We start from the raw sequence: 72,089 nt of genomic DNA, 5'->3' as shown, positions 1-72,089 counted from the left end.
GGGACATTTCAGACGGGAGCTTACAGATTGGAGCTGCCACAAGCACTCAGTGGTATACACGACGTTTTTCATGTATCCAACCTAAAGAAGTGCCTAGCCGATGAGAATTTGATTATTCCTTTAGAGGAACTGCGTATCGACGATAAACTTCATTTCATTGAAGAACCTGTAGAAATCTTGGGGCCGTGAGGTCAAACAGTTGAAACAAAGCAGAATTCCTATCGTTAAAGTTTGGTGGAACGCGAGAAGAGGACCAGAGTTCACGTTGGAGCCTGAAGACCAGATGAGACATTTAATGAGCCGTCCTAATCCATCTGGACGAATACATTACATTTGGTTACATCGCGAGGTACTTGACCTCTAAATGATACATTTTACAAACATTGCATTCGTTTTATAAAAGACATACTTTCATCACATCGAAAGTTGACGGCATGCATACCATTTCCTAACATATCCAACTATAAATGACTTAATAATATTCTTGATGAACTCAACGACTCGAATGCAACGTCTTTTGAAATATGTCATGAATGACTCCAAGTAATATCTCTAAAATGAGCAAATGCACAGCGAAAGATTTCTTTAATACCTGATAATAAACATGCTTTCAAGTGTCAACCAAAAGGTTGGTGAGTTCATAGGTTTATCATAAACAATAAAAATTCATCATTTTGATAGACCACAAGATTCAAATACAGTACACCTATCTCGTGTACGAAACCATTTTTCATAATGCTTAGCAGAGTAGGTTCGTATCATTTTCTCCCCCGTAGGTTGCCTTGCGATTTTTAAATTATCGTGCACATATCTCGTGCAAAAAACTAATACACATAACCTGTGTATAAAAATCATTCTCTCGATACATAACATTCATTTCGATTTCATTGCTCAACATGGTAACCGACCTTAACATATAATGCGCATAAATAATATCCCCAAAACAGAACATCTCGTCTGTATAATATATAAACTTCGAAGTACTAAACACCACGCCCACTAGCTCTTCCGTCTAGTGAACATTCTGGGTGGGGGTGTTAAACCTAGTAGCTACCTTTAGGATTCACGTGAATTATGGCCATACCCGTTTCTAATTCTTATGTTACCAAGCAATAATAATCAGGGGAAAATATTCACAACAATTAGTGGCAATTATAACGTCCAACTAATTCAATAATAATCCACAGAACTTCTGTCTGCATAATAATTCATTCGAGGAATGTTTTGCTTGTGTCTATCTCGTCAAATATTTATAAAAGCATTTCATGTATTCTCAGTCCAAAAATATATTTCAAAAGCAGTTATAAAAATAACGCATGTATTCTCAGTCCCAAAATTGTAAAGAGTAAAAGGGAATCAAATGAACTCACAATATGATATTTTGTAGTAAAAATATGCATACGACGATTCTGAACAACACAGGGCTGGCCTCGAATACACGAACCTATATCAAGTATATATATATATATTAAAACCTACACTTGTAATTGACAAGTTTATGTATTATCATTAATTGTTATTTTAGTAATTTGTATGTTTTATTAATAACTAAATTAACTATATTTATTTTATATACTTTATTTATTATGAAATTATTAATGTTATTATGTGATATGTACTAAATATATTCTTATATAGCTATTTATTTGGTAAAATAATATAAGTAACAATTTGTATCTTTTTATGATAATAATAATAATAATAATAATACTAATAATTAGATTTTTAGTAATGATATTGATATTAATAGTTTTGATAATTATAATAAAAGTAATGTTAGTAATAATAAAAGTAATGATAATAATGATAAGATAAAATGTTAGTTTTCATAAAAATAATACTTTTAATAATAATGGTGATTTTTATAATAATGATGATTTTATTAGAAGTTTTAATAGTCATATTAATGATAATACCAATATTAATGTTAAATGATAATTTTAATACTATTATTAATAAAAATGTTACTTTTAGTAATAATGGTCACTATAATCATACTGATAATAATAATAACTATAATAATATAAATTTTAATATCAATGATAATGGTTTCAATCATAATGCTATTACCAATAATAACCTAATTGATAATACTAATATTAATACTTATACTAATAATAGTAATAAAAATCTTATTATTAATATTAGTGATGATAATTATTACAATAGCAATACTTATGATAATAATATTAATGATAATCGTAATACTTATTTTAATGATAATAATCTAAACTATATTAATGATAATATTAAAAATCATGATAATACTAACTAACATAATAATAATAATAATAATAATAATAATAATAATAATAATAATAATAATAATAATAATAATAATAATAATAATAATAATAATAATAATAATAATAATAATAATAATAATAATAATAATAATAATAATAATAATAATAATAATAATAATAATAATAATAATAATAATAATAATAATAATAATTGTAAAAGGAGACTACCTTCTAAACAAGCCAAAAAAAAAAAAAAAAAAATGCCATAGCCCGGGCTCGAACCCACGACCTCCTGCTAACCCAAAAATCGTCCAAACCATTCAGCTGTTACTCTATATCTGATCTAACTTACAAAATAAATTATCTAACTTAAAACTCTGTATTCTTCTTCCCTTAACAATTTTAATCGAACAGAGGAGAACACAGAATGGCGATTCAATCAAATTATGCTCAACCAACGATTTAGGCCCAAACACTCCCTGCAACTATCCGGCCCAAGTAATCATCAAACCAAAAAGGGTTTCGGTTAAAAGGAATTATCACGATTAAAACAATCACAAACTTGATAACAGTGATATCGAGCTTCTCATGAGTTTGAAATCAAATTTGAGTTATAGTGTTTTTCATAAATTGATTTCTTCATGAAATTTTCTTAGAATTACTTAGTAAATGCTCGAAAATCGTAATCATAACTAGAAACAATTCACCGTTGCTGAATCTGAAGATTGAAGAATCGTTTGACTTTTGAACTTGAAAGTTTGACTTCAAAATTCGTATTCGATCGTGAGGGTTGGGATCTGTAAAGTTGTAGACACGATCGCCGAAGGCTTATGAATAGATCCACACTTCTATTTTTGGCCAAATCATTTCAAATAGTTCCGGGTTGCAAAACCGTTTGTTGTTTCAGTTAGTTATGTACTGGATCTTAAAATCAGTGAATTTGGGTTTGTGAATCAGGTGTAATGGTCGATGAGGATTCGGTTTTACATGAGGAAGATAAATTAAATCTTGATTTCAAGTTTGATCTTTGTGGTTATTGAATGGTAAACAGGAATGGTAATTCTGCTGTAGTAGTAGCAGAAAGTTTAGAGATGGTCTTCGGTTATGGTGATAGTGGTGGTGTTCGCATCTAGACAGAAAGAAGGAAAAATAACAAGGAAGAAGGGTTAAGAGGAAGGTAGAGAGAGAGGATGAGAGAGAGGTTCAACGGTGATCGTTCATAATGATAAATGGTGGTAGTTTTAGGTGATGGTGGTGGTGTACTACGGTGGTGACTGGTGGCTTACAATAGTTGAGGTGATGATTTGAATGGTGGTTCACGATGGTGTGTGTTTGTAAAGTGAGATGGTTGCGGTTTCTTTGAAGTGGGTTTGAGGTGGTGATGGAGAAAGGTGACGGTTATGGTTGTAGCCGGGTAGATCATGGTGATGCTTGTCGATGGTTACCAGATAGTGGAAGATGAAGGATGGCCGATGGTGGCTCTCGGTGAGTAAGGATTGTGGTGTGTGAGTTCATCATGTAATATATGTAATCATATATATATATATATATATATATATATATATATATATATATATATATATATACACTGTAATGTTATAATTGATGAGGAGAAGAACAAAAACATTGACTAGGGAATAGTATAGCAGCCTTTAATTTGTTCTCTTCTATCGACAGTTTTCACGGACTGTGTATCGTGCGAAATCAGTGGCGGATAAAAGTGTTCAGAAAAATCTCATATTTTTAAATTAACTATATTTATTTATTTTGGTCATTATGGTATAAAATTCGATCATTAACTATTAAATAAAAATTACATTAATTATTCACTCTCAACCCCAAGTAAAATATAAAAAGTTTTAAAATTTATCAAATAACTTCTAAATGTATTATTAATAATCTTATAATTTATAAAACTCATTTTCGGATCACCGTTTAATTTAAAATCACATAAGTTTGTATTTAACTTGCTTAATAGCAATCGACTGACAAACGAGTGCTATTATTGTTTACTAAATAAATTCGAAACTATATAAATATACATTCAATATACCTTACATATATATATATATATATATATATATATATATATATATATATATATATATATATATATATATATATATATATATATATATATATATATATATATTTTAATATCATATATTATTATATTTACATTATTAATTAACTCATATAATATTTTAATTTATAATATATATATATATATATATATATATATATATATATATATATATATACACATAATGATTCGTGAATCGTCGAGAATAGTCGAAGGGTAATTGATTACATGAACACAGTTCAAAGTTTTTGAAACATCAACATTACAGACTTTGCTTATCGTGTCGGAAACATTAAATCATATAAAGATTAAGTTTAAATTTGATCGGAAATTTCTGGGTCGTCACAAGACAGAAATACCCGCAACTGTTTCCCGAGGAAACTACTTCAGCGGACGATCACTAAAATTTTGTAACATCCCGCCTTTTTCCGTCAACTTTTCCGTTTAACTATTTAAGTTCCGTTAGATGTTTATAACACATCTCGTTAATATGCGTTTGAATTATCTTGTTAGGTAATTCCCGCACCCGATTTAAGTTGAGGGACCAATCTTGCCAAATGTTGAAACTTGTGACTAGGTCAAAGAGTCAAACTCTCATTCTATCCATTCATTCATCTCTTCCAATTTCTTAATACTTCAACTTTTCCTCTCAACTTCAAGAACAAAGATTCATCATCCAAAACCGAGCTAGTGATCTTCTTGCCAAACAAAATACATATTTGAACTCCTCGTGATCTCCTCTTCGATTTCATACCGGTTTCATCAATTTTGGGTAACTTTCTAAATCACTAATCTTTGTGTTCTTGAGATTTTTAAGTTATAAGTTTGTTAATTAGTATCTATGGCTCAAGTCTAGTTTGTTTATGTGTTTTGTATGCTCGTTTTTGATATTTTGGAGTAACTAGTTCATATGGAAAGTTAACATGCTTAATCTTGAGTTTTAAGTGTTCATGTGTTGTTAGATGCTAAGACTTCATGTTTTAATCTTGTTCCTAGTGTTACTAGCTTCATTATGATGTAAAGATTGATCAAAGAAACCTCTTAAACTTGATTATGAAATTTGGTAACTTTTGGTTAGGGTTTCATGAACTAGGAATGGATTTTGATGCATTAAATGACATGAAGTGTTAATTATAAGTGTTAGGTTGTGTTGTATGCTTAATTACCTTCGAAACGACATATTGTTCATGTCTTTTGGTTACCGAATCATTAAATAGCATTTATGACTTATATGCATTGAATGAGGGTCACTAAATGCGGTTTTTGGTTGTTGTATGCGAAAGTTTGATTGATGATAAGTGCATAGTTGTGTTCCTCGTCAAAATACCTTTCCGGTGATATAAAATACATGTCTTGAATGTTTGCGGGTTGTAATTTGTGTTGGTTTATGTTTGGACTCGTGCACTTAGGAGTTTCAGCAACCAGGGTCTGGAAACAAGCCAAGACGCCGTCCCAATACCCAGGACGACGTCCTGACTTTCAAACCTAGACGCCGTCTAGGGGTCCAAGACGCCGTCTTGCCCTTCAAAGTGGGACGCCGTCTAGGCCTTTTGGGACGCCGTCCCATAAGCCTAAAGTGGGCTGTTTTGGTTGTCATTTAACGAAAAATGTTTGGGACGTTCTAGACCTCCGTTTCACATGAGACTTGTTCCAACATGCTTATATATGATTAAAAACTTCAGAAAATTCGTTCGAGGCCCGACCCGAACGTGTTGACTTTTTCGTTGACTTTGACCCGACCAAGTTTGACTTTTAATCAAACTTGACCAATTACTTATGTAATCTTTCTAACTTATTTCTATACGTGTACCTTGCATGAAACTTGACTATTTGCTTCACATGCTTCGTAATCGAGTCATATTGAGCCATAGGACTAATTGAACAACTTTGACCCCTCGTGACTTTCGTTATTGATACAACCTATTTGTTTAGGTCAAGACTAGCATTGTTACTGCACGTTTACTTGTCGAAGTACTTTTGGTTCGTGCATACAAGGTGAGATCATAGTCCCACTTTTACTCTTTTTGAACTTACATTTGGGATGAGAAAACATAAACATTTCTTTTACTAAGTGAACACAAGTACAGGAAAACAAACATTCTACATACGAGTTTAGAACAAAATCCTCAATTCGATTATCATTAGTTACACTTGCCGGGTGTAAGCGAGAACTTATGTTGTATGGATCCATATGGGTTTGACAAACCCTCATTCAAACGGTTCGCTACCGTTTACGAATGAAATGTATTTTCGAGAAACAGTGTATGTTCTAGCACTAAGTGATGGGGTTCAATGGAAGGAAACGTTAAGCATTGATAATTGGGTGCTCGTGAAACAAACTTTTGGAATGTATTACTATTATTTCATTGATGCAAATCTTGTGGTTCACTTGTACTTACTTACTTAAACCTATGATTTCACCAACGTTTTCGTTGACAGATTTCTATGTTTTTCTCAGGTCCTTGAACGATACATGATACATGCTTCCGCTCATTATTTGATACTTGCATTGGATGTCGAGTATATGTGCATTTCATGGAGCGTCTTTTGACTTTACTTTAAACCGTGTCGCCTAGATTTCATTCGTATTATAACGTTGTAACTTAACTATTGGTTGAACAATTCTCGTAAACTTTGGGAACAAATCTTTATTTTGAAATGAAGGCGACATATTTTGGTCAAACTTTGTCTTAAAGACTTATGACCACGTAACGGGACCTAAGTAGACGGCGCCGTCAAACATGATTTGGTCGGGTCGCTACAGATGGTATCAGAGCTTTGGTTGTAGGGATTTAGAGTTCATTGGTGTCGACCCCGAGTCATAGGGTACATTGGTGAGTCTAGACTACAACCGGCATATAGACTTGACATAGGAATTACTTGGCAACTTGTGCATTTATACTCGAACTCTCTTACTCATATCTACTCTTATTCTATCTTACTCTTGCGTTGTTTAATTTGATTGACACGCCACCTTGACTATATGAAATGATGTCGAATGCACATATGAATCAGGGTAATATAATTTCCGGGATTATATTACGGTGACTCATATGAACGTTCCGACATTATGACATAAAGAATTTAAGGCGAGTCGAGGAAAAACTTCTCTTTATCTTTATTCTATATCACGGTTAGTATTATTGAAAATACTAATCAATGATATTCTTGTGTCTTGAAGGAACAATGGCTCCTCGTCGTGTACGCCGCAATGAAACTCCCGAACAAGCTCTCGAACGGATGATAGCTACCGCCGTAGATGCGGCCATGGCCGGTCACTCATCCAACAACAATAATAATAACAACCACAACAACCACAACAACAACAACAATGGAGCCGGAAATTCAAACGAGGGATGCTCCTATAAAGCTTTCATGGGGTGCAAACCTCACACTTTTGATGGAACCGGGGGACCGGTCGTGCTCACCCGATGGTTTGAGCAAACGGAAGCCGTCTTTAGCATAAGCGGTTGTCGGGACCAAGACAAGGTCAAATACTCCACTCACACTTTCTCCGAAATTGCTCTAACATGGTGGAACACCTATGTTCAATCGGTGGGTACCGATGAGGCTCATGCCCTCTCTTGGGCCGATCTAAAGGAAAAGATGATTGTTGAATATTTTCCGCGCGAAGAAACTCGAAAGCTTGAGGAAGAACTAAGAGCTTTGAAAGCGGTCGGAAACGATCTTAAAGCTTATAATCAACGCTTCGCCGAACTATCCTTGATGTGTCCTAATCTTGTTAACCCCGAATCTCAAAGGATTGAGCTCTACATGCTCGGTCTTCCAAAAAGCATCAAACAAGGGGTGATGTCATCCAAACCCACTACTCATCAAGCCGCTATGAACATGGCTCGCCAACTAATTGAAACGGTTGACGAAATCGTAGTTCCGGCACCTAAGGCCGAGGATAAATCGGGCGGCAACAAAAGAAAGTGGGAACCCTCCCAATCAAGCAACAACAACTTTGCCAAGAAATCTTTCACTTCCGACGGCAAGAAGGGTTATGCCGGAAATCTACCTTTTTGCAACAAATGCAACAAACATCATTTTGGCGAATGTAGTAAGCTAATTTGCCATCGGTGCCAAGGAATTGGTCATAAGGCCAACGATTGTAAAAGTGCCACTCCCGTCGCTCGAAAGTGGCCCAATGCACCAAAGACGGGCACTTGTTACGAATGTGGCCAAACGGGTCATTATAGAAATGCATGCCCAAAGAAGAAAGATAACCCCAATACGCGCGGCCGAGCTTTCAACATCAACACCGAGGAAGCCCGGGATGACACTGAACTAGTCACGGGTACGTTTCTTCTCAACAATTCTTATGTCTCCTGTTTATTCGATTCGGGTGCCGATAAATGCTTTGTATCCAAGACTTTGACTCATTCTTTTAGCACTCCACCTCTTCCATTAGATACCACTTATACCATTGAAGTGGCTAACGGGAAACTATTAAGTGCCAACACATATTATCGGGGGTGTACGTTAAACATTTTGGGTAAGGAATTTGAAATTGACTTGATACCCATGGAACTAGGAAGCTTTGATGTAATAATCGGTATGAATTGGTTAGCCAAAACGAAATCTCACATTCTTTGTGATCTTAACGCAATCCGAATTCCTATCGAGAATGGTGAACCTTTGATTGTCTACGGCGACAAGAGTTGCACCAGACTCAACCTCGTTTCGTGCCTTAAAGTTAGAAAACTGCTCCGTAAGGGTTGTTTTGCGATCCTTGCTCATGTTAAGAAAGTCGAGTCCGATGAGAAGCCCATCGATGATGTGCCAATTGTTAGTGACTATTCCGATGTATTTCCCGACGAATTGCCGGGTCTTCCGCCTCATCGACCGGTTGAATTCCAAATCGATCTTATTCCGGGAGCCGCACCCGTAGCACGTGCACCATATAGACTCGCTCCATCTGAAATGCAAGAATTGCAAAGTCAAATCCAAGAACTACTTGATCGAGGTTTTATCCAACCTAGCCATTCACCTTGGGGCGCTCCGATTTTGTTTGTTAAAAAGAAAGACGGATCCCTACGAATGTGCATTGATTATCGTGAACTAAATAAATTGACGGTTAAGAACCGATATCCTCTTCCTCGCATCGATGACCTCTTTGATCAACTACAAGGGTCTTGTGTATATTCGAAAATCGATCTCCGCTCGGGTTATCATCAATTGAGGGTTAAGGGGGAAGATGTCTCCAAAACCGCTTTCCGAACTCGTTATGGTAGTTATGAATTCCTTGTCATGCCATTTGGTCTCACTAACGCACCGGCGGTGTTCATGGATCTTATGAACCGCGTGTGCAAACCGTATCTCGATAAATTCGTTATTGTGTTCATCGATGACATATTGATCTATTCCAAAAATGAAGAAGAGCACGAACAACATCTCCGACTTGTGCTTGAACTTTTAAGACAAGAACAACTCTATGCCAAATTCTCCAAGTGTGAATTTTGGTTAAAGGAAGTTCAATTTCTTGGTCATGTTGTAAGTGATCAAGGTATTAAAGTCAATCCCACGAAGATCGAAGCCATTAGTAAATGGGAGACTCCTACTACTCCTACTCACATTCGTCAATTCTTGGGTCTCGCCGGATACTATCGTAGATTCATCGAAAATTTCTCCTTGGTTGCACGTCCTCTAACCGCATTAACTCACAAAGGAAAGAAATTCATTTGGGCGACCGAGCAAGAATCCGCGTTTCAAATCTTGAAAACGAAGCTAACCACCGCTCCTATCTTGTCACTTCCCGAAGGCAATGATGACTTTGTTGTATATTGCGATGCCTCAAAACATGGTTTTGGGTGTGTATTGATGCAACGAACGAAAGTCATTGCTTATGCTTCTCGACAACTCAAAATTCATGAACGAAACTACACGACGCATGATCTCGAACTCGGAGCCGTTGTCTTTGCACTTAAAATGTGGAGACACTATCTTTATGGAACCAAGAGTACTATCTTTACCGACCACAAAAGTCTCCAACACATTTTCGATCAAAAGCAACTAAACATGAGACAACGAAGGTGGATTGAAACCTTAAACGATTACGATTGCGAGCTTCGTTACCATCCCGGGAAGGCAAACGTAGTAGCCGATGCCTTAAGTCGAAAAGAAAGAGCGGTGCCCCTCCGTGTCCGAGCTTTAAACATCACCATTCACACCAACCTTAATAGCCAAATTCGGGTAGCCCAAGATGAGGCTCTCAAGGATGAAAACATCTCTCTCGAACACTTGAACGTCCTCACCTCTCGATTCGAAGTTAAAGAAACCGGACTCCGATATTTCGCCGGAAGAATTTGGGTGCCTAGTTATGGGGATCTACGAAGCCTTATTTTAGATGAAGCCCATAAGTCACGATACTCGATTCACCCCGGTGCCAATAAGATGTACCACGACCTTAAACAACTATATTGGTGGCCGAACATCAAAAGGGACGTAGCTACTTATGTTTCCAAGTGTTTGACATGTTCCAAAGTCAAAGCCGAACACCAAAGACCGTCCGGACTACTTCGACAACCCGAGATCCCGCAATGGAAGTGGGAAAGGATAACGATGGATTTTATCACCAAGCTACCAAAAACGACGGGCGGTTATGATACCATTTGGGTTATTGTTGACCGTCTCACCAAATCCGCACACTTCCTTGCCATGAAAGAAACGGACAAAATGGAGAAACTTGCACAACTTTACATTAAGGAGATCGTAGCCCGACACGGTGTACCTTTATCGATTATCTCCGACCGAGATGGCCGTTTCGTTTCTAGATTTTGGCGTACATTGCAAGAAGCGTTGGGAACGCGTTTAGATATGAGCACCGCATATCATCCTCAAACCGATGGACAAAGCGAACGTACAATTCAAACCTTAGAGGACATGTTACGAGCTTGCGTGGTTGATTTCGGAAAAGCTTGGGACAAGCACTTACCTCTCGCCGAGTTCTCTTATAACAATAGTTATCACGCGAGTATTAAGGCCGCACCGTTTGAAGCATTATATGGCCGAAAATGCCGCTCTCCTCTTTGTTGGGCCGAAGTAGGTGACGTGCAAATTTCCGGGCCCGAACTCATTCACGAAACCACCGAGAAGATTCTTCAAATCCGAGATAGGCTTCGGACGGCCCGGAGTCGTCAAAAATGCTATACCGATAAGAGACGCAAGGACCTCGAATTTCAAGTCGGTGATCGCGTCATGTTAAAAGTCGCACCTTGGAAAGGTGTCATTCGTTTTGGGAAACGTGGGAAACTAAATCCGCGGTATGTTGGTCCTTTCGAGATCTTAGAGCGTGTTGGAACCGTCGCGTATCGTTTAAACCTTCCGCCTCAACTAAGCTCCGTTCATCCTACTTTCCATGTATCTAACTTGAAGAAGTGTCTTGCCGAGCCCGATATCGTCGTCCCTCTCGAGGAACTTACTATTAATGACAAACTCCATTTTGTGGAGGAACCGGTTGAAATTGTGGACTACGTCGAAAAGGAATTAAAACAAAGCCGGATCCCGATTGTTAAGGTCCGATGGAACGCCAAAAGGGGACCCGAGTTTACTTGGGAAAGAGAAGACCAAATGCGAAAGAAGCACCCGCATCTATTCCCGATTCCGGAACCGTCAGATTCCGAGGAAGAAACAACGACTACAACGCCTGCTTAAATTTCGGGACGAAATTTCTTTTAAGGTGTAGGTAATGTAACATCCCGCCTTTTTCCGTCAACTTTTCCGTTTAACTATTTAAGTTCCGTTAGATGTTTATAACACATCTCGTTAATATGCGTTTGAATTATCTTGTTAGGTAATTCCCGCACCCGATTTAAGTTGAGGGACCAATCTTGCCAAATGTTGAAACTTGTGACTAGGTCAAAGAGTCAAACTCTCATTCTATCCATTCATTCATCTCTTCCAATTTCTTAATACTTCAACTTTTCCTCTCAACTTCAAGAACAAAGATTCATCATCCAAAACCGAGCTAGTGATCTTCTTGCCAAACAAAATACATATTTGAACTCCTCGTGATCTCCTCTTCGATTTCATACCGGTTTCATCAATTTTGGGTAACTTTCTAAATCACTAATCTTTGTGTTCTTGAGATTTTTAAGTTATAAGTTTGTTAATTAGTATCTATGGCTCAAGTCTAGTTTGTTTATGTGTTTTGTATGCTCGTTTTTGATATTTTGGAGTAACTAGTTCATATGGAAAGTTAACATGCTTAATCTTGAGTTTTAAGTGTTCATGTGTTGTTAGATGCTAAGACTTCATGTTTTAATCTTGTTCCTAGTGTTACTAGCTTCATTATGATGTAAAGATTGATCAAAGAAACCTCTTAAACTTGATTATGAAATTTGGTAACTTTTGGTTAGGGTTTCATGAACTAGGAATGGATTTTGATGCATTAAATGACATGAAGTGTTAATTATAAGTGTTAGGTTGTGTTGTATGCTTAATTACCTTCGAAACGACATATTGTTCATGTCTTTTGGTTACCGAATCATTAAATAGCATTTATGACTTATATGCATTGAATGAGGGTCACTAAATGCGGTTTTTGGTTGTTGTATGCGAAAGTTTGATTGATGATAAGTGCATAGTTGTGTTCCTCGTCAAAATACCTTTCCGGTGATATAAAATACATGTCTTGAATGTTTGCGGGTTGTAATTTGTGTTGGTTTATGTTTGGACTCGTGCACTTAGGAGTTTCAGCAACCAGGGTCTGGAAACAAGCCAAGACGCCGTCCCAATACCCAGGACGACGTCCTGACTTTCAAACCTAGACGCCGTCTAGGGGTCCAAGACGCCGTCTTGCCCTTCAAAGTGGGACGCCGTCTAGGCCTTTTGGGACGCCGTCCCATAAGCCTAAAGTGGGCTGTTTTGGTTGTCATTTAACGAAAAATGTTTGGGACGTTCTAGACCTCCGTTTCACATGAGACTTGTTCCAACATGCTTATATATGATTAAAAACTTCAGAAAATTCGTTCGAGGCCCGACCCGAACGTGTTGACTTTTTCGTTGACTTTGACCCGACCAAGTTTGACTTTTAATCAAACTTGACCAATTACTTATGTAATCTTTCTAACTTATTTCTATACGTGTACCTTGCATGAAACTTGACTATTTGCTTCACATGCTTCGTAATCGAGTCATATTGAGCCATAGGACTAATTGAACAACTTTGACCCCTCGTGACTTTCGTTATTGATACAACCTATTTGTTTAGGTCAAGACTAGCATTGTTACTGCACGTTTACTTGTCGAAGTACTTTTGGTTCGTGCATACAAGGTGAGATCATAGTCCCACTTTTACTCTTTTTGAACTTACATTTGGGATGAGAAAACATAAACATTTCTTTTACTAAGTGAACACAAGTACAGGAAAACAAACATTCTACATACGAGTTTAGAACAAAATCCTCAATTCGATTATCATTAGTTACACTTGCCGGGTGTAAGCGAGAACTTATGTTGTATGGATCCATATGGGTTTGACAAACCCTCATTCAAACGGTTCGCTACCGTTTACGAATGAAATGTATTTTCGAGAAACAGTGTATGTTCTAGCACTAAGTGATGGGGTTCAATGGAAGGAAACGTTAAGCATTGATAATTGGGTGCTCGTGAAACAAACTTTTGGAATGTATTACTATTATTTCATTGATGCAAATCTTGTGGTTCACTTGTACTTACTTACTTAAACCTATGATTTCACCAACGTTTTCGTTGACAGATTTCTATGTTTTTCTCAGGTCCTTGAACGATACATGATACATGCTTCCGCTCATTATTTGATACTTGCATTGGATGTCGAGTATATGTGCATTTCATGGAGCGTCTTTTGACTTTACTTTAAACCGTGTCGCCTAGATTTCATTCGTATTATAACGTTGTAACTTAACTATTGGTTGAACAATTCTCGTAAACTTTGGGAACAAATCTTTATTTTGAAATGAAGGCGACATATTTTGGTCAAACTTTGTCTTAAAGACTTATGACCACGTAACGGGACCTAAGTAGACGGCGCCGTCAAACATGATTTGGTCGGGTCGCTACAAATTTCGGGACGAAATTTTTAATAACAGGTGGGTAATGTAACAACCCTGCTTTTTCCGTTACATCCGTTAACCCTCCGTTAGTTTATTTAATGATGATTACTTGACGTTTATGTGTTTATGTGTAATAAATGCGTACTTGATCCTTGGAGGGTTACAATAATTAATATGGGTTGATATTAATTCGAAAAAATATTTCTGATAAAGAAATACGATAAAAATGATACAGTTTTGATAACTGCTTTTTGAACAACGAAACGCTCGGGTTTATTTTAATAATTAAATTATTAATTATTAACTTTTCAAAAATATTTAATTTATTGAGTTTTTAATAAATTAAGCGATTGGTTGCGTTTAACGATCGGTTTAGCGTTCCGGGCCTTCGGTACGACTAAACGGCACTTAAAACGGAACACGAATACGTGCTTTTGCCGAACACCCCCCTCCCCACCCCTTTTATTTTTAAAATTTTGCAACTTGGAGGACTTAAGTGTTAATTATGGGAACTAGGGCTTAATATAAATAGTATGTGTTAAACATAAACTGCATTATCTCCTACCCTAATTTTTGTGCAGTCGATCTCTTCCCCTCCCCCTTGAACCGTCGCCCATCACCATCCCATAACACCATCAATTTTTGCTTTTTAGGTTAAGTGTTCAACATCAAACTTGTAATTCACATCGTCCTCTACGCGTTGGTGTATTTAATTTGTTGATCAAAGGTATAATCACATGAACCCTAGCTTTAAAAATTCTGATTTTATAAAGTTTTATAGTTTATGTTGGTCAATTGCTCGATTCATCGCGTTTGTGTGTATTGTTAGTCGTTAATTCGATCGTATTGATTGTTTTGCATGAAAACCGAATTTGATTCTTGTGTGTACAGAAAATTGACTTTGTTAAATATTAATTATTATGTTATAATCAGATTCCTTGAGAAAAACTATTGATTTCAGGCTTTCGATTCACTTGATTTCGTTTCCGGATGATCAAGTTATGGCCAATTAAAATTAACGTTGTGTTTTTTGTGTGTAATCAGAAATCTGGGGTTTGATAGACCATGAATTGGCATGTGAAACTTATACCACTGGAAATATAATTTAAAAAAACTCAAGTTACACTAGGATATCATGTCGTTTGATTATGTATAACCCGAGATATGCTTGATTTAGTGTAAAAGTGATTTATACAGCACTTGCATGAAAATAGCCTTGTATGATAAAATGTGTTGACTTATGTGTTTAAATATTTGCATATTTGAAAAGTACACAAAAATTAATTCACCTTTCATGTAGATATCATAGGCTAATTGTATCTATATCTTCGGATAATCGCGTGCGAATGTGACTAGCTAAACTAGAATCGAATCTGTAAATTGCTCTCTGTTTTATACTCTGTGGATTATGATTATTGAATGAGTATGTAAGCTTCTGGAATATGAATTTTGACATGATATGTGACTTATGGTTAGTTTATTGCAAACTCCAAAATTTTATGCATTGGGCACACTAGTGTCAAACTTTGTGTGACTTCTGAATTGAGCTGAAAAACTGAACATTTAACTTGCATGAATAAACTGTACAAATTGGCTAAACAAAAATTGCTCAATTTTTGATATGTGTTAGTTTGACTTGTCCTTGAACTATGGCCACTGACCTTGTATCAATTTCATGTTCCTAGCTCCGATTATAGCCAAAACGAAATCAGTGCGCGGTCAGAAACTGACTTGGCAAACTACAAATGTACCCCTTCTGATTCCTAACTTTTAATTATCGTATGAGACCCTGGCCAGACTTTTTGGAATCAATTTTGAGTATACTTATGATCTGGAGTTTTCCATATTTTCAAGAATTTTGTACTATGAGATAATGTGCTAAGTATGCTACGTGTTCATGAACTTTGTGCACAACGATAAACTGAAATTGTGAAATTGACCATGTATGATCTAAAACGTGTTGTTTGACTTAGGTTTGACATGTTGACCAACATTTGACATGAACCTACTGATGTTGAATTTAGTTGACCACATTGACCAAGTTTGACTTTCGATTTGACTTCGGCTGACTTTGTTTGACTTGCATGATATAGTTGACTTTTACTTTGAAACGCGTCGAGTCGAGCAATGAGACAACTTATACTATAAAACCACACTTATTTAAAATACATATATTTATCAACCTAAATACGTATACTTAGGTTGCTTTATTAAGCTGTAAACTGTACAAGTTTTTGTCTGTCATCCGAGCTTTATTCAAAGGTGAGTCTACAGTCCCGCTTTTTACATGTTTTTAGGGATGAGAATACACACTGTTATACTTACATTATCAAATACTTTTGTATTGACACGAGTACTATATATGCATATTGAGTTTGTTCACAAAGCCTCTAGCTTGAATACTTTTAATACCATCGGTGTAAGCACAATTTAGATGGACGGATCCGTTAGGTTGACAACCTCACCTTACATTATTAACTGTGGTGCATTTACTTTGAACATTAGATACACTCGAACAAGTGTATAACATTTTATGAGGTAAAGGCGAGTGTAGTGGTTTCTATACTCGGGTCATTGCTAGTATTCAGGTGCTCAGATTATGCAAACGTTTTGCAACTTGGGGTTGTACTTGTAAAATCTCGTGGTCAAGGAACTTAAACTATATTTTTCTATAAAGACCCAGAAAATTTCATATTAATAAATTAATTACAGGATGAAATGTTTCCGACACGATAAGTGAACATATTATGCTGAATCTTAAAAAGTTATTTTTGTAATGTAAGTTTTTTTTTTAAATTTATAAGAAGAAACGCAAATAAATCAAAGATGTACAAGTAAAACACTATTTGCTACAGTAAAACACTATTTGCTACAGTGAAAACGACTTTACTACAGTAAAATACTATTTGCTACAGTGAAAACGACTTACTACAGTAAAACACTATTTTCTACAGTAAACACTATTTGCTACAGTAAAAAACACTATTTACTACAGTAAACACTATTTGCTACAGTGAATAATATGTCGACAAACTAGCAAACAAAAGACCAGACTAGCCATGCGATCACATGGCTGATACACCAAAAGCCCATGCGATCGCATGGGGACCAAAAACATTATTTGCTACAGTAAAATATTATGTTGACGAACTAGCAAACAAAAACATGTTGAGCTGTCCAGCCTGGCCATGCGATCGCATGGCAAAAGCACTGAAAACCCATGCGATCGCATGGGCTACAGGAAATGGAAAAGTACTATAAATACGCCGGTTTGCTCGACGAAGTATACACAAATATATTCTCTGTAATAAATATTTATATTTATAATTATAATTTTAATTATAATTTAAGTTTAATAATAATAAAGTATATACGATGGTATTTTTAATTCGGGTTTCAAACCATTTTAAACTAAGGAAATATTGGGTATTGTTCAGGGTATTGTTCTTGAATCCAATGCCAACCATACAGTCGTCTACCATCATTACATCTACGCAATTTGCCTATAATATTTAATCTCAATATTGAACCGTGAGTTTATAGTCTCCCTTTTTAAATACTTTAAATATTTTTGGGCTGAGAATACATGTAATTTATTTTAAACGCAATAAGACACAAGTACATACTAAATTCTACACTGAGTTCAACCGAAAATCCATTAGCTTTGGTAACTAGTAGCTGCCAGTACATAGGATATAGACTGGTGGGCGCGAATAATTGTATATGGATCCATAGGGCTTGACATCCCCGTCCGAGCTAGAGCGCTAGCCTTTTAATGGACGTATGTTATTTGAGTTTATGACACGTTGGTTTGCGTGTATTAAAACGAATAGGGTAATTATCATTATAGCGTTAAGTTTAGTTACCAGGGTGCTCTGTTACGTAGAATCTATTGATAAACTTTTGATGAAATCTTGTGGTCTATCTTTATATATATTTATGACTCGAGCAATTAAACCTATAACTCACCAACATTCGTGTTGACTTTTTAGCATGTTTTATTCTCAGGTCCTTAGACTGCTTCCGCTGTGATGTGCTTGTTGCCTGCATGGAGTCTCTCATGTTTTGTATAAAGTTTATTGCATTCGAAACAAAACTACGTTATGTAATAAATAATTTGACTGTGATGTCAACCTGTAAAATAAAGACTTATGTATTTTGGGGATTTACTTATACCTAAGCACTCGTCCACATGCTTATAACTTTCTATGTTTAGAAAGTCACTTATTTTAATGAATGCAATATTTTATCAAAACGTATCATATAGAGGTCAAAACCTCACTGTGGAATCAATGATTAACGTGCCGCGTCAATAGCGATTTTGACGGGTCGTTACATTTTCTGATAAATGTTTTTCAGATACTGTTACATAACTTTAAACTTGTAGATTCACCAACATTATTGTTGACCTATCTTTGCGTGTTTTTATTCTCAGGTCCTTAAGAGGTAGACTTCCGCTGTGTTTGCTGGATGTCTGGCCGTGGAGTCAACATACTTTTAAAGAACATTATCTACTTTCGCATTTAAAACTTCTGTTTAAATACTGTTGGCTTGTGGTTACGATCACAACAGTGTTTCTATTTTGGGATTATTGACTTATGTTTTGAAACTCAACTTTTAATAAAATTAAATGCGATTGCTTTAAACGTCTCATATAGAGGGCGTAACTGTTAACTGTGGGACCTGGATTAACACGCCATCAGATGGGAAAACACGCCATCAGATGGGAATTTGGCGGGGTGTTAAATATATATATATATATATATATATATATATATATATATATATATATATATATATATATATATATATATATATATATATATATATATATATATATATATATATATATATATATATATATATATATATATATATATATATATATATATATATATATATATATATATATATATATTTTGTAAATAGATAAGCTCTATCAAACTTTTCATTCAATCATCAACCAACTTTTACAATTACAAGAGCTCTCTATTTATAGGAGAAGCTTAACAGCTACTTTCTAGATAAGACAAAACATAAAAAGGAAAAGGAGACAAAAAGGACAAACAATTACAAACTAGCCAATAAGAATAAAGGACATAATCTGCAAAAGGCCTGCCATTTGGTAGTGCTCCTCCCATGATAAAAGCATCCAATGATAGATGAGAATCTTCCTTGGACAGCTAACACTCTTCTAGAACAGCCACGCACGTGTTAAGCACATGACCTGACCGGTTTATTGAAAAGCATAAGTAAACTTTGGATCGTATCAGCAAGTTGGTCCCTCAAAAGAAAACAACGTCGCCTGCTGGTTGAACTAAGTTTCGTATGCTGGTTGAACTAAAATTCTTCAGCTGGTTGAACTAGCTGGTTCGCCTAAGTATTAACTTTGCTGGTTCAATTTGCTGGTTACCCGGCTGAGTGAATTAAAGCTTTACTGGCTGAACTAAGCTCATTTGCTGGTCCGGCTAGCTGGTTCTTCTTAATTGCTGGCTTGCCTTCAACTATCAAAAACTTTATTCATTAAAACATAACTAATTCAGTTTAAGGACTGAAGTAGGGTCACCCCTGAGCTTCTTGAACCAGCTCCAAAAACACTTAGATGATATGAAATAGATGGCAACACGACCATTGCTTGGCCTGATTCGGGTGTAACATCTTTTGAGCTCGTGCCGGCTGTGTTGCTGGTTACATTGTCCAGCTCACCCGCATCATCCTCCCCCTCTAAAAAGGAACTTGACCTCAAGTTCTTGAGGTTGTCATCTTTCAAGTAGGGCATTAAATCACCAACATTAAAAGTGCTAGACACAGCAGTATCACCAGGCAGCTCGACCTTGTAAGCATTATCACCAACTTTTTCTAACACTTTGAATGGACCCTCAGCTCTTGGCATCAGCTTGTTCTTCCTTTTTGCTGGGAACCTTTCCGTCCTTAGATGAATCCAAACAAGATCACCAGGAATAAAAGTGGGCTGCTTTCTATGTTGGTTAGCTTTAGCCTTGTATTGCTGGTTGGTCTTCTCAATTTTGGCCCTCACTTGCTCATACAACTTCTTTATTTCTTTGGCATTTGCTACTGCATCAACACTTGCCTTAGGCTCAATTGCAAAAGGAATCAGATCAATGGGTGTGAGTGGATTTGCACCATAGCATATTTCAAATGGTGATTTTCCTGTAGAGTAATTAGGTACTCTGTTAAAAGCAAATTCAGCTTGAGCAAGCTTTAAATCCCACTCCTTCAAACTTTTCTTCACAAGTGCTCTCAGCAGCATTCCCACAGTTCTATTGGTAACTTCAGTTTGACCATCAGTTTGGGGATGGTGAGAAGTGCTGAATAAAAGCTTTGTTCCAAGCAGCTTCCATAATGTCTTCCAAAAATAGCTTAAGAACTTTGTATCTCGATTAAACACAATGGTTTTGGGAACTCCATGAAGACGAACAATTTCCTTGAAGAATAAAGTAGCAACAATAGTAGCATCATTGGTTTTGTTGCAGGCTATGAAATGAGCCATCTTTGAAAACCTGTCAACAACAACCATAATAGAATCTTTGCCTCGCTGAGTCCTTGGCAATGCAACAATGAAATCCATGCTCAAATCTTCCCATGGCTGGTTGGGAACAGGAAGAGGAGTATACAAACCCTTGTGAAATGCTGACTTAGCTTGAAAGCATGTAGCACAGCGATTAATCTCAGCTTTGACATCTTTATCCATACATGGCCAGTAGAAGTGTTCACTTAGGATATCCAATGTCTTGTTAATCCCAAAATGACCAGCTAAACCACCTCCATGTGCTTCTCTAATCAGCAACTCCCTGATTGAATCTTTTGGGATGCACAATCTGCTGCCCTTGAATAGAAAACCATCTTGCTCAACATAATCTCTTTTGGACTCAGCAGGAGAACAGTTCAAAATAGGAGCAAAGTCTGGATCAGCTTCATATAACTCCTTAACAAATGAAAATCCAAGAACTCTAGCTTCCAGAATTGACAACAAAGAATATCTTCTTGAAAGAGCATCAGCAACAACATTAGAAGTACCAGCCTTGTGTTTGACACAAAGGAGTACATCTGCAAGAATTCAACCCATTTTGCATACCTTGGATTTAATTTGTGCTGCCCATTAATGTATTTTATTGCTTCATGATCAGAAAAGAGAACAAACTGCCTTGGCTTCAAATAATGTGACCAATGATCAACAACTCGAATGATGGCATAAAACTCTTTATCATAAGTGCTATAATTCAGCTTTGACCTATTTAGCTTTTTACTGAAATAAGCTACTGGTCTTTTTTCTTGCACTAGCACAGCTCCAATGCCAACACCACTTGCATCACATTCAAGTTCAAACAGCATATCAAAATTAGGCAAAGCAAGTATAGGTGCTGAACTTAGCTTCTCTTTCAATGATTCAAATTCTGATTGTACAGAACTGGACCATTCAAATACCCCTTTCTTCAAACAATCAGTAATTGGAGCAACAATTGTGGAGAAGTCTTTGATAAACCTTCTATAAAATGAAGCTAAACCATGAAAACTTCTGACTTCAGTGATGGAAGAAGGACTAGGCCATGATCTGATTGCTTCCACCTTAGATGGATCCATTGAAATGCGTTCTTTAGAAACCACATACCCAAGAAACACTACTTTGCTGAAAAAGAAATCACACTTCTCCAGCTTTGCATATAATTGATACTGCCTTAATAGCTCAAATACTTTTCTCAAATGATCCAAGTGTTCTTCTTTAGTTTTTGAGTACACTAGAATGTCATCAAAGTAAACAACCACAAACTGCCCAATAAGTGGTCTGAGCACTTCATTCATAAGTCTCATGAATGTGCTGGGTGCATTAGATAATCCAAAAGGCATAACTAACCACTCGAATAACCCACCCTTGATCTTGAAAGCTGTCTTCCATTCATCTCCTTCTTTCATTCGAATCTGATGATACCCACTTCTAAGATCAACTTTGGAGAATACACAAGAACCATGCAGCTCATCTAGCATATCATCTAATCTAGGTATAGGATACCTGTATTTGATGGTGATGTTGTTAATAGCTCTGCTGTCTACACACATTCTCATGGAACCATCTTTCTTTGGAACCAGCAAAGCTGGTACTGAACAAGGACTCATGCTGGTTCTAACATACCCCTTTGTAACCAGCTCATTAACTTTCTTTTCTAATTCTTTTGCTTCATGAGGGGAACATCGATAAGCTGCTTTATTAGGAAGAACAGATCCAGGTACAAGATCAATTTGATGTTCAATACCCCTGATTGGTGGTAAACCAGTAGGAAACACATCAGCAAATTCGGATAACAATGGCTTTACCCTAGCTGGTATTTCATCATGCTGGTTCAACTCATCACTTTCAACCATCAGCAATAAATAAGCACCGGTACCACCCTTTAACTCAGTATCAACTTCAGCTTGAGTCATAAACAAAGTTTTATCATTCTTAACAGTAGGGTCAGCTCTAGGTATTTCACTAGGCTTTAAAGAAGTGAGGGTGATCTTCTTTCCATTCACATACATCGAGTAAGTATTTTGATGTCCATTATGATAGACATACTTATCAAATAACCAAGGTCTACCAAGCAGCAAATGACAAGCATCCATAGGAATAACATCACAAGTGATCTCATCTTGATAAACAGTACCAATAGAAAATGGAACAATAACTTGGCGAGTAACCTTTACCTCACTGCCTTGGTTAAGCCATTGAAGTTTGTATGGATGAGGATGCTTCTTTGTAATCAGCTCAAGCTTTTTCACCATGTGAGCAAATGCTGCGTTTGCACAGCTGCCTCCATCAACAATAAGGCTGCACACTTTGCCCTTGACTGTGCACCTTGAATGAAAGATGTTTTCTCGCTGGCTCTTATCTTCAATAGTCTCAGCTGAGTGCATTACTCTTCGAACCACTAAAAACTCTCCAATATCAGTGGCAACAAACTCTTCACTATCAGACTCATCATATGCTGGTTCAGTTTCAAAACCCCCTTCCAAATCTTCAATCTCATTTAGTGTAAGAGCACGCTGGTTAGGACATTGAGCTTGAAAATGCCCAAATCCATGGCACTTGAAGCATTTCCTTCTATCATCTTTAGGACCAGCTACAACCTGCTCTTTGCCTTTAAATACTTTGGATGCTGCCTCGTTATGCCTAGGCAGCATAGATGATTGACCCTTCATAGGCAGCAGAGCTGGCTTGGAATAAGACTTAAAATTAATTTTCTTCTTTGCTTGTTTCTCTACTTGAATAGCCAGCTTGCAAGCACTCTCAAAAGTCCATAGAGGCTGCATTTCAACTTGATCAGCAATAGAAGCATTTAAACCTCCAACGAATCTTGCTATAGTGTGTTCTTCAGCTTCTTTAACATCTGTACGAATCTTGAGCTGCTCAAACTCTCTGATGTAATCAACAATATTCATACTGCCTTGCTTGAGTGTATTCATCTGGATATACAGCTCTTGCTTGTAAGCTTGAGGAACAAACCTCTTTTGCATACACTCTTTTAGCTTGGACCAGGTTTTAATTGTTTTCTTCCCTTCATATTGCCTTTCTTTTTTTAGATTATCATACCACATTGAAGCATACTTCTTTAATCTGATTACAGTAACTTTAAAGGCCTTTTTATCATCGTAGCCTTTAACCTCCATAATTCTATCCATGGCATGAACTCATTCAAAGTAATCTTCAGGATTAGAGGACCCTTCAAAATCAGGTGAATCTATCTTGATATATTTCAAATCATCAGCTTTTTTCCTATGCCTTCTTCTTCTTTGTGAAGAAGCATGAGATCCATCAGTAGACCAATGGCTACCATCCTCATATTTAGTACTAGAAGACACAATAGTTGTATCTCCATTTTCAGATCTGGGTCTATTTCTTCTTGGCACACCATCTTCTAATAAATTAACCATTCTTTCCACCTAATGTTGTAGAGCTTCAATAGCTCTATCTCTTCTAAGATTATGAGCTTCTTCAAGAGTCATGTTTCTAGGAATCTCAGCCATTTCAAATCAGATCTGGAAATAAGCTTTTCAGCTCAAAAACAGAGTATGAACTGAAACAACAATAAAAATGATAAGAAAGCTTCGATTGAACAACCTAAGCTCTGATTAATATTATGTATATCCACTAAAATCATATATTTTCACGTACACCCATTTTTCAATCAATTAAATGAATACGATAAGTGAAGCATGATAGTGGACAATTTATTTAATGAATCAGAATAGAAGATGTTTGGAGAGTTCTGGATCCAGCTTATTTATTTAAGTTGGGCCGTTGTTATTCGGGTCAGTTAAATAAATAAGTTGTTCGGGTCAGTTATATTATATATTGCTGCCACATATCTTTGCTTCATATTATGCCATGATTAGTACATCAATATCCGGTGTTATTTAATTATCATCTTTATCTTTGTTCTTTTGTTCAAATAATAATATGATCCATCATTAATATATAATCATTCATTGCTTGACATGTATGTTCTCTTTTTAAATTAAAAATGTATATGACACAGGTACGTGTTCGACCTTGCTATAATCGTTGATGTTTGTTATGTGTTAAAGTATGATTTTGATATGCCTTTTACTGAACTGAGTTTAAGTTGTTTGTGTGATTATGATTGTGCAGACTCATGCAGTTACAAAGCACCTTTTAAAGTATCATTCGTAGATCAGACTATGCTTTTCTCATATGAGAGAGGTCAATCCTGGTATCACGGCATATATTTTGCCTGGCAGAAGCTAGAATTTCAAATTGACAAAATAAAGGTGAATGTCATTCTAAGTTTGCTTGTCATTTGCATTGTTTTGCATGGGTCAAACATGATAGTTATCTACCTATAACAAATCCATAGTTTAAAGGTGCGTACTTATGATTTATACTTTGAAGGCACTCAAGCTTATTAGTAAAAGGAAAATGTCAGGTTAATGTTTTTGATTATTAATTTTGTGTCGTTTTCTTTGTCAACTAATGCTCAACACTTTATAGGATTGTTCTTCAATTGTTAAGTGTTATATTCTTCTGCATGTTTAGCTTATGATTTTTTGGTTTCTTCTTAGACCACTCCCAACCATGACATACTTCCTCCCCATGACACACCGCCACATCAGTGCCACATCAGCTTTCTCTCTCCATTTATTTTTCACTTCCTCTCCATCACACACCACTACCAACCATGACTGGGATTGGTCTAAGAAGAAACCAAAAAATCATAAGCTAAACATGCAGAAGAATATAACACTAATCAACTTCAGTTGTAAATTACAACTTGTAATACTAAACTAATCAACTTCGGTTGTAAATTACAACTTGTAATCGGTTAATGATGTGTGCAGCGGGGTGTACGAAATAGTATTAATTTAAATACGAAATACGACGAAATATTACACAAGTTTTAATTATTTATTTACAAAATGGATATACCTAAACCTTGCTACAACACTATAGGCAGTGTACCTAATCGTAGAGTAGTATAGTTTTTAGTAAATCCGGTTCGTTCCACAGGGAGAGGGCTTATTGCACACTATATTTTTAAACAATTATATTTGTACAAAATATATTATATTGATAATATATAAAAGGGGGTTTACCGTTTAATGACTGGTTTGTCGATTTTATATTTTAAGTTACAATTAAAACCTAATGCAAAATATAAATGACGATAATTAAAGTAGCGAAAAATAAATGACAATAAATAAATGACGTTAAATAAAATAGCGAGTAAATAAAAGTACGATGAAATATGAAATAAAATATATTATGCTTATTTAAACTTCCGTAACCATGATGGTTGACGTGTTGATTTTAATTTTATGCCCATGGGTTAATTGTCCTTTGTCCTGGATTATTTAATATGTCCGTCTGGTTTTTGTCCATAACAGTCCATCGGTCATAAATTTAAAGTGCGAGTGTCCTCGTCAAATTATCCTTATACCCGAAGTCAAATATTCCAACTAATTGGGGACTTAAAATGTAACAAGGTTTTAATACTTTGTTTAATAATTACACCAGGATATCGACTGCGTGTAACCCAAGGTTTTAATACTTTGTTATCAATTATGCCAAGTGTCCTTGTACATAATTTCACCCCTGTTTTAATAATTCCATAGATTATTAATCCATTCCCGTGTCCGGTTAAATGAACGATTATTCGTACATATAAATATCCCACCCATCGTTTCCGATCGAGTGTATATGGTTATTTATAGGGACGTCCAATTGTAAATCTTTATATTAAAATTAACAAACTATCATTTAGTTAAACAAATATAAAGCCCATTAATAGCCCATAGTCTAATTTCCACAAGTGTCGTTCTTTTGTCCAAACCCCAATTAAGGTACAAAGCCCAATTACCCAATTTTAATTATTTTTAGTCCAACATCATGATTACTTCGTCTTAAATAAGCATAATAATAACTTAAGTACGATACATCAATTTAAAAAGGAGAACATAGCTTACATTGATTATTTATCGCGTAGTGTTACACGGACAGAGCTCCGACTTTAAAACCCGTAAAATAACCTTTACATAACCCGAACTAATCTAATATAAAACTAGAGGAATATTCAAATGAGACCAATTTTTAAGTTGAGATTCAAGGGACCAATCAGATTGCGACACGTGGCGCGATAATCACATGTGATTGGAAAAAAAAATTCAAAATTTTTTTTTTTTTTTCGAAAAATATAAAATTTCAATTTTTTTTTTTCGAATTTTTTTTTTTCCAATCACATGTGATTAAATTTGACATGCAGTAAATCACATGTGATTGTGCATGCCAATCACATGTGATTATCGCATGTCAAATCCAATCACATGTGATTGAAAAAAAAAATTCAGTAAAATGACGAATAATGACGAATTTCACTAAATTTGTGCTAAAACCTTCAAACACCAAGTTTTTAATCAAAACTTGATCAAATCACCGAATTAATGTCTAAAATTTTGAAGATACGATCACGAAACGCTAACAAACTTGATCAAATCACCCGAATTAAAGTATGTTTCCGGTTGAAATTTTTTTAAAAAAATTGTAATTTTTTTAATCACATGTGATTGGATTTGATATGCAAAATCACATGTGATTGAGTTCCACAATCACATGTGATTGGGTTTTACAATCACATGTGATTGGATTTGACATGCTAAATTTTTTAAAAAAATATTTCATAAAAAAAAAAATCTGGAAATTTTTTTTTTTTTAAATTTCAAAAAAAAAAAATTTAATTTAATTTTTTTTTTCCAATCACATGTGATTGTCGCGCCACATGTCGCGCTCTGATTGGTCCATTGAATTTCAAGCAAATTTTTGGTTTCAAGGGAATACAACTCTATAAAACTACCCTATACTATATATATATATATTTATTTATTATATCTTACAGAGTATTATTATTATTATTTTTTATGGCCAAAACTCGTTGCCTTTTATAGATGTGGTCTGATCCTGAGGCCCATGCGATCGCATGGGTTCTCAGTGTTAATCTCATGCGATAGCATGGCCAGTCTGGCCATGCCCAATTGCTTTGTTTTCTAGCTTGTCGACGTTATATTTAATTATATAATATAATATATATAATTTTATATAATTATATATATATTATATTATATTCTTGTGCATAGTAGACTCATAATTTTTGGTCCGTTGCGTCGGGCGTTGATAGTTGGCTCAGGTCCCGGTTTTGGATTTTTGAACGTCCTTTCGTATAATTTAATATCTTGTACTTTGCGTTCCGCAACTTGTACTTTTGTCATTTTTAGACGTTTCGCATCAATAAATTGAACCACTTGGATTGTATCTTGTACATTTGAGCTTTTTGGTCATTTGCGTCTTCAAATCGTCGTTTTCGCCTTTTGTCTTCGCACTTATTTAATATAAACGATTACAACTTAAAATAGGACAATTACAACTAAATAATTTACATATTGGGAGGATATTGCTACTAAATATATGTTCATTTAGAGCACTATCAGTTAACCATGTGTTCATAACTTCAATAAATAAATTGCATCGTAAGTTAGAATAAAGATGAGATGAAGATTAGTTTGAAACAAGATGAAGATTAGATGAGGTTGACTAGTGAGAGAGTGAAACAACGGTTTTCAATTTAGATCTAGGGTTTCTTTTGTGTTTGTTTGGTATCTATCTGCTAACCAATCTTTTATTCTTTTTACTCGAATTAAAAACTATACGGCCTTAAGGCCCAATACCCACTGGGCCACTAATAAATATGAATAAGCTTTATTATAAACATATATTAATAATAAATGTATTATATTTTCGGATATCGGATTATCCGAATATCCGAAAATTATGGAAAATCGATCCGATATCCGAATCCGAAAATCCGGATATCCGATTTTCGGATATCCGAAAATCCGGATATCCGATTTTCGGATATCCGAAAATCCGGATATCCGAATTTTCGGATATTTTCGGATCGGGTTTTCGAATAATTCGTATTACGGATTCGGATTCGGATATTATGAACATCCCTAACCATGACATCCTCCCTCCCCATCACATAGCCCCACATTTATTATTATTATTATTATTATTATTATTATTATTATTAATATTAATATTATTATTATTATTATTATTATTATTATTATTATTATTATTATTATTATTATTATTATTATTTTTCGAATATATATTTATTTGAACAACACTTTTATTAAATAACATTAATACGGTTGCATTTATTTAAAAAAAAAAACATAATCAAAAGTTACATTAACTAAACATAAATTAAAACTTATGAAACTATGCGTCATCTTTGTCGAAGTCCATGTCTTCATTTTCATGTTCATCGTCGCTTTCGTCCTCGCTTTCTTCAACATCTTCGGTGGTGTTGGAAGATCCAGCTTGTGGAGCGGCTCGGGCATGTGGAACGTGCCGAACACGGAAATTAGCCGGAAGATTCCAAATGTGTTCGATGAGCTTTTGTCGTAGTAGATGACGAATGGACGAATCTCGCAATTCTTTATTAATGCGCATGTGTGCGTCAACCCTTTCCTGGATTGAGCGATGTGGACGACGAGCTGGCTTGTAATTCTCTTCAAGTGAACACATTGCATATCCATTGTCTTCGGTGATCATATTATGCAAAATAACACAAGCGTACATAATTCTTCGAATTCTTTCGACATAGAATTGTCGGCACGGGTTTTTTATTATTTGCCATCGACCTTGAAGTACACCGAATGCCCGTTCAATATCTTTCCGAGCAGATTCTTGATATTTTTTAAATTTTGCCGATTTTGGGTCAGGTGGACTTTTGAAAGACTTAACTAGTGTCGCCCAATCCGTATATATCCCATCGGTTATGTAGTAACCTTTATTGAAATTACAACCACTAACCAAAAAATTACACGGTGGAGCCGTGTCTTGAAGTAACTCGTTAAATAAATCAGATTGATTAAGGACATTGATGTTGTTGTTTGAACCAGCGGGTCCAAAATAAGCATGCCAAATCCATAAATCATAAGATGCCACAGCTTCTAACATGATTGTTGGATACCCATGATCGCCTCTAGTATAATGACCTTTATATTTATATGGACAATTTTTCCAAGCCCAATGCATACAATCTAAGCTACCCAACATTCCCGGAAAACCATGTAATTCCGCATGTGCAGATATAAGACGTGCTACATCTTGTGGAGTCGGTTTTCTCATATACTCCAAACCGTACAAGTGAATCACGCTCTTACAAAAATTATTCAAACAATCGTATGATGTTTGTTGGCCCATATGTAAGTACTCGTCAAAAGCATCAGGTGCAGTACCGTATGCTAATTGGCGTATTGCGGATATACATTTTTGAAAAACATTAAAACCTAATAACCCTGTAGCATCCCGCTTTTGATGAAAATATAAAAAATAATCGGGAATAGGTTCCCTCTCGGTCTCTATGAATAAATCTTCGATGCGCCCTTGGAATTGGTTGATTGACTTCTTCCTCTTCGTCTTTATAAATTTGAGCAAGTAGATCGAATGCGACAATATTGAAATTAGAACTTGCAATATCTAACGCATCTTTCGTAAGACTATCAATATTTTTTTTAGGCATTTTTAATGGAATTGAATGAATATTGTGAAATAAAAGTAGAGATTGTATGAAGTGGTAGTGTAATGGTATAGAGGTATATATAGTGGGGGTTGAAAGAAAAAAAAAAAGGTTCCAACGGCATTATAGCCGTTTGATGTTAGAAATGAGGGTTAGAATTGACTGCCGGATTCGTTCTTGAATCGTGTGTTCACTTTCTCTATAAAGTATTTCGACCCTACGATTGCCTCGGTTGCACGAAATCTTTACAGGGATAAGACAAGAACGCAATCAGTGTTTTTGGCAATGAAATCACTGATCAAATTGTTAGAGAGTATGTGTGTGTTTTCTATTTGTTAGAATGAAAGCAAATTCCTCTATATATAAGAGGTGAAAAGGTGCGACGAAAGGATGTAACCCTTCAATGTAAATATACAACCTTTCAACGAAAAGATGCAACTCTTCGTTTAAACCTTTTAGAAAATAACATCCCTCTTCATGAAATGATGTAACCATTCATGGTTACCTTTCATCAAAAGATGTAATTTCCAAGACCTTATTGAATTAACTCGAACGAGCGTGCACTCCGCACTCTCCAAACTCGTTATTGAGCTTAATACGATAAGCCTTTGCTTTCTAGTAAATCCCAATTAACTAAAATGATTGTTGATAACACTAAAATCACCAACAAATCCCCCCCATTTTAGTGTAATCCTTGATTTACTAAAATAATTAAACAAACAGAACAAACTAATGCATAAATGGAAATGTTCATGAAGAATTGAATTTCCACTTAGTATAATATTTACGAGAATTCGAAAATCAGGGTGTTCACGAAGAATTGAACCCTTCAATTCATATGAAAACTATAAAATACTATACACATCAGTTTCTTACATATCTCTAAGACAATCTTGACACTATTATAAGCCATGTGTCCCAATCCTTCAGTGAACATATTGGCAGCTAAGTCCAAAGCTCCATTGAAGCGGCAAAACTTCATGTTCACATAGGTAGTTCTTTTACATCTTGCACCCGCATTTGCAATTTTTCAAAAGAACTATTAAGAAGTTAAACTTCAACCTAACTCCACTTACGGGTCTAAACACATACTTTGGGATCAGAATGTTTATGTGTTTCAATCTTCAGAAAGTAAGCTTACCTCATTGAATTCAGCTCCTAGCGTTGTATTAGAAGGGAATTGGGCGTCTCACTTTGGAAGATCTGGTTGGACTTCAATCCCATAACATTAGCCAAATTGCGCGCTTCCGGCAAATGTTTTTATCTAGTGATTTGCCAAATTTTGTTGTGACCCAACAAAATCCACATATATCACTCCATTCGTGATCACCTCACGAAACACAATTTGTCTAAGGCATAGTTGTCTAGACTTTCACTTATATACATGCCTTAGTCATATCACATCTCATAACTAGAGATCACTATGAACTTTAATCTTATTCATTTTGACTTCAATCAATTTGCCTTAGGAATCCTTTAATCCAAGGACATACCAAATTCTTATTTTACCATAAGAAACACGCGTGTACTCAAGGTTAATTGATTGATCAGTCATTCACATGTCCACTTTTCACAACTCACCAATGTAAACTTTATAATTGGTACACCCTTGATAATGGATCCTTATTATCATTATGTACACAATTATTACCATTACATTGGATAGTTAGATTATAATTATAAACATAATCTATAATCTCAACATCATTTTTTTGATCCAAGATAACCTTATCTATGCCAAGTGTAAAATTCAACAACTTGTAGATGCATTATCTTATTAATCAATAGCAAACTCAATACAATTTTAATATGCTTTAAGGATTTCATATTGTGAATTAAACCATAGTCCATGGCTGGCTTTTACAAGTATTGAAATACTCAATTTCCATCACAATGAATTTCACTAGACCATGCTTAATCTTTCTATCACCATGCTATATTGGTCATTTGATGTAATCACATACACCATACCACCAATTTCCATGACATACCAGTACTCGAAAACAATTAAGCAACATCTAATCCTTGTTCCATATTAAAACATATTAGTTTCACTAACTTGTACATTTTTAATAATTCATTAAATGTTGTGGACATACCTCACCAATGAATAAAGACTTCATGGTCATTTTATTTAATAACAAAATCCGTCACCTCACAATAATACAATATTGTCTTTAGACTTATTCAACGGATTATTACCACCCGTTCAATATCCTAACAAATGTTACCAAATAATTCATTATTGTGATCTACATATATAATGATCACACAATTATTAACAACCATGGGGTTGTTCATGTCAATTATCAAAAGAATATAATTAAAACTTCTTTTATTGACATCACACAAACATTTACTTTGGGAGGAGACAAAAATAACAATATTATTATTTGCACCCCATAACACACTTATACTGAGCATCATATTTACTCCATGTAAATATTTGCTTAATAAAGTTGAACATCTATAAGTATTAGAATACTTAATATACCATGTCACCTTGTATCACTTTAATCGTGACATATCACATATGCACATACCCTGTCTTAAACAGCACCGGTTATCAAATAAGATTTACAATTGAGAAAACAGTAAATCAAATTGAATGAACCATTTGTACCAAGGGTTATCTTGATTTAATAATACTAATATAACGTAACAAAACAATGTATACACGGCATGTATGTATTTATGACATGAAGTCATGAACCCTTAACGACATGTACGCATATCCGAGAAAAGAAGTAACCGTATCATGTCATGTCGGTTATTCAAGTTCATTCAACATCCGAATGTTTAACACAAAATAGGCATATCAATTGTATGTAGCATATCATGTCGGTTAATATAATCAAATAACTTTGTATGCAGACTCAACTTGGTTAATACAATTGAAAATCATTCTATTCATAGAACACATGATCAATAATTTGTGATTTTTCAAAATTTATGATTTTTGCCACTAACTGCCAAAACGGCATCAATTGTCACCAATTGAACCATTGTTTACCAACAGTGTCAACATCCATTGACCAACAGAATAACCAACTACAAGAAGTAACCAAATGACTTCTTAATATGCGAGTTTGTTCCCAACCGTGACTACCATCTGTATAAATCATCATCATCATACAATTTGTAAATTGTATGCACATCCAAAATGGATAGATAGAAGCCATATAATTTAATCGGTTTCGTCCATCATGATGCAATTATGATCATAAAAATAACCGTACCTCAAAAATATAACTAAAACTCATGGATTACCATAGTCCATATACATCACCATAGTTATAAATCGATGATGTATATATAATGTTCCCTCGTTTCAATAAACGATTACGGTTGATCGTTAACAACGGATTACATGATCATATTATGCATACATCCGATTATCATTACTCCAAATACAGAAATCTTTTGCGAAAATATTATTCCATACATCGCACGGAACGAACAATTATTTATTATATACCCATTGATATCCATTTACGGACTATAAAATATCATGCTATATATCTGACTTCCATGAATGTGTCTTGTATAAAAACATACAATTTCTATTTATATTCAAAATTCAATGGAATTAGTAGACGCCATTCCAAAACGTCCTTGATACATTTCAATTAAATATGTCAAGAATGCATATTTTATATAATTAGTTATCCGTTCCAATTCATGAATGACATACACGTCATACATGAGGTTAGCCACATCATTACTATTATTTGCATAAATATTCGTTTACCGATGCATACATTAATATATGTTTTACTCTGTATCCAAGAAATAGTTTATGCACGTATTTTCAGAACTTTGGTTTATAACAAATCAAACACAAATTTAATCACCATGTTTATTTGTTATATAAGTTTCATGCATGCATTCTTATCAATCATGTCATAAAAACCAAACAAGATGAATAGAGATGGCGTACTCGTGTGTTGGTTGTTCCACATTTTAGATTTTCATCAAGCCTTGAATGCCTTGCACAATCAAATTACTCTAAGTTCCATAAGATGCTTTTATTCCCATCCACACGTACTCATCATATTGGACAATTCATCTGATTTATTGCTTAAGAAATGCAACAATTATCCGAACTCCTTTTCAAAATACTCCGTAAGAAAACTTATTCTCATTTTCATCACCGATTCCAATCCATGGTTATCAACAAAATACTTTATAGATTTGTTAGAAATGAGGGTTAGAATTGACTGCCGGATTCGTTCTTGAATCGTGTGTTCACTTTCTCTATAAAGTATTTCGACCCTACGATTGCCTCGGTTGCACGAAATCTTTACAGGGATAAGACAAGAACGCAATCAGTGTTTTTGGCAATGAAATCACTGATCAAATTGTTAGAGAGTATGTGTGTGTTTTCTATTTGTTAGAATGAAAGCAAATTCCTCTATATATAAGAGGTGAAAAGGTGCGACGAAAGGATGTAACCCTTCAATGTAAATATACAACCTTTCAACGAAAAGATGCAACTCTTCGTTTAAACCTTTTAGAAAATAACATCCCTCTTCATGAAATGATGTAACCATTCATGGTTACCTTTCATCAAAAGATGTAATTTCCAAGACCTTATTGAATTAACTCGAACGAGCGTGCACTCCGCACTCTCCAAACTCGTTATTGAGCTTAATACGATAAGCCTTTGCTTTCTAGTAAATCCCAATTAACTAAAATGATTGTTGATAACACTAAAATCACCAACATTTGAAACAAATAAATATATAAAATGATAAATGTATTATACGTTCTCTAAATGTTATAGCCAAGACATTCACCAGAACGGAACCAGGAGAGAGGAACGAGGGCGGCCGACGGCGGGATGAATGCCATCGGCGCCCTCGAGGGCGGTGGCGATGACATTACCAGGGCGGAGCCCGTTGGGAACCGTCTTAAAGAATTGATAAATCTCTGTATTTTATGCAGTTAATGAACTCCCGGGTTTCAATCTTGGATAATACTTTTCTAATAAAAAGTTCATTTGGTAAATATTCTAGCTTTTAATATCAAATGACGAGGTATGCAAGGTTTGAGCGGGTTGGTGTTTGAATATGTTGTTAATTAGGTATTACCTGTTAAATCTTTTTGTCTTTGTGTAATTAATATTTAAGTAGTTAAGGTGTTAGTTATGATTACAAAAATAATAGGTTAGGTTAAAATTTTAAATCACTATAGATGAAAAAATGCGTAATAATTGTGTTACTCTACTCTTTGATGCTATTCTTATTGATTCAGACTCGATGCCAAGAGGAGGAAGGCTTAAATAAGCTGATGAATTATGCAGAATAACATTAGAAATAGTTGAATATGCGTTACAACTTACAAGTTTAGCTGACCAATTTCATAACTTTTCATCGTATATTAAACTTCAAGAAATTGTTAATAAATATTTAGAGGTCATGTCCAAACCTTGTATATATTTTGCTTTCGTGTGTTATACACAAATTTGCATAGAAGGTTGCGTATTTTAGAGAGATAAAATTTTCTTGTGTATAAAATGTTGATTTTGGTCGCTTGGGAAATCTACATGGGATTAAAGCATTCATCGGAACAGATGAATCTTGAAACTTATATAAATTTATCTTTTAATCATTGTAAATTGGAGAGGCTAAATTCAATTTGCAATACTTTATGTTATGTTGTCTTCCTAAGTCTTAATACCATGTATTATCTTAAACAGATTAAATGGATAAAAAAGGTTAACATTGAGAGTTAATGCTTTAAGGTTTAGGAATAGTTATTTAGGGTTTATGGTTTACAGTTTAAGATTTAGGGTTAAGATTTTCGAATTTATGCTTTAGGGTATAGAGTTTAGGGTTTAGTGTATAGGGTTTACGGTTTAGTGTTTAGGGTTTAGAGTTTAGGCTTTAGAGTTTAGTGCTTTAGTTTTTAAAAATTTAGGGTTTAGAGTTTAGGTTTGGGGTTTTGGGTTTAGATTTAGGGTTTATGTTAGGGTTTAGATTCTAGGGTGTAGGGTTTTGGGTTTAGATTTAGGGTTTAGGCTTTAGGGTTTAAGCTAAGGAAATATTGGGTATTGTTCGGGGTATTGTTCTTGAATCCAAGGCCAACCATACAGTCGTCTACCATCACTATGTCTACGCAATTTGACTACAATATTGAGTCTCAATATTGAACGGTGAGTTTATAGTCTCCCTTTTTAAATACTTTAAATATTTTTGGGCTGAGAATATATGCAATTTATTTTAAACGCGATAAGACACAAGTACATACTAAATTCTACACTGAGTTAAACCGAAAATCCCTTAGCTTTGGTAACTAGTAGCTGCCAGTACATAGGATATGGACTGGTGGGCGCGAATAATTGTATATGGATCCATAGGGCTTGACATCCCTTCCGAGCTAGAGCACTAGCCTTTTAACGGACGTATGTTATTTGAGTTTAAGACACGTTGGTTTGCGTGTATTAAAACGAATGGGGTAATTATCACTATAGCGTTAAGTTTAGTTACCAGGGTGCTCTGTTACGTAGAATCTATTGATAAACTTTTGATGAAATCTTGTGGTCTATCTTTATATATGTTTATGACTCGAGCAATTAAACCTATAACTCACCAACATTCGTGTTGACTTTTTAGCATGTTTTATTCTCAGGTCCTTAGAATGCTTCCGCTGTGATGTGCTTGTTGCCTGCATGGAGTCTCTCATGCTTTGTACAAAGTTTATTGCATTCAAAATAAAACTGCGTTGTGTAATAAATAATTGGACTGTGATGTCAACCTGTAAATTAAAGACTTATGTATTTCGGGGTTTTGCTTATACCTAAGCACTCGCCCACATGTTTATAACTTTCTATGTTTAGAAAGTTACTTATTTTAATGAATGCAATATTTTATCAAAACGTGTCATATAGAGGTCAAAACCTCACTGTGGAATCAATGATTAATGTGCCGCGTCAATAGCGATTTTGACGGGTCGTTACAAATGTTCAGATGATAAAGTTATTGTGCAAAAGCTAGTAGAAGGTAGAACCAAACAAAACTATAGGTTACATGTACTGGTTACATTACTTTTAAAAACCCATTAAATATTCAACATGATTTAAGAGTAGTTAAATCATACCTTAAAATGATAGTAAATATACATCATTTATACAGATTACAGATTTAATTAATAAATCCAATGTACAAATTACAGATCTCATATGATAATATTAGCTAACCCTAACCTAAACCCTAAACATTACGTAGTATAATTTAAACCATAAAAATCTAAACCTTACACCTTTAAATCTAAAACCTACATCTTAAACCCCAAACTCTTCTAAATCCTTTGAATTAAAAACTAAATCTAAACTCTAACCATAAACCCTAAGCCCTAAAATCTAAACCTAAGAATCTAATCTTAAACCCTAAATTTAAACCCAAAATCATAAACCTAAACTCTAAACCCTAAAATTCAAACCCTAAACCCTAAATCTAAACCTTAAACCCTAAACCGTAACATAAACTCTAAAAACACTAAACTCTAAACCCTAAAATATAAACCCTAAGCCCTAGAATCTAAACTCTAAACCTAAACCCTAAACCCTAAATCTAAACCCAAAACCCTACACTCCAGAATCTAAACCCTAAACACCAACCTAAACTCTAAACCCTAAATCTAAACCCAAAACCCTAAACATAAACTCTAAACCCTAAAATCCAAACCCTAAACCCTAAATCAAAACCATAAACCCTAACCTAAACTCTAAATCTAAACCCAAAACCCTAAACCTAAACTCTAAACCCTACACCCTAACTCTAAACCCTAACCATAAACTCTAAGCCCTAAAATATAAACCTTGAACCCTAGAATCTAAACCCTAAACCCCAAACCTAAACCCAAAACCCTACACCTTACAATAACCCTAAATCTAAACCCAAAATTCTACACCCTATAATCTAAACCATAAACCCCAAATATAAATCCTAAACCTAAACTCTTAACCCTAAAATCTAAACCCTAAATCTAAACTCCAAACCCTAAATCTAAACCCAAAACTCTAAACCTAAACTCTAAACCTTATACCCTAAATCTAAACCCTAACCTAAACCCTAAAAACTTTAAACCCTAGCCCTAAACCCTAAGCCCTAAAATATAAACCCTGGAATCTAAACCTTAAACCCTAAATCTAAACCCAAAACCCTACACCCTAGAATCTAAACCCCAACCTAAACCTTAAACCCTAAATCTAAACCCAAAACCCTAAACCTAAACTCTAAGATCTAAACCCTAAACCCTAACTTAAACCCTAAATATAAACTCAAAAACCTTAACTTAAACTCTAAACCCTACACCCTAATCCAAACCCTAACCTAACCTAAACCCTAAAACTCTAAACCCCAAACCCTAAACCCTAAGCCCTAAAATATAAACCCTAAACCCTATAATCTAAACCCTAAATCTAAAACCAAAACCCTACACCCTAAAATCTAAACCCTAACCTAAACCTTAAACCCTAAACCCTAAATCTAAACCCTGCGCCATTTTTCATGAGTTTTTGCTTACGCTTGCCGAAATTCGTGGTGTTTTGTGGCCTATGTTTGATCTTTCCCGTGTAAGCATCACCAAAAAGTGGTTAATTTCAAATTTGCTGTTGAATTCATAGATGTTATGCGTTAACATTGAATGTTATGATTCGAGAGGTTTGATTTATTTTAATCTTCATATTTGTATTTGTATTTTATTAATTTGAAACGATGAGAGGGGCGATTGAGCAACCGCTTCTCCTTCGGTTCATCTAAACCCGACCCATTTACAGGAATGTCTTAAACGTTAGATATTGCAAAGTTTTTTTTTTTTTTTTGTGCAGTCTATAAAACAAAAAGTGTTGTGTGTCAATTGAACACGGTCTGAACCCGTTTTAACCCTTTACTCAATGATACCAAATGGGGTGCTGGATCCCCAAGAGCCAATAATGATCATGTTTAGAATACGACATCCTTCAACAGAGGTGTAGGTGTTTAATATTTCTTATTTCAAAAATCTTCATTTGCACATATGAGATGCTCTACAACCTATTCAATAGATATGGATAACATATTTTTTAACAAATAAAGGACTAAAGCTCAATGGTGACGTGTACTGACCTATCATTGATGGAGGTGTAGTAAAATAAATAGTTAATTTATTTACATGCCATAAAAAGTAAAACCATGAAATAGTTATGGACAATAAAAGTCTCCTTGATGCTTATATAGAAGTCATAATTGTTGGAACCTAAGTTAACCATTTTGAATGAATTTGATGGATAAGCTATGTCTTCTTGAACTCGAAGCTTATGACGGGTAAGTAACCTAAAATTGGTAGTCCAGTAACTAAAATTGGTGACATAACTGTTACTATTGGTAGAAGAGCATAGTATACCAACAATAATATTAACAAATATTACCTACCGATAAATATTTTGAGAAATAAGCTACAAAAAATCTTTTTTAAGTTTATATATACAGTGATAATCATTTAATACTAATATAATATAATTTATTGATTTAGAATGTTTCATTGGTTCATACTATTCACTTGTTTAGATTGGTCAATTAAGACTAATATTCAAATCATAAATCAAAGAATCTAGATGTAAATAATGTGATTGCAGCTAAAAATGTTGAAATAGAAATATACAATGCTAGTGACTAAGTTTAAAGTCACAATAAGTCATATGAGCAAATCAGGAAAATACGTTACCTCACTTAGAGTTTATGGAAGGACTCAGGTCATGCTTTTGGTGTTATTGATGAGCATATACTTTCAACGTCTAAACTTATTAGTTGTTCATATTTTCAGGACATGAGTATCATTAACCAAATAGAACAGCTAGTGCGCTTCATTTCTTCACGGCCACAAGTGGTCTACCGTCTCTTCAAGTCTATTGCTATTTAACTATACAAAGAGTTTGTATCTTCGGTATCATTCGTAAATATTTCATCTATTGAAACTTATACTTCAGTTTCTTGATGTAAATTGTTGAAGTATCATACTTCACTGATATTTACAAATGAAACACATTGAATAGATCATATCCACAATAAACAAAGCCAGTAACTAAGATAGTAATGTACATTCCAACGTTACCAACAATCTGAATAACAATAAAATACAAAATTACTATAGGATGCATCATCAAACCAATAACATGCTTATATAAGGTGTAAATGATAAATTGATGCTTCCATGTTCCAGAACAAGAAAGTAGACTTCCATTTAAATGCTTTCTTGTTCGAACGGTATCATCAGCTCACGTCTAAAGCAGAAAAAATATCTCTAACCGTTTCTTCAATACCGATAATTTGGGCAATACTTGTGTATCTATATAATTTAGTTGTGTATATTTCATTCATCTATAATAACAAAAGTGTTCATGTTATATAACAAATATAACAAACATGTAGATAAAATAGAATAGTTGATTAAATTAAATAAAATATGGAAAACGATGTTTTAGATAATAATAATAATAAAAAAACAACGGTAATGAAAGACATGGTCTGAAAATACAAAACCTTAACATTATAAAGGAAAACAATCTTATGATTTGATTACTTCTCAAAATCACCACATCTCCGTCACATCTCCTTCCTTGTACTTGCAAGGTCATTACTTCTCATGTTCATCACTCATTTGAAACTTATACGTAGATTTCAAAACAATAGCAATGTGCACATGTGGGAAGCTTCGTTTTTGATATTCCATTATGTAAACAACTACAATGAAATTGTACAAAGTAATTAAAATTAATTTATTAAAAAGATTGAAAAATATTGAACACTATGGTTTAAAAGTTTAAACCATAACAATCTTCAAATCACCAAATTAATATTGAAACATTCAAGTATATTTAACTAATCACCTGATATAGCTTTCATGTTATTAAATTATAAAAGTAATTTGTTAACATAATAATCATGTAAACATCCTAAATGTGTGTTACATATGAGATAATGAATAATGAGCATACCAATCCGGGTTCATTTGGATCGTTAACGAATTTCATGAATGAAGGGAAGGATCTGTATGGAGCTTTGTTCAACATTGTTGCCTGAATTGGATTCAAACCACCAACCTTTTTGAATTTATCAAAAAAAAAATTCTTAAGAAGCATATCAAGTGAATAAATAGCCAACTCAAAGTTTCTTTTGTCAATTCCAGTCAATATAAGGATATCACCTTCTCCAAATTTAAGATCCTCAATGACCTTTAGCCAGCCATGGCTAGTATCAAACGTTGACGATTAGAAGAGAATTGAACTTCTGCTTTATATCCTTGCATGGTGTGGATAAAAGCAGAATGTCTTAGAAAAATGCTATCAAAATGGTTCACATACCAATCATGTGGAAAAGCCTGAAACAATACATAATAACATGATATGTATTATAATGGTTTTCTTCTTTTAAATAGGAAATTTCAATTTATAAAAGCAACAAAAAAATACCAATTCAAGATTATCTGCATAGAGTATTATGTGGAGGAACGATGGTGGATGTAACGACCCGACTTTTTCGACTTGCTTTTATGCCTTGTATTTTAGCGAAACTGCGTATTTGTGCGTACTGTGTTACTTTATTACTCCGGAACCTTGGTACACATGTTTTATATTCATATATACTTAAAAACGTGCCCTGGGGTATGTAGAATGCTTAACTTGTCCATTGGACACTTTATAACCGTTAGTGTTACTTGCCGTTACGAATAAACCGCGGACTGCACGCACGTTTGACTTTTGTCGGAACCGGAACTTTTGAACTGCGAAATATTAATTATTATTTTCTAATAATAATTACCTGGGCTTTTGGATGCTTAATTTTATTTATTTAATTGCTAAAGCCCAATAGTTAGTCTTGTTGGACTTTCTACCTTGTTGGGCTCAAGCCCACCCTACTCTAGCTAGTGACCCAATTAATTAGCCCAAGTATTATTACTAGTGGCCCATAATAATAAATAAATAATAAATTAATTAATTAATGAGTCATACTAGCATAATGGATAAGGTTTATCTAATTGTCACATGGAATTCTAGCAAAAGGACACACTTTAGACAACCACTAACCAAAAAGCAACATGGTGTCTCCCCCTCCCCCCTCAAAAATTTCGACCACCATGAGGCCTCATGGCCACCTCATCAATCCATGTGATACTCATTTGCTTATAAATACTAGCCTAATCCCATTCATTTAACACTTACTCTCATTTTGGTTTTTCACACACTTGTTCTTTCTTTCTTTCCATACTTGTAAGTTTTCTTTTTCTTTATCTTTTCTTCATCAATTTTGTGTACATCATCATCATTCTTATGGAGATCAAGTTCCTTGTAGCTTTGATCTTACTTATATCTTGTTGATTCAAGCATGAATCTTTCAAGAACATGGAAGATTCAAGCTTTCTAGCTTGAATCTTCATATCTTTTGTAGATCTACTTCTTTTATACTTTAATCTTTCTATTTTATGATAAAGATTCAAACTTTTGTTTGTAATCTTCATGCATCTTCAAGATCCAAGCTTTATGCTTCAAGATCTTCAAGAACAAACAAGATGCAAGCTTTCTAGCTTGGATCTTCATATCTTTTTGTTAGATCTAAGTTCTTTTTGCTTTGATCATGTTGTTTTGTAAAAAAGATTCAAACTTGTGTTTGTTATCTTCATATATCTTAAAGATCCAAGCTTTATGCTTCAAGATCTTCAAGAACACTTAAAGGTTGAAGCTTTCTAGCTTTACAACCTTGTAACTTGTGTGAAATGGATCCAAGCTCTCTAGATTAGGGTTTCATCACCTCATTTGACTTAGATTGTGCTATTACTTGTTGAATTAATGTAAAGTTTGTAACTTTAGTTGTTATTGTGAATTGAAATTGTGTTAAGACTAAGGATATGATGTAACCTTGGTTCATCATCCATCTAAGACTCATGAATGAGTTGTGTTCTTATTTGGTCTTAATATATTGTGTATTGATGGTGAATCTTGGTCAAAAGTAATGCTAAACCATTAACGAGTTGTACACTTGAAGCTACAAGCATCAAGGATGAGAACCGTGATGAGCATCAAGCACCAAGAACCCCACCAGAGCACTTGTCCACTGATTTTAGTATCTGATCAGACCACCTGGGCTACTGAAAAGTTTATTTTCAGTTATTTCGGTTCGATTAGATGATTTTCCGTTTAGGCCTTGTCTTAATCCGAGTTACGGTTTAGGATTTATGGCCCTCCGATAGTCACTACACCCTATTAACGTTGTGCTGAAATTTCTGACCTACTCGCACTTAAACCATCGCCACGGTCAAACGAAGACGAGTTAGGTTCTGAAAATTGGTCATCTGTTAGGGGACTAATATACGGAGCCATAGCCACTGACCATGCATCTTTTCGATTTACGTAGAGGTCGTAGCAGCAGACCGAAGTCAGCCTATTGTTTCGATCTCTATTCTCGTCAACTTACTTAGCTTTTATGATGATGAATGATGATGATGATGACACTTAAACTTATTTTATGCACTATTGGAATATATAGAGACAACCTACTGACCTAGTAACCTTTGATTTAGGTTGACGACCTTTCGGACCGACTTACTACTTGCGTACTTTCATTACCGACTTTACCGCTTTTATCACTGTGAGTTATAGCATCCCTTTTTACTTTAACTATTTTGGGACTGAGAATACATGCGCTTTTACGTTTTACATACTAGGCACGAGTACTTAAACTTTATATGTGTGTGGGTTATACAACGGCATAAACATTCCCCTTAGCACGGTAACGTTTAGTCATTGGTTTTTGAACCGGTGAACGCGAATCTTAGATATGGATCCATAGGGTTTGACATCCCCACTCGGGCTAGTCACGCTAGCATTTAATGGGTGTTTAATACTTCATGAATATACGCACTCGCCAAGTGTTCTTTCAGGGGGTTATAAACGTTAAGTCTAGTTACCGGGTGCCCACGGTTATACATATACTTTTCATACTGTTTGTTACACTGAAATCTCGTGGCCTATCTTATGTTACTGTTACAACTTAAACTATAGCTCACCAACATTCGTGTTGACTTTTAAGCGTGTATTTCTCAGGTGCCTAGAGGTTTCTTGCTTTCGCTGTTAGATTTGCTGTCTTGCTGTTAAGGACCTGCTGTATTAGTTATCCGCTGCATTACTAGAGATGTCTCATTCATGGAACTTTTCTGTTGCATTCATAGTTTATGTTAATTTCAAACAATGGCTTTGTAATGACCTTAGGGTCAAGTACTTATGTTTATGCTCCTATTCGTAGGATGCACGTTATCTTTTGTAAAACTCTATCTTTTTATGAATGCAAACTGGTTTTCAAACAGCATGTAGTATTCAACCGTGTAAAGATCCTGTTGTTGACGAATCGTACACGATGGTTTTGTACGGGGCGTCACATTTGGTATCAGAGTATTGGTTGTAGGGAATTAGGTTGCATTAGTGAGTCTAGACCGGACCTAAGTAGGATTCACTAATAGGACTAATCTACAACTAGCTTGTTTACTTGTTTCTGCGAGACTTACTACATGCTTTGCCTACTTTCTGCTGTATGATCTTACTGCATGCTATTGCTTATCTTTACTGCCATGCGAACTTGCTATATGCCTATTTCTGCCTTGGCATGACTACTATCTACTTTCACATGTTATCTCTGATTAGTACTGATTGCCATGCTAGGTTGCTATAGTGCCTAATACTTGCTTGCTTATGACTTACTGATATGGAAAATTTATTTTCCTTGTTCAGATGTCGGATATTCCACCTGTCATTATTTTGGGCAGCGATTCAGACTCGTCAGCCACCTCACCTACTGCTGCTACTGACACACAGATCCCGTTAACCAGTGACCCCGGCTCTTCATTCTCCGGAACCAGCAGCCATACACCTGTACCAGTGGTTACCGCAGTCGGAACCCAGGACCCTCCGGAGATTCCAGCTCCAGTTGCCCGGTACCTCAGGAGCCACAGCCCCGCCCCGGTGGTGTTGTGATTCCCAAGGAATACGGGGACGTTCCGTTTCGTAATGAGCATAACCATTGGTGCCGACGCCTTCCTGATGGACGTGTCATACCGATCTCACCTTTTAGATACCGGATCATGACTACCGGTCGCCGATCGCCGCCACCCCCAGCTGATTCATCATCCGACGACTCATCTACAGACGACACTAGTGACGACGACTCCGATGAGGAGAACCTTGATGATACACCTGTGCAGCCACCCTCCACCGCGCCGAAGAAGCGGTACCGTTTCGATGGAACCGTTATTCCGGGGATCAATGGAGGTCGAGCATTCACTAACGCACATGGTCAGCGTCGTAGGGTTACCGCCCGTAAGCGGTTCGTGCCTTACCCTGCTGATTCGTTCGTGCGTAAGCCTTATCGCCATGCAGCATCTACCTCTAGAGCCGGACCATCTGCACCACCAGCACCTCCTGCACCAGCAGCACCGCCTGCTCTGCCAGCCCCTCCCTTTGTCAAGGAACTGGTGAGGGAGGTGGAGATCCTCCATGCTCGGGTGACTGAGCTCGAGGAGCAGATGTCCCATGTGCTGGACATCCTTTACCCACCGTCACCATAGAGCTTTGTATTAGGTTTCATTTTGTAATCTCGTTGTAGTTCCATGTTTTCCTTATGTAATGTACGAACTTATGTATGCAACTCTTTATTAATGGAACTTTGTATTGTTAAATTCTTGCACAGTGTTCTATTTACATTACTGTATGTTGGTTTTGCGGTATTTGTGCCTGGTTGCGTTACTTAATTGGCATGCGTTATGTTGTTTCCCTGTTTACTATATACTATATTATTATATATTAAATGCTGGATTTTGACTTAAGTCAAAATTTCTGTTTCGAAGGGCAATGGCAAACACACGAACAACACCCACAGCAGCTCAAATCGAAGAGATGATTAATGAACGAGTCGTCGCAGCCTTGGCGGAAATGAACCCTCAAGCTGAACCACCGCCGGTTATCCAACCCGTTCGAAAAGAGTGCACCTACAAGGAATTCCAGAGCTGTAAGCCACATAACTTCAGCAGAACTGAGGGGCCTGTTGGTCTCACAAGATGGTTTGAAAAGCTTGAATCAGTATTCCGAGTCAGCAACTATTTCGAGTCCAACAAAACCAAATTTGCTTCCTGCACGCTATCTGATGGCACCCTCACGTGGTGGAACACCATGGCTCAGGCATAAGGTATTGATGAGGCGTATGCTACGCCATGGGAGGAGTTCAAAGCAGCTATGATTGATGAGTATTGTCCGAGAACCGAGATACAAAAGATGGAAATAGAGTTTATGCAATTGAAAGCTGTTGGCAACGATCTCGATGGTTACAATCGGAGGTTTCTTGAGTTAGCTCTTATGTGTCCTACCATGGTCACCCCGGAATTCAAGCGTATGGAGAGATACTTCTGGGGACTCCCTAAGTCCATCAAGGATAATGTCACCTCGTCGAAGCCACCGAATGTTCCCGAAGCAATGCGCATGGCGCATACACTCATGAATCGAATTCTCATCGATGAACCAGAGAAGGCTAAGTCTGAAGCGGGTAGTAGTGACAAGAGAAAGTGGGATAACAGTAAGGGGAGGACCTATGATCAAACCCCCGCTAAGAGACACAACAACGGTGGAAACCCAAACCCCGGCACAAGTTCAAACCCGAACTACAAGGGCACTCTACCGCAGTGCAAGAGGTGTTACAAACACCACACTGGGTACTGTAATGCAGTTTGTGAAAAGTGCAACAGGATCGGGCATGTTGGTAAGAACTGCAAGATTCCCGTCCCAGCTGCAAGGACAAACCAAATGGGCCAAAGAAATGCTATGAGTGTGGACAACGGGGCCACTTTAGGAATGATTGCCCCAATAAGAAGAAGGACGGCGGACCACCGCGTGGTAGAGCTTTTAATGTTAATGCAAGGGATGTACGTGAGAACCCCGACTTGGTTACAGGTATATTCACTATCAACAATCTTTTAGCTTCTGTCCTATTTGATACTGGTGCCGATAGAAGCTATGTATGTAGACACTTTTGTGATAAGATAAATTGGTCATTAGTTCCTTTAAAAGAAAGTATGCTTGTCGAGGTAGCCAACGGTAAACTTGAAAAGGTTGACCAAATTGTCCGAGGAGCTATTATTAACATAGCTGATGTGGATTTCGAAATTGACTTGATACCTATCAAACTGGGAAGTTTTGACGTGATCGTCGGTATGGATTGGTTGACCAAAGTAAGGGCCGATGTTATCTGTGGAGATAAAGCTCTTCGTATACCACAAGGAGATGGTGAGCCACTGGTTATATACGGAGAGAGATGTAGTTCGAAACTGAACCTCATTAGTTGTATGAAAGCGCAGAAGATTATGAAGAAAGGACGACTTGCCGTTTTAGCACACGTGAAGGCTTTAGAATCAGAGGAGAGGAGTGTGAATGACGTGCGAATCATGAATGAATTCCCCGACGTCTTTCCGGAAGAACTGCCTGGATTACCGCCACCAAGAGCAGTGGAGTTCCAAATCGATCTAGTGCCGGGAGCTGCACCCGTAGCTCGCGCACCTTATCGACTAGCACCTTCCGAACTGCAAGAGTTGCAGAGTCAAATGCAAGAATTGCTCGACCGAGGGTTTATCCAACCGAGCTCGTCGCCTTGGGGCTCACCTGTTTTATTCGTGAAGAAGAAGGATGGATCCTTCCGCATGTATATCGACTACCGCGAACTCAACAAATTGACGATCAAGAATCGATATCCTCTTCCCCGAATTGACGATCTTTTTGATCAGCTGCAAGGATCAAGCATTTACTCTAAGATCGATTTGAGATCCGGTTATCACCAGTTGAGGGTGAAAGAGAGTGATGTGATGAAGACTGCGTTTAGAACCCGCTATGGTCATTACGAGTTTCTCGTGATGCCGTTCGGATTAACCAATGCACCGGCCGTGTTCATGGACCTCATGTGTGACGCCCCGTACAAAATCATCGTGTACGATACATCAACAACATGATCATTACAAGGTCAAACACTATATGCTGTTTGAAAACCGATATGCATTCATAAAAGATAACATTTTTACAAAAGATGAATAGGAAACATTAACATGAGTACATGATACTAAGGTCATTACAAAGCTATTGTTCTGAAAATAACATAAGTAGCGAATGCAAAGTAAAAGTTCCATGCTTGAGACATCTCTAAGTAATGCAGCGGAAGTCTAACACAGCAAGTCTGTAACAGCTTGTCTATACACCGAGACAAGAATAGCAAGGCTAACAGCGGAAGCAACATCGTCTAAGCACCTGAGAATTACATGCTTAAAAAGTCAACACGAATGTTGGTGAACTATAGTTTGTTTGTATCAGTAATGTAACGTAGGCCACGAGATTTCAGTGCTGCAAATAGCGTATCAAAACAGTATGTTCAAATCAGTATGAATAAGTATATGTATAACCGTGGGCACCCGGTAACTAGACTTAACGTTTATAACCCCCTGAAAGTGCACTTGGCAAGTGCGTATGACTTACGAAGTATTAAACACCCGTTAAATGCTAGCGCGACTAGCCCGAGTGGGGATGTCAAACCCTATGGATCCATATCTAAGATTCGCGTTCACCGGTTCAAAAACCAATGACTAAACGTTACCGTGCTAAAGGGAATGTTTATGACGTTGTATAACCCACACACATATAAAGTTTAAGTACTCGTGCCTAGTATGTAAAACGTAAAAAGCGCATTATTCTCAGTCCCAAAATAATTAAAGTAAAAAGGGATGCTATAACTCACAGTGATAAAAGCGGTAAAGTCGGTAATGAAAGTACGCAAGTAGTAAGTCGGTCCGAAAGGTCGTCAACCTAAATCAAAGGTTACTAGGTCAGTAGGTTGTCTTAATAAGTTCTAATAGTGCATAAAATAAGTTTAAGTGTCATCATCATTCATCATCATAAAAGCTAAGTGAGTTTGACAAGAATAGAGATCGAAACAATAGGCTGACTTCGGTCAGCTGCTACGACCTCTACGTAAATCAAAAAGACGCATGGTCAGTGGCTATGGCTCCGTATATGAGTCCCCTAGCAGCTGACCAATTTTCAGGACCTAACCCGTCTTCCTTTGACCGTGACAACGGTTTAAGTGCGAGTAGGTCAGAAATTTCAGCACAACGTTAATAGGGTGTAGTGACTCTCGGAGGGCCATAAATCCTAAACCGTAACTCGGATTAAGACGAGGCCTAAACGGAAAATCATCTACTCGAATCGAAATAACTGAAAATCAAGTTTCCAGTAGCCCAGGTGGTTTGATATGATACGAAAATCAGTGGACATGTGCTCCAGTGGGGTTCTTGGTGCTCGATGCTCATCACAGTTCTCATCCTTGATGCTTGTAGCTTCAAGTGTACAACTCGTTGATGGTTTAGCATCACTTTTGACCAAGATTCACCATCAATACACAATATGTTAAGACCAAGTAAGAATACAACTCATTCATGAGTCTTAGATGGATGATGAACCAAGGTTACATCATATCCTTAGTCTTAACACTAATACAAGTCACAATAACAACTAAAGTTACAAACTTTACATCAATTTAACAAGTATGAACACAATCTAAGTCAAAAGAGGTGATGGAACCCTAAGCTAGAGAGCTTGGATCCATTTCACACAAGTTACAAGGTTACAAAGCTAGAAAGCTTGAACCTTTAAGTGTTCTTGAAGATCTTGAAGCATAAAGCTTGGATCTTTAAGATATATGAAGATAACAAACACAAGTTTGAATCTTTTTCACAAAACAACATGATCAAAGCAAAAAGAACTTAGATCTAACAAAAAGATATGAAGATTCAAGTTAGAAAGCTTGCATCTTGATTGTTCTTGAAGATCTTGAAGCATAAAGCTTGGATCTTGAAGATGCATGAAGATTACAAACAAAAGTTTGAATCTTTATCATAAAATAGAAAGATTAAAGTATAAAAGAAGTAGATCTACAAAAGTTATGAAGATTCAAGCTAAAAGCTTGAATCTTCCATGTTCTTGAAAGATTCATGCTTGAATCAACAAGATATAAGTAAGATCAAAGCTAAAAGGAACTTTGATCTCCATAAAATGATGATGATGATCATGAATTTGAAAAGAAAAAGAAGAAGGAAAAGAAGACTTACAAGTAATGCTAGAAAGGAAAGAAATAGAGAAAGAACAAGTGTGTGAAAAACCAAAATGATCAAGTGTGGAAATGAGAGGCTAAAGGCTAGTATTTATAAGCAAAGAGTGATCACATGGATTGATGACATGGCAAGATCTAGGGTGGTGGTGGTGGACGGTTTATGGAGGGGGAGGGGAAGGACAAAAAGTTTACTTTTTGGCTAATGGTGTCTAAAGTGTGTCCTTTTGCTAGAATCTTATGTAACAAAGTTAATTATCCTTATCTATAATGCTAGCATGACTCACTAATTATTTATTTATTTATTTATTTATTATTATGGGCCACTAGTAAATATATTTGGGCTAATTAATTGGGTCACTAGCTAGAGTAGGGTGGGCTTGAGCCCAACAAGGTAAAAAGTCCAAAAAGGCTAACTATTGGGCTTTAGCAATTAAATAAATAAAATTAAGCATCCAAAGGCCCAAGTAATTATTATTATAAAATAATAATTAATATTTCGCTATCCAAAAGTTCCGGTTCCGAAAAAAGTCAAACGTACGCGCAGTCCGCGTTTTAATCGTAACGGCAAGTAACGCTAACGGTTATAAACCATCCAATGGACAAGTTAAGCATTCTAATCATACCAAGGCACGTTTTAAAGTATATATGAATATAAAACACGTGTGCCAAGGTTCCATAGTAATAAAGTAACGCAGTACGCACAAATACGCTGTTTCGCAAAAATACAAGGCACAAAAGCAAGTCGAAAAAGCCGGGTCGTTACATTACCCACCTGTTAATGGAAATTTCGTCCCGAAATTTGAGGAGTGACCAAAAATGGTACAGTATTTAAATAAGAAATAGCGTATCAAAGTTTCGTGAGACTCGTGGGCTCAGAAGTGAGTTATTTGCCTCGAAGGGTACTTGGGCGTATAAAAGTAAGGATAGGTATATGCCATTAATTATGTCTCTTGTCCTAAGAAATCAATAAATTGATTTCGTCTCTGGTTAACATGAGTATGTCATTCGAATATATGTATCCACAGAGGGAAAGATGATGTTTTTAGCCTTACAGACATCTTCAGTAAGCTGGATGCGTAAAATGCATCATGAATGTTACTAAACTCATCTAAAACATTGAGCGCTTATGTCGCAATACAAGGCTGATAGGTAGAACGGAAAACATGGTGATCACAACCATGTGATTTGATGTCTGGATAGTGTTAGCCACGGATTTTACTAACCCCTTGATTTCGGAAGGAGACCATAGGCATAATGAACCCGATACTTAAGAACGTTTCGTTTGATTAAATGAATTGAAATGTTAGCTGGAAGTGACTAATCGGACTTATATACAATGCAAGCCATAATTATTTATAGTGTCTCCAGGGCGGTCTGAACGAACAATGAAGGATATCACCCAGTTTACCATACTGCAGGTGAACTTATCCTTAGATGAAATGAAAACACAGTTCCATAACGTAACTTTATCCTTTCAGTTACATGTTGAAGTTAGGGTTAACATTAACTAGAACAACATATAGTTGCAACCAACGAAGGAAGGAATACGTAGAGTAACCATATCAGTGTCGTAGATGTTTTAAGCAGTCCCTTCCAAGAGGATAACAAGATTCATAGGTTCTTAAAGTAATTTATACTACGTTTTCGAAAGAAAATCGCACGAAAGGTGTAATCTTTGAACGAGAGTGAACTCTTCGAGCGGTTCGTCCTGAATTTATCCTTATACCTAAGGGGATGCGCTGATGAGAAGATACTTGAACCCTTGGTCCTAAAGAACGGTTTACTCCAAGTGAAAAGAATCTCCAAAAATGATTTCTTGTACCTCAACCTACTGTTTCATAGAGATAATGTTTTACGAGGGTGTTGCGACTAGTCTTGAAACATTGAGAGTAGAAACCCGCCTAATGCCTTTCCTACGATATGGTGACCACTGGGTGGGTCCCAGAGAACTGATTTATCGGCCCGCGTTTTTGCCAAGTCTAACCTTAATAGGAACATTTTATGAGCACAAAGACTTACTAATAAATTTATAAATCTTCCATCCAAAGTGGCTCAAGAGTTTTTAATAAAGATCTTAATAGTAAGCTTTTATCCCTAACGGGGGGCGAGAAGAAGTGTGATCCATACATGGTGTAGTTTAATACGAAAACCTTTAATAAAATCAACCGAGGAAGTTTTGAAAAGCCTTTAAAGGTTTGATGCGACAACATAAATGGAACGAAGTTCTTGGTAAATTTAGAAGTATGTACAACGTGTATCATTTGCTCAAAACCATTTGACTTCAACTTAATAAAGGAGCAATTTTTAAATAATTTGGAGGTATAACTTGGAATGTACTAACCAAAATAAGTAAGGGTAAATTTATACATATATGCTTTTATAAATCGCATAAGTGACAGAAAAGTTTTTAGTACTTTCATTTGTCCATAAATCTGGTGAGGACCGCACAAATAAACAACGTGTAAAAATCAACGTGTGAAATTTTTTGATAAACATAGTTTTTCGCATTTCAAAGGTTACGAGTTGAAAAAGATTGAGTGGAAAATCTTTGAATCATCAGTTGACATGTTACTAGGTAACGAAAACTAATGAATTAAATGTAGTTTTGATAACATAAGTCTTTGGGCAAAAATGTTCACGTGTGAAGCCGTTAAAAAGTGAGGTACGAAGGGTAAAGCATGAGGATGAGAAGTTAATCGTTTCTTGACTTTGCAGAAAGCCAAACAGGTTATGACTAATATTAAAGTCGGAATACTGACGGTGTTAATATCGCTAGATGGGAATCTCTTGAAATAAGTCAGGATTTCGAGTTATGTAAGAAAGAGCATCGTTCCAACAGGCGTGGCAAATAAGATCCTTGGGGTAACGCAATAGCTTTGAATGGTTTAAGTGTTAGTGGATGCCCTAAGGCTCTGCATGGCGTGGTAGTAAGTGCCTTCATCACTTACACACACATAAATCACTCAATTTCGACGGGTGTAAAGTCTTCATGATGACTTGGATACGAATAAGCAACGAAAAATTTTGTATAATAAGCAACGAAAGTTTTATAGAAATCGTTTTAGGTGACAATGTAAGAAAAGAAACGAAGTTCTTTGTAATCTAGGGTTATGTACAACTTGTACCATTCAAGGTAAAATATCTTTTGAACAAAAGATTTGATTTGTAAAAGTAAAATTTCATATGTATCTGTCAAAATAAGTAATTATTTACTTTATTGTATATAACGTATATGATTTCAAAAATTCGCACAAACGGCAAATAAAATAAATTTACTTTCATAAAACTTTGAGAGGATCGCACAGTAAAATATTGTAAGTAAAATTTTTTAGCAAACTAAATTTTCATATTTCGGAGGTTACAAGTTGGAAAAAGATCGAGTAAAAGATTTTTTGAAAATTTCGGGTGACATTTGAGCAAAAATGTTACGAGGTAATGAAAACTGTTGGATCTAAACGTGGTTGATGACTATTAGTAGTGCATAAGTCCTTCGACCAAAAATGTTTAAGTGTAAAGTTGTTGCTTATAAGTGAGATACGAAAGGGAGAGTATGAGGATGGGAATTAACTATCCATTGATTTTGGAAATCTCGAATTGATATGACTAATATCGAGGTAAGAAGGATGTTGGTGTGATTACCATCGAATAAGAATTCTTTCGGGATAAGTTAGGATTCAGAGTCGCGTAAGAATGAGCATCGAATAAGATTCTTGGGTAGTCCTTAAGATAGAATTTGAATTGCCGAAGTGACGGAATACAATTTCCTTTATGTATCATTGTCCATAGTATCGGTTTCTTTCGTAGCTATAAAGTGAGCAGATTTGGTGAGACGATCACCAATAACCCAGGTAGTGTCATAACTGCCTATTGTTTTTGGCAGCTTCGGGATGAAATCCATTGTCATCCCTTCCCATTTCCATTGTGGGATCTCGGGTTATTGAAGTAACCCAGATGGCTTCTGGCTCACCATTCTCGCGAGGTATACGAATAATATTCTTACTATAAATAACTTACGCTTTCATCCTTGAAAGCCAATTTGTTCCAACTAAATCTTATTATACTACCGCGAAAAATTCTATCAGCCTTCTCAAATAACATCTAATTGTGCGTAGATGACTAATCCTTTAAAACTTCCAACTACTACTTTAAAACTTTCCAAGTTTTGTTGACATGAGGTCATTTCCAATGACCCACCTGTTAATTTTAAGGTACTACCTTAAATTATTCCTCTATCTCTGTCAGATTACCATTAACTTGTCTTAGAGAATACTTAACCTTCATGGTTGTTAATGGCTTACTAGTCATAACACTAAGGTTCTTAGATGTAAGGTTTCTATCACTCTAGTATTAAACAACTTCGAGACAATAAACGTTGTGAAGAAATGTACCCTAACTAAAATCAGGATCCATGCGAGTCTCCATAACTGAGGTAACAATTGCTCTACCGCAAGTAAGTCCAAAGTTTTTCCTGTTTAAGAACTTTTTCCTTAAGTATTCAGGGTGTCTATATCTATAACAAATTTTTGGGTTACAGTATCTAGGCTACGTGGTTATTCTTTCCCTACCTCTAACGGACCATAATGCGTATACTCAAGCGGTTCCTACCAAAATTTCCTTTGAATCACTTCATATTCCTCATGTAGTAACGTTGGGACTTCTGTATGATTTACTTCAATATAATCACGCTGGCCTGGCGTCATTATATTGTACTAAATCGCACGTTCATTCCAATATCGCTCCATATGGTCAATGTAACGTGATCACTTCAAGTTCTACTCAGTTTCATATAACGTTGCTTTATCTATGCTATCTCAAAACATAATCTACATAGTTAATCTCACGGTTCCTCGGTGTGGGTGCGTATGTCCCGCAGATCATGCATTAATGCCTAAATGTCCCGAAATTTCTTCAAAATATTCGGGTTCCGGTAATGTCGTTAGGTTCCTTTCTAGAAATTCAATATGGGTCTCGTGTCGAGTTGTACGTGTAGCAAGTAGTAATACGATATGTTTCGAGGCGACTCCCAAGTCCTTGGGTATGGTTGAGCATCAGTGGAAGGCACTCTGACCTTGTGAAAGGAGATGTCCTCCCGACTTCTCCAATGCCTAAGAGTGTCAGGGACCTAAGTCCAGAAGTGTCGTTAGATCGTCAAGTAGTGGTGGAGAATGGAAGAAATAAGTGACGATCACGAAAGTGTATGGGATACGGGTCATCTTGCAGAAACTGAACATCCTTCGAATGTTCATACGTTGTACGTGGCTAATTAGGGTGAGCTCGAGGTGCAGTTACTCCGACAAATCCTCCTAGATTGCGTGAAGTAATGTTCCGATTTCTGGAATGGTAGAATAGTAGTAACAGGTGGATTACATTACTAGTACTTAGAGTTAGAAGAGTGGGGAAAAGGGTTCAGAAAACATCTGAATTAGGAAAGATAAGTTCTCCAAGTCGGTATAGAAAAAAGCAGACGGGTAGCAAGCACGTAATTAGGCATAGTAACTACAGCAGCCTAGATCGTCTACGGTAGTGCATAGCATGGCAATGAAAATAGTACTAAACAGAAGTAACAAGTGAAAGCAGATAGTAGCATGCAGCAGCGTAAAATAAGCACACAGTAAGTTCACATGGCAGTAAAGGTAAGTAGTAGCATGCAGTAAGATTATACAGCAGTAGAAATAAGCAGTGGCATGCAGTAGTAGTAACCAGTAACATGCAGTAATATAACATAGTAGCATGCAGTGGTCCGCAGAAACAAGTAAACTAGCAAGTTGTAGATTAGTCCTATTAGTGAATCCTACTTGGTCCGGTCTAGACTCACTAATGCAACCTAATTCCCTACAACCATTGCTCTGATACCAACTGTGACGCCCCGTACAAAATCATCGTGTACGGTACATCAACAACAGGATCATTACAAGGTCAAACACTATATGCTGTTTGAAAACCGATATGCATTCATAAAAGATAACGTTTTTACAAAAGATGAATAGGAAACATTAACATGAGTACATGATACTAAGGTCATTACAAAGCTATTGTTCTGAAAATAACATAAGTTGCGAATGCAAAGTAAAAGTTACATGCTTGAGACATCTCTAAGTAATGCACCGGAAGTCTAACACAGCAAGTCTGTAACAGCAAGTCTATACACCGAGACTAGAATAGCAAGGCTAACAGCGGAAGCAACATCGTCTAAGCACCTGAGAATTACATGCTTAAAAAGTCAATACGAATGTTGGTGAGCTATAGTTTATTTGTATCAGTAATGTAACGTAGGCCACGAGATTTCAGTGCTGCAAACAGCGTATCAAAACAGTATGTTCAAATCAGTATGAATAAGTATATGTATAACCGTGGGCACCCGGTAACTAGACTTAACGTTTATAACCCCCTGAAAGTGCACTTGGCAAGTGCGTATGACTTACGAAGTATTAAACACCCATTAAATGCTAGCGCGACTAGCCCGAGTGGGGATGTCAAATCCTATGGATCCATATCTAAGATTCGCGTTCACCGGTTCAAAAACCAATGACTAAACGTTACCGTGCTAAAGGGAATGTTTATGCCGTTGTATAACTCACACACATATAAAGTTTAAGTACTCGTGCCTAGTATGTAAAACGTAAAAAGCGCATGTATTCTCAGTCCCAAAATAATTAAAGTAAAAAGGGATGCTATAACTCACAGTGATAAAAGCGGTAAAGTCGGTAATGAAAGTACGCAAGTAGTAAGTCGGTCCGAAAGGTCGTCAACCAAAATCAAAGGTTACTAGGTCAGTAGGTTGTCTTAATAAGTTCTAATAGTGCATAAAATAAGTTTAAGTGTCATCATCATCATCATTCATCATCATAAAAGCTAAGTGAGTTTGACAAGAATAGAGATCGAAACAATAGGCTGACTTCGGTCAGCTGCTACGACCTCTACGTAAATCAAAAAGATGCATGGTCAGTGGCTATGGCTCCGTATATGAGTCCCCTAACAGCTGACCAATTTTCAGGACCTAACTCGTCTTCATTTGACCGTGGCGACGGTTTAAGTGCGAGTAGGTCAGAAATTTCAGCACAACGTTAATAGGGTGTAGTGACTCTCGGAGGGCCATAAATCCTAAACCGTAACTCGGATTAAGACGAGGCCTAAACAGAAAATCATCTACTCGAACCGAAATAACTGAAAATCAACTTTCCAGTAGCCCAGGTGGTCTGATAAGATACGAAAATCAGTGGACATGTGCTCCAGTGGGGTTCTTGGTGCTCGATGCTCATCACAGTTCTCATCCTTGATGCTTGTAGCTTCAAGTGTACAACTCGTTGATGGTTTAGCATCACTTTTAACCAAGATTCACCATCAATAGACAATATGTTAAGACCAAGTAAGAATACAACTCATTCATGAGTCTTAGATGGATGATGAACCAAGGTTACATCATATCCTTAGTTCTAACACTAATACAAGTCACAATAACAACTAAAGTTACAAACTTTACATCAATTTAACAAGTATGAACACAATCTAAGTCAAAAGAGGTGATGGAACCCTAAGCTAGAGAGCTTGGATCCATTTTACACAAGTTACAAGGTTACAAAGCTAGAAAGCTTGAACCTTTAAGTGTTCTTGAAGATCTTGAAGCATAAAGCTTGGATCTTTAAGATATATGAAGATAACAAACACAAGTTTGAATCTTTTTCACAAAACAACATGATCAAAGCAAAAAGAACTTAGATCTAACAAAAAGATATGAAGATTCATGCTAGAAAGCTTGCATCTTGATTGTTCTTGAAGATCTTGAAGCATAAAGCTTGGATCTTGAAGATGCATGAAGATTACAAACAAAAGTTTGAATCTTTATCATAAAATAGAAAGATTAAAGTATAAAAGAAGTAGATCTACAAAAGTTATGAAGATTCAAGCTAAAAGCTTGAATCTTCCATGTTCTTGAAAGATTCATGCTTGAATCAACAAGATATGAGTAAGATCAAAGCTAAAAGGAACTTTGATCTCCATAAAATGATGATGATGATCATGAATTTGAAAAGAAAAAGAAGAAGGAAAAGAAGACTTACAAGTAATGCTAGAAAGGAAAGAAAGAGAGAAAGAACAAGTGTGTGAAAAACCAAAATGATCAAGTGTGGAAATGAGAGGCTAAAGGCTAGTATTTATAAGCAAAGAGTGATCACATGGATTGATGACATGGCAAGATCTAGGGTGGTGGTGGTGGACGGTTTATGGAGGGGGAGGGGAAGGACAAAAAGTTTACTTTTTGGCTAATGGTGTCTAAAGTGTGTCCTTTTGCTAGAATCTTATGTAACAAAGTTAATTATCCTTATCCATAATGCTAGCATGACTCACTAATTATTTATTTATTTATTTATTTATTATTATGGGCCACTAGTAAATATATTTGGGCTAATTAATTGGGTCACTAGCTAGAGTAGGGTGGGCTTGAGCCCAACAAGGTAAAAAGTCCAAAAAGGCTAACTATTGGGCTTTAGCAATTAAATAAATAAAATTAAGCATCCAAAGGCCCAAGTAATTATTATTATAAAATAATAATTAATATTTCGCTGTCCAAAAGTTCCGATTCCGAAAAAAGTCAAACGTACGCGCAGTCCGCGTTTTAATCGTAACGGCAAGTAACGCTAACGGTTATAAACCATCCAATGGACAAGTTAAGCATTCTAATCATACCAAGGCACGTTTTAAAGTATATATGAATATAAAACACGTGTGCCAAGGTTCCATAGTAATAAAGTAACGCAGTACGCACAAATACGCAGTTTCGCAAAAATACAAGGCACAAAAGCAAGTCGAAAAAGCCGGGTCGTTACATCATGAATCGTGTCTGCAAGCCTTATCTGGATAAATTCGTTATCATCTTCATAGATGATATCCTCATCTACTCCAAGAGCGAAGAAGAACATGAGGAACATCTTCGGTTAGTGCTCGAACTCTTGAGACGAGAGCAGCTTTGTGCCAAATTCTCCAAGTGTGAATTTTGGCTGAAGGAAGTCCAATTTCTGGGTCATATTGTGAGTGATCAAGGTATCAAAGTTGATCCCGCCAAGATCAAGGCTATCAGCATGTGGGAAACCCCCACTACTCCGACTCACATCCGCCAATTTTTAGGTCTTGCCGGTTATTACCGAAGGTTCATTGAAGGTTTCTCTTTGATTTCGCGTCCTTTGACTGCGTTAACTCATAAAGGGAAGAAGTTTGTTTGGGAAAAAGAACAATAAGCAGCATTTCAAACCCTGAAGCAGAAGTTAACCACCGCACCTATCTTATCTCTTCCCGAAGGCAGTGATGACTTCGTTGTGTACTGCGATGCTTCGAAGAATGGTTTTGGTTGTGTATTGATGCAAAGAACGAAGGTCATTGCCTATGCATCTCGTCAACTGAAAGTCCACGAGTGAAACTACACTACTCATAATCTCGAACTTGGAGCCGTCGTCTTCGCATTGAAGCTGTGGAGACACTATCTTTATGGAACAAAGAGTACTATCTTTACCGATCACAAGAGTCTCCAACACATCTTCGATCAGAAGCAACTAAACATGAGACAGCGTCAATGGATTGAGACGATAAACGACTACGATTGTGAACTTCGCTACCATCCAGGCAAAGCCAATGTTGTAGCTGACGCCTTAAGTCGAAAGGAGAGGACGGTACCTCTTCGCGTTCGGGCTCTGAACATCACCATCCATTCGAACCTCCACAGTCAGATTCGAGTAGCCCAAGAAGAGGCTCTCAAGGAGGAGAACATATCTCGCGAATACCTAAACATTCTTGTCTCTAAATTCGAGGTTAAGGAGTCTGGACTCCGATGTTATGCCGGAAGAATTTGGGTACCTCGTTATGGAGATCTACGGAACCTTATACTTGATGAAGCCCACAAGTCGAGATATTCGATTCATCCAGGAGTCGAAAAATGTACCACGATCTCAAGGAACGGTATTGGTGGCCAAATCTTAAGAAGAATGTTGCAACTTATGTTGGAAGGTGTTTAACTTGTTCGAAGGTTAAGGCTGAACATCAGAGGTCATCTGGATTACTTCAGCAACCAGAAATCCCACAATGGAAATGGGAAGCAATTACAATGGATTTCATCATGAAGCTACCAAAGACGGTGGGCGGATACGATACAATCTGGGTTATCGTTGACCGTCTTACTAAATCTACTCATTTTCTAGCGATGAAAGAAACAGACACAATGGAGAAACTTGCTCAACTGTACATCAAAGAAGTTGTATCTCGTCATGGTGTGCCTCTATCAATTATCTCAGATCGCGATCCCCGTTTTGCTTCCAGATTCTGGCGTTCCTTGCAAGAAGCCTTGGGAACTCGCCTCGACATGAGTACCGCTTATCACCCACAGACCGACGGTTAGAGCGAACGAACGATTCAGACATTGGAGGACATGTTGCGTGCCTGTGTTATTGACTTCGGAAAGTCTTGGGAAAGGCATCTGTCGCTAGCCGAATTCTCTTACAACAACAGTTATCATTCGAGTATTAAAGTCGCGCCTTTTGAAGCATTGTATGGTCGCAAGTGCCGTTCTCCTATTTGTTGGGCCGAGTTAGGCGAAGTGCAAATCACCGGACCCGAGATAGTCCATGAAACAACGGAGAAGATTTCTCAGATTCAGGCAAGACTTAAGACGGCCCGCGATTGCCAAAAGAGTTTTGCTGATCTTAAACGTAAAGACTTCGAATTCAATGTGGGTGACCGAGTAATGTTGAAGGTCGCACCTTGGAAGGGTGTAATCCGTTTTGGAAAGCGCGGAAAGTTAAACCCGCGATATATTGGTCCTTTTGAAATTTTGGAACGTGTTGGACCCGTTGCTTACCGTTTGGATCTTCCGACTCAGTTGAGTGCCGTTCATCCTACCTTTCATGTATCAAATTTAAAGAAATGTCTTACTCCACCGGAACTTATCATACCATTGGAAGAACTTACCATTGATGACCAACTCCACTTCGTGGAAGAACCTGTCGAAATTATGGACCGTGAGGTCAAAACCTTGAAACGCAATAAGATTCCAATTGTCCGAGTTCGATGGAATGCCAAGCGTGGACCTGAGTTTACCTGGGAGCGAGAGGATCAAATGAAGTAGAAGTATCCTCACCTTTTTCCGACTCCATCACCAACAGCTTAAATTTCGGGACGAAATTTCCAATAACAGGTGGGTAATGTAACGACCCGACTTTTTCGACTTGCTTTTATGCCTTGTATTTTAGCGAAACTGCGTATTTGTGCGTACTGTGTTACTTTATTACTCCGGAACCTTGGCATACATGTTTTATATTCATATATACTTAAAAACATGCCCTTGGGTATGTAGAATGCTTAACTTGTCCATTGGACGCTTTATAACCGTTAGTGTTACTTGCCGTTACGAATAAACCGCGGACTGCGCGCACGTTTGACTTTTGTCGGAACAGGAACTTTTGGACTGCGAAATATTAATTATTATTTTCTAATAATAATTACCTGGGCTTTTGGATGCTTAATTTTATTTATTTAATTGCAAAAGCCCAATAGTTAGTCTTGTTGGACTTTCTACCTTGTTGGGCTCAAGCCCACCCTACTCTAGCTAGTGACCCAATTAATTAGCCCAATTATTATTACTAGTGGCCCTTAATAATAAATAAATAATAAATTAATTAATTAATGAGTCATACTAGCATAATGGATAAGGTTTATCTAATTGTTACATGGAATTCTAGCAAAAGGACACACTTTAGACAACCACTAACCAAAAAGCAACATGGTGTCTCCCCCTCCCCCCTCAAAAATTTCGGCCACCATGAGGCCTCATGGCCACCTCATCAATCCATGTGATACTCATTTGCTTATAAATACTAGCCTAATCCCATTCATTTAACACTTACTCTCATTTTGGTTTTTCACACACTTGTTCTTTCTTTCTTTCCATAATTGTAAGTTTTCTTTTTCTTCCTCTTTTCTTCATCAATTTCGTGTACATCATCATCATTCTTATGGAGATCAAGTTCCTTGTAGCTTTGATCTTACTTATATCTTGTTGATTCAAGCATGAATCTTTCAAGAACATGGAAGATTCAAGCTTTCTAGCTTGAATCTTCATATCTTTTGTAGATCTACTTCTTTTATACTTTAATCTTTCTATTTTATGATAAAGATTCAAACTTTTGTTTGTAATCTTCATGCATCTTCAAGATCCAAGCTTTATGCTTCAAGATCTTCAAGAACAAACAAGATGCAAGCTTTCTAGCTTGGATCTTCATATCTTTTTGTTAGATCTAAGTTCTTTTTGCTTTGATCATGTTGTTTTGTGAAAAAGATTCAAACTTGTGTTTGTTATCTTCATATATCTTAAAGATCCAAGCTTTATGCTTCAAGATCTTCAAGAACACTTAAAGGTTCAAGCTTTCTAGCTTTGCAACCTTGTAACTTGTGTGAAATGGATCCAAGCTCTCTAGCTTAGGGTTTCATCACCTCATTTGACTTAGATTGTGCTATTACTTGTTGAATTAATGTAAAGTTTGTAACTTTAGTTGTTATTGTGAATTGAAATTGTGTTAAGACTAAGGATATGATGTAACCTTGGTTCATCATCCATCTAAGACTCATGAATGAGTTGTGTTCTTACTTGGTCTTAACATATTGTATATTGATGGTGAATCTTGGTTAAAAGTGATGCTAAACTATCAACGAGTTGTACACTTGAAGCTACAAGCATCAAGGATGAGAACCGTGATGAGCATCAAGCACCAAGAACCCCACCGGAGCACTTGTCCACTGATTTTTGTATATGATCAGACCACCTGGGCTACTGGAAAGTTTATTTTCAGTTAGTTCGGTTCGAGTAGATGATTTTCCGTTTAGGCCTAGTCTTAATCCGAGTTACGGTTTAGGATTTATGGCCCTCCGATAGTCACTACACCCTATTAACGTTGTGCTGAAATTTCTGACCTACTCGCACTTAAACCATCGCCACGGTCAAACAAAGACGAGTTAGGTTCTGAAAATTGGTAAGATTTTAGGGGACTCATTTACAGAGCCATAGCCACTGACCATGCATATTTTCGATTTACGTAGAGGTCGTAGCAGCTGACCGAAGTCAGCCTATTGTTTCGATCTCTATTCTCGTCAACTTACTTAGCTTTTATGATGATGAATGATGATGATGATGACACTTAAACTTATTTTATGCACTATTGGAATATATAAAGACAACCTATTGACCTAGTAACCTTTGATTTAGGTTGACGACCTTTCGGACCGACTTACTACTTGCGTACTTTCATTACCGACTTTACCGCTTTTATCACTGTGAGTTATAGCATCTCTTTTTACTTTAACTATTTTGGGACTGAGAATACATGCGCTTTTATGTTTTACATACTAGGCACGAGTACTTAAACTTTATATGTGTGTGGGTTATACAACGGCATAAACATTCCCCTTAGCACGGTAACGTTTAGTCATTGGTTTTTGAACCGGTGAACGCGAATCTTAGATATGGATCCATAGGGTTTGACATCCCCACTCGGGCTAGTCGCGCTAGCATTTAACGGGTGTTTAATACTTCGTGAACATACGCACTCGCCAAGTGTACTTTCAGGGGGTTATAAACGTTAAGTCTAGTTACCGGGTGCCCACGGTTATACATATACTTTTCATACTGTTTGTTACACTGAAATCTCGTGGCCTATCTTATGTTACTGTTACAACTTAAACTATAGCTCACCAACATTCGTGTTGACTTTTAAGCGTGTATTTCTCAGGTGCCTAGAGGTTTCTTGCTTCCGCTGTTAGATTTGCTGTCTTGCTGTTAAGGACCTACTGTATTAGTTATCCGCTGCATTACTAGAGATGTCGCATTCATGGAACTTTTCTATTGTATTCATAGTTTATGTTAATTTCAAACAATGGCTTTGTAACGACCTTAGGGTCAAGTACTTATGTTTATGCTCCTATTCGTAGGATGCACGTTATCTTTTGTAAAACGCTATCTTTTTATGAATGCAAACTGGTTTTCAAACAGCATGTAGTATTCAACCGTGTAAAGATCCTGTTGTTGACGAATCGTACACGATGGTTTTGTACGGGGCGTCACAGTGGACGATTGTAATGAGCCATGAACGACAACGTAAGACATTATTTCTGCTTCTATAAAATATATATAAATGTACATATCAAAGGAGCTCCAATGAATTTTTTGAAAAGCAACCCTAAACCCTAAACACTAAACCTTAAACCTTAAACCCTAAAAAACTTTACCCTAAACAATAACCCTACACAACAAACCCTAAACACTAAACACTAAATCCTAAACACTAAACCCTAAACTCTAAGTACTAAACACTAAACCCTAAACCCTAAACATTAAATACAAAACCCTAAACCCTATACACTAAACCTTAACCCTAAACACCAAATCCTACACACTAAACACTAAACCTTAAACACTAAACCCTAAACTCTAAACCCTAAACATTAAACCCAAAATCCTAAACACTAAACCCTAAACCCTAAACACTAAACCCTTAATCCCTAAACACTAAACTCTAAACCCTAAACCCTATATCTAAACCCTAAATCCTAAACCTTAAACACTAAACCCTACACACTAAACACTAAACCTTAAACACTAAATCCTTAACTCTAAACCTTAAACAATAAACCCTAAACACTAAACCCTACACACTAAACCTTAAACCCTAAGCACAAACCCTAAACCCTATATCTAAACCCCAAATCCTAAACCCTAAACACTAAACCCTAAACACTGAACACTAAACCCTAAACACTAAACCCTAAACTCTTAACCCTAAACCCTAAACACTAAACCCTACACACTAAACCCTAAACCCTAAACACTAAACCTTAAACCATATACACTAAACTCTAAACCCTAAACCCTAAATCCTAAATCGTAAATCAACCCAAAACCCTTAACCACCAACCGTTTACCTTACACACTAAACCCTGAATCCTAACGTAAACCTTAAAGACTCTAAACCCGAATCCTAAACCCTAAAACCAAAAATATAAACCCTAAACCACAAAATCTAAACTCTAAACCCTAAACCTAAACCCTAAACCCTAAATCTAAACTCAAAACCCTAAATATTGTAATACATTAATTTTAATGATAACACAATCAATAATATAACATTTTAAATGTTTAAAAATATAAATAAAAAACCAACATTAGACATTGTAATAGCCTCATCAAACAACATTTCCTTTTCACAAATTGATTATGTTGTGTCCTGATTATCATATTGCTTAGTAGATTCGTATGACAATTCATTGTCAACTTTTATTTTCTTCGGTACATTCAAAGGATCATACATCATCATGTAATGAATAACCGGAGATATAAACTAATCCTTGTTTGACTTTCTAAAATCAAACCTCTTATACAGTTATAAGTCGTATTCTTTTGCAAGGTCAACAACTGATGGTTGAAGTTTTTCTTTCATGGGCATCAGCGTCACAATCTTGCATAAAGTTAAGATGATTCCATTTTTGAGTAGAATAAAAGATACTCATTATTACAAACATTACATCAACCTGAAATTCCTTGTATTAGCCGTTATTACACATTTGTCATTTAAAATATAAAGTCATTCAAAAAAGTTTGTTTACTATAATAAGAAACAAAACCGAACATTACCATCTTGAAAAAGAGACAACGACCCAATATCAGTTATTGATGTGCGACGAACTTTCAACACTACCATTGTAAAATTATGGAAAACTGACTCATAGATTAATATCTACTCTTTTATTTCCTTTTTCACCATTGGTATAATTTACTCTTTTATAGATTAGTTTTTGTTTTTCGATAAAGTTAGTACTAATAATGATAAATTGTATAATACAATGACAATGGGAAAAACTAATTATAACTGATAACATTAGTATCGAAGCATTATTATTGAAGACGTTAGTATTGAATACAATTAAAATGCAAACAATCAATTATTTACGTTTAATGATGGACAGTTTCTTGAACATTGCTATCATACAAATCCCAAGTAGACTGCTTCAACTTTTGACACCACCAATACTCTGCAATATCATAATAGTTGGAAAAGCTTATCCAAAAAGCAAGAGGCGTAAATAACCCATCAACCGCAGCCATAAATAGAGCTCGTGCGTTGTACGGCAAGAAAATCACTAAAATTACTATCATTTTGCTTGAACGGTTAGTATTGTGAAATACTTGTATTAATTACAAGAATTCAAACCATAGAATGCAAACATGCTTAATGTGCATAAGATTCATTGGTGGGTTAACTATTATATAGATTCAAAGGCAAAAATATAATAAAAGATACAGTCCTTGCGATGCATGTAAGGTCATGTGTAATAATCAAATGAGTGTTTTACAAATTCTTAGGGTGCTATAAACAAATTATCAAAGTAATATAAGCCATAAACAACTATATGAACAGCAACGTTGGCAAAAACATTTCAGATAACATTAATTAATCAAAATACTAAATTTAATTTCATGTAACATATCTATAACATAATAAATACGAACAAAGTCAATAAATCATAACACGATTTAAATGTACAATACAAAATAAAATGATAACGCTATCAAAGATAGCACTCTAAGATATTGTTACCTAAAAAATAAATGAACAAAACACTAACATTATAGAAAATGGCTGAAATCTACATCATATCATATGATGTACTCTACCACATTACATGCATACAGCCGGCAATGGTCATGTAAACCCGCAACGCCCTTTGTATAAAAAGCCACTCAAATTTTGAAGTTTTTAAGCCCACATACGTCTGCACCTGGATTAGCCATTCAAGAAATGACTCAACCAACAAAAATGAATTTTCAACATAGAAGAAACGAAGTGCTTGAATTTCTCATTCAATCTGCATAAAATGTTCCTGCAAAAAAATGCCACAGACATCTGGATTTGGATTATTATAACAATATCAAATAAAATAATTACCTTTACTTGTCCCTTGAAAGATCCACAACTGGATTAGTAAAACCGCGGACCAAGTAATTCGGGTCAAGCCAAACCAACGATGATAATAGGCAAAAGAATCTAATAATTATATCAACCTACAAAATTAAGAGATAGATGATAATTATGGAGAATGATCGAAGGATTGATGGAATTATATTATTAACTCTACCAAAGACTTAACGTTGTTATTCAAAGACAACCTGCTCAATTTAATCGACGATGCTGCTGTTCTAGACCAACATTATCTACAAAACAAAATTAATGAAAAAAAAGAATAAACAATAATCAACCAAAGATACAAACTTACTTGAACATAATTTTTATAATATCTAAGTTCTTTCAAAGTACAAATTGTCAATTCTATAAGCCACTTTAGCATCATCATCATCATCTGCAGAACAACAACAAAAAAAAAAAAATCAAAAACCTTAATTTTAATTAAATTTGAATAAACGAAATTGGTAAACGTAATCAAGAATAAATCTAAGCAAAAGACATAAGTATAACCTGAAGAAAGATTCGCCTTTAACTGAGTACGTCAATTAAACGACGAAAGCGAAATTTCAATCCAAGGAACCCTAAGTTTAGAAGGGGAAAACGATGAAAACAATCGATTATAATCGTAAATTGTCCTTATAACGGCTTTAGACGACCAAATTATGAAGATAAAACCCTTCAATCGTTCATCTTGCTCATCGTTCAGAGGATGAAGGGTTTTTATGATCCAAGGAATAGAACTGTAGCACCAAAAAAACATATATGTTACAATAAATAAGCGCCACAAGTTGAATAATGAGTAAAATTCATAATTGACATGATTGTCAATAAATTGTGAGCTGACATAACCTTTCTATCTTGTTCTCCACACTGTATGTTCCGGCATCATCTGTTAGCAAATCAGCAAATTATTTCGAGAGCAAAGCTAAAAATGAATTATAGCTCACCTATATGCTCTTGCACCCTACAACTCAATTACTCGGAATAATATAAATCTGTTAAGATAAATTGGAAAGCATAAAAAAAATAGCATACCTTATCGTCAAAACACAATGCACAGGGCTGTGATGTTGGAGCATCTACTGCCTACATGTGTATTTTCTTGTAGGCATTGTATAAACTTAATAAAAGCAAAGGATCAAGGGGTTGTATACTTGTATGTATCCATAAGACCGGGCCAAACTATGACGTAATAAACTGAGAACAAATGGAGTATGGATTAATATAATCTTATACTATCACAACACAATAAAGATATTGAAATATACATAATCAATGCAGTTATCACTTAAACTGAAATTGAGTATGGTTCAAAGTGTATTACAACGAATACTTCTAACAATCATTTTTGACAATTCATTCAAAACATAACCAAATAGGTTGGTCTTGTTTCTTCTTCAACCTTTAATATTATTTTGATTTTGAATCAAAACATTAAAGAACATCAAGAACATTCATTTTCATCAAAAAAATTCTATTTATGATCACATGTATAATGCAATAAAATTTTAAAAACGGTTATACTTACTTAGACCACACATCTTGGACAATCCCCTGTTGTCACATTCAAAAATCTTTTTTCCAATTGTAGCCGAAAGTCAATTACCTGCTTTGAATAAACCCTAAAAAAACTGATCAAAAACCCAATAAAATCCCTAAGCCACATAAATAGTGACCTTGATTTTCCCTATCCAGAAGCTTTGAATTCTTCTTCCATATAATCTTGTAGTGAACAATGAAAAAGCAATATACATTGAAGGATTGATGATCGTAAAAACCCTAATAAAATTTGGTAATCAATCAAATAGGTAACAATTATTTATTAATTAAATTAAACATTAAACATACAAATTATACGAAATCCATACCGTCTTCTTCCTTTTCCTCATCATCGCGTTATTCGGTTTGTACTTACTTTTCAGTTTGTAGAGCAGTTTATAAGAGAAATAGTTGTTTCCCAATTTCGGCTAAATTGAGATGGAATTGAAGACGATAATGGATGAACACAATTGAAGATGAGATGGATGAATATTTACCCTAATTTTGTTAGAAGTCAGCGTGTTATTTTTTTTTTATTAGAAGGATATTTTAGGGGTGGAGTACATGTGAAATTGATTTATTAAAGACGGTTGGACTAAGGGGTATTATAATGTAATTTTCTAATCTAATGGTAATTAGGGGTTTTTGAAAACATTTATTAACTAATCGAGACTCTCTTTTAATGTATATAGTGATATTTTCGTGTGATTTTAATGTCTGAAAAAATTCCAAAAAAATGAAGAAAAAATTTTTTTACTTCCCTCCGATTGATTAGTTCCTGATTAATTCTACCCCTAACTAAATATGGACCACACTTCTCACAAATTTAATAAAATTCTTATTTTATACTCCGTACTAGACTAGAAATCGCGGAGGGTTATTTTTGTCATTATGGTTTCACCTACAAAACTTTCGTCAGCTCGTCACTTTCATCCAACCCTAATTCTTAAGCTTTCCAAATCCACTTCTGCAACCATCAAGATCTTGCTGCTGAAAATATCATCGAATCGCGAATTGAAGATTCAAAGGATTACAATAACAAAGTAAAGCACACGATAGCCTCACTGATCATATTTCGAAGATCGTCAGCTCGATTCCACTCGTGTTCAAGAGGTACTCTTTTCTTTTGATTAGTCTAATTACTTTAATCTGATTTGCTCAATTTCAATTCAGTATTTATATGTGTATTTTCATTTGTTGTTGTATTAATATCTGGTTTCAATTTCTATAATTCTTGTCTGCTTTTTTGTAAGTGAATACAATTGACTTGTTAAATGTGCATTAATCGGTTTTTATTATTTATATATCTATATCTATATTGCAAATGATGATTCCATTGTATTATTTGGTTGATTCAGTGTTTGTGTTCATTTAGAGGTAGGACCTCTTAGTTTTGAATTGTTCAATCTTACGGTAGTATGCTATTGTTGTGATTGGTTGATTTGGTTAAAGACTCACTGTAATATTACAATACGATTAGGATTAATATCTAAACCCTATAAACCCTAATATCTAAACCCTAATATCTAAAACCTCAACATACGCTTGAAAAACACGATAATTGTTATATATTACTTCTTCGAGCGTTTTCCCGCCAAAATAAAAACTTTTATCACAAAGTGTCTTTATTAAATGTTCATATTTTCATCCAATCTATAATGTTCGTGAACAAAGTTTTTTCAAAAAAAGAAAGAAAAAAAAAATTTGCTTCCCCCCTTCCCCCCTATTGGTTACTTCTCCCTTGATCCTACCACTATATATATATATATATATATATATATATATATATATATATATATATATATATATATATATATATATATATATAGGATGGTTTTTGAACTAGAACTAATTATAGACCTATGTATAATCGAATCGAACAATACATAGTTGGTTTGGTATTTGAAAGGTAACTTGGAAGTTATCGGCTCTAGTTTTCCTAATTATTATTTGATTCTCTAGTCATTTTGATCCTAGCTTGGTTTGGTCTGGTCTTGCACCATAACGACCCAAAACTACACCACACAATAATACGTTGGCTATAAAGACTTGAACTTACATTTTTTAAAATTGTTCGAGGCTATAAGTTTTTTGGTAGAAAATTAGACGTTTGAATAGATTTATTATTTTTATCAATAATGATTTTCAAATATATAAATAAATTATAAATTATTATGTACCAAGTATTAAAAAATATGAAAGGTTTTTTATATAACAGAATTACTAATTAATATTAAGATAGTGTGATTTAAAAATTGCATAATATTATTTAGAAGTGTGGATGATTTTTCTCTCAAATCATTAATCATCAATCTTTAGATGATTTCAAATTTTTTTTTTTTTTATAGTTTTGATTGGTTACCATCTCTTTTGATGTCTTTGTTTTATGTTGTGGTAATTAGTGTTTCTTTGTGACCGCATTTTCTTATTTCGTACTTTGTTATAGTCGTGAGCTCTCGTGTGGTTGTAGTTTAGCCGAGCTCGGTAGTTTGCTTTGGGTTTGTATGTTTTAGGGTTTTATCTTTTTGATAAATCTTTCTTTTAGTTAGCTAAAAAGTTTATGGTGTTTTTTTTTTTTTTTTTTTTTTTTTTTTTTTAAAGACAAAAAAGAAATGAATAATTAATATAAAGTTTAGGGGTTGAATATGTAATTATCATGATCTCTTTAAAATCGAGTAATTTGTAGGAAAGTATTTGAGAGCCGATTTTTATAGATACACACATATAGTCGGCCAGTTCTTTACCGTCACCGGAGACTCCCGACTGGTAGCTTCACCCATCTACGGCGGTACAAACGATTTCATCACCTTTCAATTTTCAAAAATCATCAATCTCTGCCGTTTTCGTAGCTTGAAATCAGTTGAGACCAATAACCTCCCAAATCCCTTAAGAAATTAGGGTTTCGATTCCTAATCGGACGAACAAGGCAAAATT

The 72,089-nt window shown here is 35.7% G+C and overlaps 2 protein-coding genes and 1 long non-coding RNA gene across 10 annotated transcripts in view; 1 reads left to right on the top strand and 2 right to left on the bottom strand.

Moving 5' to 3' along the window:
• Positions 1-29,154: 29,154 nt before the first annotated feature.
• Positions 29,155-30,144, bottom strand: LOC139869242 (uncharacterized). Its single transcript, XM_071857559.1, has one exon. It carries the CDS (start codon positions 30,142-30,144, stop codon positions 29,155-29,157), a length of 990 nt encoding a protein of 329 aa, XP_071713660.1.
• A 37,014-nt stretch (positions 30,145-67,158) lies between these two features.
• Positions 67,159-69,654, bottom strand: LOC139866975 (uncharacterized). 8 transcript variants are annotated; one of them, XR_011765707.1, is made up of 7 exons: positions 69,485-69,654; positions 68,652-69,395; positions 68,466-68,505; positions 68,127-68,356; positions 67,820-68,010; positions 67,599-67,714; positions 67,159-67,431 (listed from the first exon to the last, which is right to left on the bottom strand). It is a non-coding gene; the product is annotated as an uncharacterized lncRNA (long non-coding RNA). The 8 variants fall into 8 exon arrangements; XR_011765705.1 differs by having other exon boundaries at positions 67,159-67,714; positions 67,820-67,864; positions 67,927-68,010; XR_011765704.1 differs by having other exon boundaries at positions 67,159-67,714.
• A 445-nt stretch (positions 69,655-70,099) lies between these two features.
• The window catches only part of LOC139866542 (cyclin-L1-1), a 6,287-nt gene continuing 4,297 nt past the window's right edge, over positions 70,100-72,089 (top strand). The window contains exon 1 of the mRNA XM_071854798.1: positions 70,100-70,268. The gene's annotated coding sequence lies outside the window, so the exon portion shown is untranslated. The remainder of the gene's footprint in view (positions 70,269-72,089) is intronic.

The sequence above is a fragment of the Rutidosis leptorrhynchoides genome, chromosome 9, assembly GCF_046630445.1.
Source record: "Rutidosis leptorrhynchoides isolate AG116_Rl617_1_P2 chromosome 9, CSIRO_AGI_Rlap_v1, whole genome shotgun sequence".
Classification (NCBI taxonomy): domain Eukaryota; kingdom Viridiplantae; phylum Streptophyta; class Magnoliopsida; order Asterales; family Asteraceae; genus Rutidosis; species Rutidosis leptorrhynchoides.
Note: the sequence above shows the minus strand (reverse complement) of the source record. Positions and strands in the feature narration are given on the sequence as shown.

Excerpts from the sequence above, each read along its gene's own strand:
- LOC139869242 (XM_071857559.1), bottom strand. The coding sequence starts at position 30,144 with ATGGGCCAACAAACATCATACGATTGTTTGAATAATTTTTGTAAGAGC.